Source organism: Lagenorhynchus albirostris, chromosome 17 (genome assembly GCF_949774975.1).
Source record: "Lagenorhynchus albirostris chromosome 17, mLagAlb1.1, whole genome shotgun sequence".
In the NCBI taxonomy this organism is placed as follows: Eukaryota; Metazoa; Chordata; class Mammalia; order Artiodactyla; family Delphinidae; genus Lagenorhynchus; species Lagenorhynchus albirostris.
The window spans coordinates 27,944,227-28,016,315 of NC_083111.1; the positions used below are offsets into that span (position 1 = coordinate 27,944,227).

At 38.3% G+C, this 72,089-nt stretch overlaps 1 protein-coding gene across 1 annotated transcript; it reads left to right on the forward strand.

Moving 5' to 3' along the window:
• Positions 1–1,310: 1,310 nt before the first annotated feature.
• CA13 (carbonic anhydrase 13) lies at positions 1,311–30,180 on the forward strand. The gene is made up of 7 exons (XM_060127777.1): positions 1,311–1,347; positions 5,710–5,907; positions 12,186–12,304; positions 18,531–18,626; positions 20,142–20,204; positions 20,735–20,890; positions 30,043–30,180. The coding sequence occupies exons 1-7, from the start codon at positions 1,311–1,313 to the stop codon at positions 30,160–30,162; spliced, it is 789 nt and encodes a 262-aa protein (XP_059983760.1). The 3' UTR covers positions 30,163–30,180.
• Positions 30,181–72,089: the final 41,909 nt, after the last annotated feature.

Consider the following 72,089-nt stretch of genomic DNA (forward strand, 5'->3'; position numbering starts at 1 on the left):
GAACAATGCAGTGGTTACCCAAAGAGGGACTCCCTGGGACTTGCAATTGCCACATTATGCAGCTGCGATGTGGATGGCAAGAGAAAATGAAAGATATTTTAACAGCCACTCTTAAGTCTTTTATGGAAGGCTCATGCCAATTAAGAAGCTCTTTGCATTAGTTTGTCTCTAAGTAACACTGCACAATTCAATTTGAAAGTTCACATAGACCTAACTCAAACCCTTACACGGCTGGAACAGTAATTATAATCCTGGCAGGTCACACAGTTTATTTTTCATTGGGAGCCCAGAACACCCACACGAGGACAGAAATTCAAGGCTCTGCAGTCAGTTCCGTCGTCCGTCTAGGGCAGCAAGCCTACCAAGCATCCCTGCAGGGTCAAAAGGGCAACAGAATTTCAGGGCCGAGGATCAATAACCAGGCTTGGGTCCCTCACTCCCCAAGCCACAGGCCCGCAGAGGGTGAGCGTTAGGGGAAGGGGGCAGCAAGAATGGACGGGTGGGGATCAGCTCCTCTTTAAGAGGGACCTCTAGGCTCCAAGTAGCTGCGTTGATCTGGGGCCGGTTACTTAGTTTTTAAGCCTCATTCCCTTGTTTCCTAACTATTGGGAACTTATAGTGTCTTCCTCAAAAGACTGTTGTGAGGATCTAAAGGGAAAATGCGGGTAAACGTCTTGGCTAAGACCCTGGCCTGTGGTAAGTCCTTAATAAATAGCAGCAGAATTCTTTTTGTGGCTCTTATCATTGTCATTATTGCGCTGTATTGTCTTTGCAGTCGCCGCCACCACGACCATCCCCGCCCTCCTCACTTCTCCAGCCGGTTCCTCACCTCCCAGCCGGGCGGCTCCCGGCCTGGGTGGCTCATTCATTCCCTGGAGAGCCCGCTGGGCAACACTTGCCTCTCTAGGATGACCGATTCTCAGAAGGCAGGAAAGCCCCTCTGGAAGCCCTTCTCTCTTTCTTTCCCTCCTCCCTCTCCATCTCCCCGCCTTCGTATCAAGCACTATGTCTTTCCCGAGTTCAAACAGTGAGAGGACTCGCACCACAGGACTCAGCCCCGCTCCGAGCGCCCCCCCAATCGCAGCACCTTCGTCCTCCCTTCTCGGGCGCCTTCCCTGCCCGCCACTGCGCCCTGGCGGACGAGGTCGAGAGCGCCCTGGCCCCGGGGTTCAAGGGCCCTCCCGGTCCTCCGCGGCCCCCGCCCTAAGCTGGGCCCCCGCCAGCCCCACGCAAGCTCGCTCGCCCGGCCCGCTCCCTCCTTCTGCTCGCTGCCCCGCCACTTCTTCTTCTGCCTGCCACCCCGAGGGACCATGGCGAGGTTCAGCTGGGGATACGGCGAGCACAATGGTGAGCGCCTTCCGCGGATGGGAGGGGTGAGGGAGGGGGCTCTGCGCCGGGGACGGCCGAGGGGGACCGCCCGCTTCCCGGAGTCCGCCGACCGCACTCTGCCAATCCACACTTGGCGAGAAACTTTTCGGTTTGTCTTTTGAATGAGCAGCGCTCCCCGGAGCCACACGCAGGAAGCGGAGGGAAGGCATAGTCCTGCGTGGACAGGGAAAGCGTCTCGGAGGCTGTTGATAGTGGGGGTGAGTTGACGTGCGTTAGCCCTGTCACGATACCCCAGACCCCGAAATCTTCAGATATGTCCCCTTGCTTTCATTTGAAAAGCCGAAAACTTTCTCTAGTAGTAACTACTTATCAATCAAAGGCACCGAGTTTAGAAATCTGAGGACATATTTCAATGAATCGAGGACAAGTTTGCTTTCAGTCTTCTAAGCTCATTATCTCTACGGGGAAACAAATCATGGAAAATATTTGAAAATATACTTAAGAAATTTTAATGACTTGAATTGCAACATTGAAGATTTACGTTGCCTTCTTGTCAATCAATGTACCGCAACTTTCTTAATAGCTACCTGTTAGCTATAAAATATTTCCACAGCAACTTGCAGTTGGTTGACTGGTACTGCTGGTTTTACCAAGATTTTAGGTTCTTTCTTAGAAATGAAGTTATATTTTAAGCTACGTCTGCAGTCTGCATGCTTTCTCCTTCCCCTTCTACACATCCTTTCAGAGACTGAGGAATTAACAAAGGATCATTGACATTGTAACACGTTGGTAAAAATGTGTTTATTGATGGAACCAACAGGAATAATAAGATGTATACTTTTCTTCTTGTATATCTTAAATTATCAAAAGTAAACCATTTTTCTTGTTTTTGTATTAAACTGATCTGATGATTTTCAAATAACCATTACTTGAAATGTTTGCAAAGTGACACCACGAAAGCCTTACAGTGAATCACTGTCAAAATTAGGTCTGAGAATAATGATAGTAATAATAATAATACTTTCTTGGATTAACATGCATATTATTCAGCAGTACTGTATAGTTAATTTTATAGAAAGCTTACTTTCACAAAGAAACAGAAAAGTTTCATTTCTAATTGTAGTCTTTTTGAGGCTATGACTAACTTGCCAGTTAAAAAATGGCAGCAGGTGAAAGTTAGAGTTTTAATAATGAAAGGTATAATTTAGGTGGATTTCTCTTTGAGACTGCAATTATAATCTTACATTTTGCTAATTTTCAATTTATGTTTGGGGAAAAAACCTACAAAACAAATTTCTTTTAATTTCCCTCTCTGCTGGAATAATTTCTGTTATTGTTATTTAATAGTCACTGGGTGTTAACAGTGCCCTCACTATGATTAGGAAGGAGAAGCGTATTTTCAATCAATGAGTATTGATTACTCTTTAATATGTTTGAAAATATTGGCTCCAATGAAGTGCATCTGAAATTTTAAAAATCCATCTTAGAAATATGTGAAGGAGGTTAAGAGGTACAAACTTCCAATTACAAAATAAATGAATCACGAAGATGAAATGTACAGCGTGGGGAATAAAGTTATGTAAACTTTTTACCTAAAGTAAAAAGTTATGTAATGTCTTTGTATTGTGACAGATGGTAAGTAGACTTATCATGGTGATCATTTTGAATTGTATAAAAATATTGAATCACTGTGTTGTGCACTAGGTACTAACATAGGTAAATTATGCTTCAAAAACAAACAAACAAACCTAGAGAAGAAGAGATCAGGTTTATGATTACCAGAGTGGGTGGGAAGGGGGAATTGGATGAAAGTGGTCAAAAGGTACACACTTCCAGTTATAAAATAAATAAGTACTAGGGATTTAATGCATAACATGCTACATATAATAAACACGGCTGTATGTTATATATATAAGTTGTCAAGAGAGTAAATCCTAAGAGCTCTCATCACAGGGAAAAAATATTTTTTCTATTTCTTTGATTTTGTATCTATATGAGATGACTGATGTTAACTAAACTTATTGTGGTAATCATATTATGGGGTATGTAAGTCACATCATTATGCTGTACACCTGAAACTTACATAGTGCTGTATATCAATTATATCTCAATAAAATTGGAGAAAACCGAAGAAAAAAATGAAAATTTGAAAACGTAAAAAAAAAATTCATCTTAGAAAAGCCATTAACAAGGAGTGATTTTGTATTTCGGCTAAGAATTGTAGGACCATTCCCTGCTTTTAGATTCAATAGCTTTCTGAGGACCACACCTTTAAGTAGATCAACTTTGGCAAAATCCTATTGGAAATGTGTTGTATCCTGACTGGGCAAGTTTTGTTGCTTGCCAGTTTAGACTGGCAAGAGCAGTGAATGAGCAGACAAAAGGAAACTTTAGCTGGGAATAGTAGCAGTGATAAAATGGAACATCAAGAAGTGAGGCATTGGAAGTGGTTACCTTCACAAACAGCTTACAACTTCTTCCACAAACCTTTGACAGTTTTATTAGTTTAGTTTAGGAAATGTGACAATCACTGAAAACTACCTATCTCTATGGATATTCAGAAAGTTCCTGAATCAATGGAAGAACTTCTGTATATCTCTATAACTGTGTTTAAGTGAGTTTAACGTTGCACGTAAAAGGCAAGGGAAAGGAACCTACCATTATGGTTAATAGATAATATTGACTAATGCAAAGTGCTATTATTTTTATCTTATTTTGTCTTGCCTCTGCTTTTAAAAATAGTTCTGGTTATAAAGGACTGGAAATAGGAACATAAAGGAATTAAGAGGAGAAAGATGCTCTTTCCTGATTGGAAAAAAGTTAATATGACATATGTGTTGCATACTTGAAATCTGATTCTCATTAGGTTAACTCATACTTGTGGGCAGTGAAATAGAACATTTTTTTCACATGAAAAAAGGACGAGATTGTATACAAAAAGAGTGTTAGAAAGGTAAATGAAAGTACTTAGTAAATAAGGAAATGCAATGCCTTTTCTGTAATAAGATGTAACGAAGGACTTTTGATGTTCAAGTTGCTTTCAAGTCCAAAGTGTATGATTCATAAGAGAACAATTTCTAAGTTATGTGTGTGGTTATGTATTCATGCTATGACTTTTTTGTACCTGAAGCATATGTAAAGGAAAGAATTTATGCTTTCTCTTTTGCAAAGAAGAAGAGTAATAAGGAGCGTTAGATTTAGAGATTGAAGCTGTTGATAATTATGATATATTTGCATTTCTTGAAATTTCATTCTAAATCTTATCTTTAAAAAATATTTGTTGTTGTTAGTAACAAATGCTTAATTCATCGTCATGCTGTGTCATCTTAGTTAGTACTTCACTTTTAGAGAAAGCAAGTTAGTTGGTTAGTGGAGTAGGGAAAAGCTTAGTCAGCAGCCATGCTCTACAGACCTGGTGGAGGTGGTGTAAATTACAGGCAGAGTAGAGGAGGAAATAAGAACCTCTAACCTGTAAAGTCTGTAGACTGGCTTGGAGCTTACTTGAAGCTGCAACCTGGCTGTTGATTTTGAGAGGCAGAACTTGAATGAGTCTCCCAGAGAAGTGAGAGTATACAAGGGAATTGTCAGTTTATTGCTTCACCTCAATTTATCAAACATGTGTTCGATTTGGGAACTTGATGCGATTTTGACTTTGTGAATGAGGACCAGGATGCCAATTGTACCTTGTATTGGAATTCATGTAATATTGGCAAAACAACCCTGGAAGGACCTTCTGAAACACAGAAAGAGAGAAATAAATTGTTGCCTGACTCTACTGCAGAAAACCAACAATATTACATTTCCTGACATGGTGCAGTCATTTTATATGTGAAAAATTTACATATTTCCTTAGTTTGCCTGTTGCACATTCACAGGAAATTGAGCTGAGAACTGGGTGACATGTGAAGATACAGTGAGTGATAGAAGTGGGGAGAGCATTTTAAAGAACTACACCCTTTTTTGCTACACAGCTTTCTCAGCTCTGTTAGTTCTTTCAGCCCATAAACCTGACCTGTGGAGCTCTCACAGATCATTCTTGGAGCTGAGACTGAATCTCATTGTTTTCAATGATGAATTGTAGTGTTGCTTTTAGTTCAGTAGAAGGCATTTGTGAGGTACTTTTAACATGCTCTTTTGTCTACAAGGGTGAGTTTAATTCTGAAGATGAATTAAGGCAAACCAGGAAGTTTCCATACCTATAATAAAAGCAGTTGGTCTTGTAAAACAAAACAATTAGATGTTAAAGTGCTGAGGGTAAAGATCGTATTTTATTAATCTTTGTATTTTCTTCAATGTCAAGTACAGTGCATTGCACTCAACAAGTATTTGTTGAATGAAATAACTTATTCAGTCCTTTTCTTTTGGTCCTATATGTTAAAGGTCCTATTCATTGGAATGAATTTTTCCCTATTGCTGATGGAGATCAACAATCTCCAATTGAGATTAAAACCAAAGAAGTGAAATATGATTCTTCCCTCCGACCTCTTAGTATCAAGTACGACACAAGCTCAGCTAAAATCATCAGTAATAGTGGCCATTCCTTCAATGTTGACTTTGATGACACAGAGGACAAATCAGGTTGGCTTTTCTTTTTTTTCTTGGTTGGGGTGAGGAGCTTGGTTGATTGGATGGCACATTCTTATCTTTCATATTTGAACTACCTATGCACGGTGTGTCCCTTATTAGTACTTTGCTAGAACTTAGAGTAAAAGTTTTGTTTGATTAGTTCATGGAATAATGTCTTTCACACGGTGAATAAATAATAGACCAACCAAAAAAAAAACAACTAGTTTGTTAATTTAAAAACTGAGTGAAGTAGAAAAGAGCATTTCCTTTTAAAATGAACATTTAATCCTTATTCAAGTATACCTCCTGCCCAAAGAATAGATGATATCAAGTTTAAAAGTAAGATTAAAGAGAAGATCAGAGAGAATCATATTTTGGAACACTTTTTAAGGCTTCCGACAAATTATTTTTATCTTAAGTCTACTATTAGGATAATGCTGTATTTATTCTATTAATGAAAAATAAATTTTAAAAATCCTTAATTGGAAGAAAGTCTTCACTTATTCATTAAGCTCAGATTTAGTTTAGTAATAATATCTTGTGTTTATGTAGTGCTATATTGTTAGCAAAAATTATAAGCCCATTACATTTCTTCCTCATATTTGTTAAATCCATATATGTGATTCGCTTTCATCAGAGCAATTTAAAAGATGCATAAGGAAAGATGAACGCATGGTACTTTTCAACTTTTGGGTGGGTGGAGAAGTAACCTCACTTTTTACATATATTAAATTGTCTTTCCTTCAGACCCTCAGTTTTATGAATCTGTATTAATAGATATGGTTGATGTGATAGTACATTATAAAAGTAGTCCGAAGTTTCTAAGTACAAAGTTTATACCACCCATAATGGTAGTTTGATACTGTTTATGATCTCTCAAACAAAAAACTGAGGCTATCCTTTCCTACTTTTAGAATAAGAAATGATTAGATTGTACTTCATCTAAAACTTTCTCATAAAAAACCTTAGTAATAAAAAATTCTTACTTTAATTTGCTCAGTGATGATCCTGGTCTTCTCTCTCTCTCCCTCTCTTTCCCTCTCTCTTCCTCTCATTTTCCCTCTACTTTGGGTTAATCAGTGGAATTAGTTTCCAGATTTGACGCTGTGTCCGTGATGGGTAGTGTGTGCCCTCTCCCATAAGCAAAGGTCTCATTTCTATCTAGATCACAATGAAATTACCAGGGTTAATTGAAAATATCCATAAAGTACTTAGTATTCATCTGAGACAGAAGCTACATATATATAGGTCATGAGTCTCATTCTTCTGTCTCAAGATAAATGAAGAGAATGTTTCATGGTAATTTGGGGGATTAAATTAATTAAAACATAGAAACCACCATGGCTAAAATAAATTGTTGCTGGTTTTTCTTTTTCTTTGGTACAAACTATAAAAAACACAAAGATACTTCTGTAACAAGCCATTTTAACTTGAGTAAAACAGTCTCCATTTTATAAAGAAGCCATTCTTACCAAGGTTAACTCTCAATCCCACCAGTCAAGAGACCACAGGTGTGAAACCTTCCTCATGGTCCTGGCAGGGCTTCTCTGGCTGGGCAGCTGCACAACCAGTGGTTAAGCTGTGGGGAGCCACTCCTCAAAATTTTAATAGTCCTTTAAAAAGCGACAGGTAGATGTGAAATTCACACAGGAAGAAATTCATTAGGGATAACTCTCCAATTGGCTGTAGCAGACAAGGGTGTTCTCCCCCTAGCTTCTGGTTTTTCGGAACACAGACAAGGTTCCCCCTCCCTAGGAATCACACCTGACTGGCCCCGTCACCCCTCCTGTGGCATCCCAGGCCTGTCCTCTTACAGAACTTCCCACATTGCATTGTGACTGCCAGTTGGTTCTTTCCACTCAGCTAAAGGCTCCCTGTGAGCAACAGCTGTGTCTTACTCATTTACCTAGCCTGGTGCCTGGCACACAGAGGGTACTCAATAAACGTATGTTTCAGTTAAAAGCATTTTTTTGGTATGATGTTTCTTGGAGGATATGGACAACACCATGGTATGGCATTAGGGTACAGAATGCATTAGTATATGTAGGTGAAGTCCCGATAGAATTACAAACCACCAGAAATCAATTAATATTTACCGTTTGACACCTAAATAGTTTGAACATTGGTGGATTATTCATAGTTTGAACATGTAATTTTTAAAGGCTGTGGTACTAATTTTTAAGTTTTAATAAATGAAATAGTTCCTGACATATAGTAAATACTCAATAACTAGTAATAAAAATAATAATAAATAATAATGGTCTGTGTCCCTTCTGTGGATAAGATATGTTGTGCTGAAATTTTAAAAAGATGTCAAAAGGAAGGAAGATGCTTTCTTGCTAAGAAAGGCCTACTAGGAATGCTAGTAACTTGATGGATTCAGTGACTGTTCTTTAATTTTCATCTCTAAAAATTGTCAATTTCTCAGTTATAATCCTGTTATCTAGTTCTAGGTAACTGCCTGAAGTTAAACAAATGTACAAGATCTTAAATTATATATTAAAAAAGAAAAAAACAGAAAAAGATGGGGAGTAAGCATACCTTAGTTGTGTGATCCATGCCCCGCCCCACCCTGAGCCAAGATATACAGGAAACTAAATTGGCAATCTGTGACAATGATGTATTATAAAACTTTATTATAATTATGTTTCCTTCTATAAGTTTCTTGAGGATAAGGATGGCCTTGCTCATTGTGTACTTAGTATTGAACACAGTTGCTGGCCCATTATAAGCTCTAAAGAATTGTTGAATGAATGAGTGATCAGAGAGTAACTTGGAGTGCACATGCTCAGAGCAAAGGAAGCCAGAAGCCAGACTAATGAAGACTGTCCTGGCTCTGAAAAGAATTCAAGCCCCAGTAGCTAGGACCATTCCTAACTTCATTCTCTCTCTCTCTCACTATAATCCTGGCAGATCTGTGCTCTTTGTTCTTTTCCTAGATTCCAAGCAAAATATAGATGTGCTGTTCATTTAGTTTTACTTCAGAGAACTCTTTACCATACAGTGATCAGTCCATGACTTTTATTAGATTCACAAGTCCTAAGACTATGCTCTTTAGTGATGCTCAGGTCACTTCAGTAGCATCCTTACAAACTGAAGTTTGTGGGGGAGTGTTTCTACAGGTGAGGTCTCTTTCTTACTTTATGTTAGTAACATTTATTGATCCGGGAACTGTCCTAGGCATTGGGTATACAAGAGAATGAGATCAATTCTGCCTTAAAGGAGTGTGTATCCTAGTGAGATAGACAATAAATGCATGAACAGACAAGTGTTTTGCTTTCTAAATGAATTTTTTTCTGATTTTGTTTTGCCAGCCTTGCTTATCATTTTAGGCAGCTGACTACAGTGTAGTTTCAGAAAGTGAGTAGAGTAAGCAAATTACTAACAATTAAAAAAAAAGTTAAGTTCAATAGAGTAATGCATATGTTCCTAGTTGGTCTTTGCAGCATATAGCAAATGACAGATATCCTTTTACTAAGTTATTAAAATTTTCTCAGACTTTAAAATTAACTCTGGTTTCTTGATCTCTGTAGATCTCTTATATGAAAGTTTTATTTGGAATAGACTTTTTTTAAAATCTTAATGGAGGGATACGTGAAGTATTATATATATATATATATATATATATGCTAAGTGTGATTTTGGAGAAATAATTACTAGTTTTCAAACATAAGATGGAAACAATATATATTTATTCATCTAGGTTGGAAAGTAAGATGAAGAATTTGACTCTTTAAAACACTAAATCATCCTCATTAAAAAATAATTTTTGTCACCATTATTCATTTTATATCATAGTTTAGCTGTTTAGTTGTTTTATTATAGACCATCTCAACGTTGGCGATTCACCTTGGTATTTTGACTCATTTTTTCCCACTCTGTGTTTCTTTGGTAGAGCACTGCTCCAGGAGAATGGTCTTCATGGTTAGACATTTGATCATAGTCCCAGGTTGGATATTTTAGTTAAAACACTCCAAGTCCAGATATGTAAAGAGTAAGGCAATCTCTGTTGCTTAACTAAGCAGAGCTGTGCTAATCTGGCTTTAAACCCTGGATTCAGAGCAGGCTTTCCAGAGATCAACCAGTACTCTTGGATGTTTCCCTAATAATGTGTGTGTTTCTTGGTATCACTTTCTTTCTCCTGAGCCAGCTTGTTTGCATCTTCTCCCAAAGTCAATTCCACATTGATCACTCAAGCTCTCTAAGCTGCTTTTTATCTGTGAAGGAATGACTTCAAGGTTCAGCTCAGGTCTTATTACGCAATAGCGAGGGGAAAAGAGACCCTAGAGCTGTTGATTTCTTTTTGTTTGGAATGCCACTGCATCCATGCTATATGGAGTCAGGGAAATGAGCCTTTTAAATTAATTTATCTGTGAATCATCTTTGAAACTGTTTGTTTAAATACAAATCAAATATTTTATTCATTCCTTCATCAAATATTTATTGTGCATCTCCTCTGTGATGGTTACTATGCTAGGTGATGGGATGGGTACAACAGAGACCTGAGCAGATGGTCTCTGCCCTCGTGAACATTGTTCCGTGGGAGAAGAAACAGTACAATTTTCTGTTTGTGACAGAGTGACAGAAGAGCAAGCCCTAGAGTCTGGTGTAAGTGGTTCTCCCTTCTCTTTTATTTTTCAGAGGGCTCTGAACATAGCTAATTTTATTTATTGTAAAGAAATCTGGATGCAAATGAATCTAAAGGAAGCCCCAACCATTCAACCTTACAAAAGATTTTATTATATACACTCCCATTTTTTTTTCCTTAGGCAGTTTCAGGAATTGTAGAAGTTAAAGAACATCCAGTCCAATCTCTTAATTAAACAAACAATCACAAATATAGACAAGAAAGCTGAAGCCCATAGAGGCTTAAATGAGTTTTGAAAGGTGGCATAGTTTAGTAGCCAAGCTGGGACTATTCCCACATCTGCTGATTCCAACTACTATACCAACTCTTAATTACTGATGTTCAACTTCAGCCGAGTCAAACCAAGTAAGGGAGAAATGAATTCAGTTGTACTGGTCAATACAGATGGCAGTCTGGATCATTCTTTCTCCTACAGTATAGCTCAAAGAGGAGTGTGCCTTAGTCAAATGTATTATCTTGTCTTTTTTGTTGTTGTTGTTTGTAGAAAACTGCATGCGATACCTCTTAACATCTTTTGCTTCTTATATAAGGTGCATCATTCTTGACAAATTTTGAGATATATATATATATATATATATATCTTCTGAAGAGGAGGGTAATTTAAATCAAACTATTGTTTAAGGCTGCACCATACCAATCCATCACTTAATCCTGTTGGAATGTCAATGAGAGATTAGCAGTGCTTTTGATGTAATCAGCATGCGATGCTTCCACATCTTCACATATCCTTTAAAACATGCTCAATAAAGATTAATTGGGAGGAGACAGTTTAGGACTATGTTTTCTACTAAAAAGCTTTTCTGTGTACTTAATATATGATTCTATTCCCACGGTTTTAGAGATCATATGTGTTGAGGCAAAGTACTAAAATATACTCTGCCAAAGTGACAAAGATTTGATGGATTATTTTAAAAGTGTTAATTTTGTCCTGTATTTCATGTTTCCCTAAGAAGATAGAATTCAAGTATAAAAGACATGCTTACTTTGCCAGTTTTTGTAGTAATCATAACAGCAATAAAATAGTAATAATAGCTAACGTGTCCAGCATGCTGACTTTCTGCCAGGCAGTGATAAGTACTTTGTGTTCAATTTTTCTTCTGTTTTTACAACAGCATCAGGAGGAGGTAACATTACTCTCTGGAGGTTATAGACAGGAGAGCTGAGGTTTCAAAGTTAAAGGATTTGTGCAAGATGACACAGTTAGTAAATAAGGTGTGAGCCCCAGGACTCCTAATGCTGAAGCCTGTTCTCTGACCATATTGCTAGGCTGCTCTACCGTGTTCAAGATGGAGCTCTTAGCACATCACATTTTTATTTAGAGAGACTGACATTCTCCATTAAACAGAGCAATTCTTTACCTCTACAAACTCCCAGTTTCTGCTACTTTTAACCAGTGTGTCTGTTTTGATTTACAAGATATTCCATAAAAACCTGTATTGTGGACTCTTTAACCTTTTAAAATGTTTGTTTTTACTCCTCATATATTTAAAAGTTGTATTCCTGTCAGCCATCTGAATGACATTTATAAAAAATTCCTTGAAGGACATGGAGATGTTGAGTGATCCAGGGAGATGCTGTGGGTTGTGACAGGATGTGTAATTTTTTTTTTCTTGCTGACAATTTAAAATATATTGATGTTTAGTTCTGCGTGGGGGTCCTCTCACCGGAAGCTACAGGTTACGACAGTTTCACCTTCACTGGGGGTCCACCGATGATCACGGCTCTGAACACGTGGTGGACGGCGTGAGATATGCCGCAGAGGTGAGCCATCAGACTTGTATTCATCATTCAGAGTTTTTCTATGTGATGGGATTTTGGGGACACAGAAGACAACTCTCCTTATGCCAGATTAGGTATCTCAGTGGCTGAAATCACTCTATTCTGTCAGCATGAGAGTTTATCAACATGAGAGCCACACGTTTGGCCCTTCTGAGTCTTAGAGATTAAGGTTTTTGTGCCATTTTAGAAATGAATAAACTGGAGACTTAGAGAGACTAAGTAACTTATCCAGCTAGGAAGCAGTTGAGATGGCTTGAAACCCAGGTCTGTCCAATACCAATTACAAACTCTGTTGTATTTCCTGAAAAACCAGTGAGAAGGGAGAGAAAGAAACATTTGGTTTAGGCCCAACTGTGTACACATTTGGTCCAGACACAAATATGTACTAAGATCACGTAAAGTCCATATAATAGAGTTAATAGTAAGTGGCCAAGTTCCTCGTAGGGAAAAAAAGTAAAGTCACAAACCCTCCTAAACTCTACATTACCTCTACAACCCCAGGTATTAAAATGGAGTCTCTGTTAATTATTCAGGTCGTTGGTAAAGCAGAATAGGATGAAGTGTTCATTGACTTGTTTTTTTTCCATTGGGGAGTGAACTTCTTTTCCTTATAATCATATTCATTAATAATATTCTACTTTTTCTAATCCTCTGGTTAAAGGACAAAGCATAATATACTTCAAGCTTTAAAACAGTTAAATATTGGGCTTCCCTGGCGCAGTGGTTGAGAGTCTGCCTGCCGATGCAGGGGATATGGTGTGGAGCGGCTGGGCCCGTGAGCCATGGCCGCTGAGCCTGTGCGTCCGGAGCCTGTGCTCCACAACGGGAGAGGCCACAACAGTGACAGGCCCGCGTACCGCCAAAAAACAAAACAAAACAAAAAAAACCAGTTAAATATTGCTAACACCCAGCTTTATCATGAGATGAAAGTGAATTATTGTGTGACTCAACCAAAGCTACTTATGTGAAAATATATAATGTGGCTTGTGAGTCGCCTAGGCAAGACAGAGCAAATGTTACCAGGCAAGTACAGTTTTTCTTCATTTTTCTTGTGATTACTGACCTGTGGAGTTGAGACACTCTTTTATAGCCCTGCTGTTCAGAGAGATTCAGCAAACAGACTTCTTTCCAGTTTTAGTTTTCTGTTGACTTATACATCTGCTCTCTGAGACTATCAACCAAAACGTCCTTTTTGCCTACTAAAACACTTTTGCTTGAGGCCAAGTGCTTAGGGTATGGGACCTGCTCTTTCCTTGGGGTGGAGGAATAAAATCTACATCCAAAGTGGACAAAAGATGCCAAGAATGTACAAAGCAGAACTCCTGAATCTGTACAGTGTCTCAGTTTATATCACCTACTGAATAGTTTTCATGTTTGCTTTCTAAAGTTTCGTGTTCTAAATTTGACATGTTCTAACTTTCAAAAGCTTTGTGCAGATTAAGAGCTGGCTTTGGATCACTGAACTGTAATTTTCCTAAGCCGCTTAGGAAAATTGGTCACATTGCTTTACGTTTACACCTTCTAACTTCATAAACTTCAAAGTATACTCTCAGAGAGGTTGACTCTGAGTTGGCAAGTGGTTTCCTGGAAAGGGCCCTCATATATCCTGAAATTAGTCAGAGGCTCAGAGTCCTTACTTGCAGAGCAAGGGCCATCTTTGTAGGTTTTCCTTCTTGAAGAAGATGAAGCTTTGACTGGAATTTCACACTGTTCTTTAATGTATGTTTAAGGCTATTTATTTCATTTGTTCATGCATGCATGCATTCATTCATTCTTTTAAGAATTCATTGAGATCGTAGCATGTCCCCCATCTTGGCCCAACTTACTCGTGCTCATCCTGAAGGGAGTGCTGTGAAGGAGGAGGGATGGGTCAGGAAACACTTCCTCATGGAAAAGGCTTTACCCAAACCTGAAGCAGGAGCAGGAGTGAGCCAGGCAAAGGGGAGAGCGCCTGCATAGACTCTTGTGTGAGTACTGGGGCTGGGGAAGAGTATAACATATTATCACATATTTGAAGAACAGAATGGCCAGTGTGATTAGAGCACGAAGTAAAAAGAGGAGAGTTGTCAGGGGTAAAGTTGGGAGGCTAGAGGCATCTCATCTTATTAAGGTAAGTCACGTGAGTATTGCAAACTTTATTCTTAGTGCAACAAGAAGCCACTGATTGGCTTTGAATCAGGAAGTGATCATATACGTGTTTTAAAAATATCATTCAAACTATAGTTTGAGAATAAATTGGGTTGAAGCAGGAGTGGATAAAGGGAACCAGTCAGGAGGCTTTCGGGAATTTTCCAGGTAGTAGGACATAGTGCAGCTGGAGGGCTGGCTGGCTGGAAGTGCCACTTCAGTGGGGTGATTGGTGATTACTTGGGGTTGAGGGTGAGGGAGGGAAGGAGTCAGTGTTTCTGGCTTGAGATAGGAATGTAACTGGAAGAAGAGGAAGTCTGGGTCAGACCTCAGGGTTGGTGGGTGTTCAAGGTCGACAATAAACAAATAAATAAATTGGATGTGGTAAGTTCTTTGATAGGAACAATACCACATGATCTGGTAGAGTAACTGGGTGCTTAAGAAAGGCCTCTTTGAGATGATCAGTGAATTGAGACTGAATGACCAGAAGAAGCCACTCTGAGGAAATCTAGGAAGATTTTTCTGGTAAGTGGGAACAACAGGTCCAGGTGCTCTCAGGAAGAAATGAGGTTGGCATGTTCTGGAAGACAAAGACATTGGCTTCCAGGATTGGAGTTAATGAGAGAGGAGAAATTATTAGCCATGTTCCAGAGAGGCCTGCAGGGGCCATACCAAGTTGGTCTTTGGGGGGCTTGGTGAGCAGTTTGGAGTTTATTTTCATGTAGCAGGACAAAGACAATGGAGGGTTTCAAGCAGGGCAATGGCATGTTCTGCTTTATATTTTATAAAATATAGCTAGCTGCTCCATGGCTAAGAGTTTGGGCAAACATTGAAGAAGCAGGGAGACAAACTAGAAGGCTATGAACGTGTTCACATGAGCGATGATGGTGATTTGTACTATGGGGTGGTGGAGATGAAGAGAGCTAGACGAATCCATATGTTTGGGGGGTAAAATCCATGGGATTTGCCAAGGAGAAGGATGTCAAGATTGAAGGAAGGAAAAAGAGGAATCTAGAAGCACTCTTAAGATTTTGGCTTGAGCAACCATGAGAATGGTTGTGCTATTTGCTGAGATGGGAAAGTCCAGGGAGGAGCAGGCTGCAGACAGGAATGAACTGTCTGTTTGGACATGTTAAGTTGGAGAGACAACTATAGATATTCTAGTCTCGTGTTCAAATAGGCTACTGGATACAAACCTGGAGTTTAAAGAAAAGGTCAGTGTGGGAGTTGGAGGTATTTGGGAGTCATTTGCGTTGGGTTTCAGGTTCAAAAGAATCCCTTTGTGCTTGGCTATCATAAGTGATTCCTAGGGGTTGTTTAGTTTTTCCAGCTACTTTTGTACCTAACTTCAGGACTATCATCAAGTTGTGTCCTCTTAAAAAATAAAAATATGGGGCTTCCCTGGTGGTGCAGTGGTTGAGAGTCCGCCTGCGGATGCAGGGGACACAGTTCGTGTCCCGGTCCGGGAAGGTCCCACATGCCGCGGAGCGGCTGGGCCCATGAGCCATGGCCGCTGAGCCTGCGCGTCCGGAGCCTGTGCTCCGCTACGTGAGAGGCCACAACAGAGAGGCCTGCGTACCACAAAAACAAAACAAAACAAAACAAAACACAAAAAAACCCCACCCACATTTAAAGCTGTAACCTATAAAAATTTAATTTGGAGCCTAATCTAATGATTTGTGACATTACAGATATTAAAGTAATCTAAATCATGAAAGACTTTATCCCGAGAGTCACCTATCTACAAAAAGTAGGCTAATAGTTCACTGCATATTTGGAACTTTATCTGATTACAATTTATGCCAAATACATAATGAGTGTATTAAATATGTAGTTGATAGTAAAATTACAATTTCGACATTAATGAGCACATTTTATGAAGCAATAGTATGCAATTTAAAAATATTAAAGTTGAAAAATACTATTATTTAGAGATTGCTTTCCAATAGGGAAGAATCTTATTTCCCTTTTGTTTTATTTTTTGGTTTTTTTTTGCAGTACGCGGGCCTCTCACTGCCGTGGCCTCTCCCGTTGCGGAGCACGGGCTCCGGACCCGCAGGCTCAGTGGCCATGGCTCACGGGCCCAGCCGCTCCGCGGCATGTGGGATCTTCCTGGACCGGGGCACAAACCCGTGTCCCCTGCATCGGCAGGCGGACTCCCAACCACTGCGCCACCAGGGAAGCCCTTATTTCCATTTTTGCAGTGGCTACTATAACTTCTTGTCATTCAGTTCAAATCACTGTGGCTGTCACTGTTAGAAAATGTGAGTTTGTTGTTTGTTTGAGTTTTAGTTCAAATACAAATGCTAATAAAGCTGATATCAGTGGCTCTGAAGATACTGCTGCCAGTTAAGCAAAGTGTGTGGCAGAGAGAAGGACTTGTTTAAAAAAAACAAAACATTTTTCTTGCTTTAGTCTCCTATAATATTTCAAACAATTGTTGTTTTTAACCAGTGGAAGGATATACAGATAGATTCATGTCTCTTTAGTTACACATTCATTTTCTAATCTGTTGGAGTTGTGAACATAAAGAGGGCATTTCACATCTTTCTATCTCTTTGGTGTCATCTCTTACAAAGTGAACTATGTTGGCAAGGAGCCACTTAAAACAACTTCAGCATACTTTCCTACCTCTCCCTTACAGTGGAACATCATCTGTCTCATGTGAGCCACATGAATTTTGTTTTGTCATCCAATGTTTTCAGGCTTTGTGCCTCTCCCAGCTATCTGACATCAACATAGAACATGGCACCAGAAGAATCTGCTTCTGTATTTTCCATCTAGATATGCCACAGTCTTCCTTGATTGTTTGTTAATGGTGCACTATTTTATAGTTTTATAGTTCCCAGTTTATGGTAACTCTTATTTATCTAGAAAGCCTCCCATATTAGTTGCCTGTGAGATGTGAAGTTATATTTAAAGGAAGGGGTAAAAATATTCATTTGAATATACTAAATTCTCTCTGTAACAGCCAGAAAGGTGATTTGTGCATGAAACTCTTCATAAATAAGTGTTTCCTCCCCGAGATGCCAAAAAGACTCATTTGAAAGAGATCTTATCTGAAGTCCATCCTTCATGGAGGGTCCTTGGACAACCTGGCTGAGTCATGATCTTGGCTAAGTCATTTGGGTGCCTGCATTGCCCTCTGGATTCTATCTCAGTTTGTCCTTCCCTTAACCAGGAATGAAGACCCTCTAAGAGTGGTCTTCTGCCTTACTGTCATTCTACAACCCTTCACGCTTGTTTGTGAGTCTGGAATACTGCATTGTTTACTATTGTAGGACATTTAGGACACCTTTGGAAGTTGTGAAGTGGGTGAAGCCTGTTTTCTAGAGTTCCAACTCCTTGTCCAACTCCAACTCCTTGTCTCTTCCTTCTTCCCCCCCCCATCAGTAGCACCAGTTGCCTCTCATTTTCTTCCTCAGATGCCTCTGTTTACAAGACCCTGAAGCCTCTTTTTCCCTCTTAAAACTTGCTCTCAACAGAGGATCTGAACATATTCTTAGAAGTTAGAAAATGTGTAAATACCGCTAAAAATAATTACCCCTAAGGAGAATTTGCATTTTCAAGCCATAAAGAGTCTTAAACTGCAGTGATGAACATCTGACTGGCAGTTTCAGGAACAACTGGCGCTGTTCTCAGCAGCAGGATTGTCCCCAAATACCTACTGTGTGGAGTTTGACTTCTCCACTTGCCTATGACCCTGCGCTCGTGCGTTGGACTCAGCCGCCAGCTGGGGTCTAATTGAAGGCTGCACAGTTGCAGTCCCATCTGTGGACATGGGGGAGCCCTGAGTCACTTGGGAGCAATTGTTGGAGATTGTTAGGGCTAGAGAGGCTTGACAGGATGCTCCAGAGCCTTCTAGTGATGTGGACTTCAGCACAGTACACCACAGACCAAAGTGACATGGTCCTTCACCTGTGTACTTTAGTTTTTAGACAAAAGTAAAGAGGATGATTCTGGACATTATACATATAAGTGCACAACACCAGAAGATCTATATAAATGTTTTATTTGTATTTATGTTTTTAAGGGTGTTTAAAAAAAAACATTTGAATTATGTTGTGTTCCTCCCTTTCAGCTCCACGTTGTTCACTGGAATTCAGACAAATACCCCAGCTTTGTTGAGGCAGCTCATGAGCCAGATGGACTAGCTGTCTTGGGCGTATTTTTACAGGTGAGAATCACTAATTTCATTTTGAATAACTAGTCAGCCATGTTGGATAAAGAGTTTCAATCATGGGGTAGACGGTCTACCATTTTTTAATAGTAAACTAGTTCTAGGTTTAATGTTTTCCCTTTGAAGTGAATTTTAACGTTTTGTATATTATTTTATGGTTCATCTAAGGGCCCAGAACTACCCTAGGAACATTGTCTTATGAAACGTCTCATTGTCCATTGATCATTTTTTTGTGAATAGCAAACGCAGATGCAGCAACAATAGTAGCAGAAGTAACAACTGAGATCTTGAGAAGAAAATCTTTATAATAGGCTCTTCCTGACTGCTCAATATTTGGAGATACAGGATAGGGTAAAATTCAAGTTCCTCATTCTTTTTTTTTTTTGGCGGTACGAAGGCCTCTCACTGTTGTGGCCTCTCCCGTTGCGGAGCACAGGCTCCAGATGCACAAGCTCAGCGGCCACGGCTCACGGGCCCAGCCGCTCCGTGGCATGTGGGATCTTCCCGGACTGGGGCACGAACCTGTGTCCCCTGCATCGGCAGGCAGACTCTCAACCACTGCACCACCAGGGAAGCCCAAGTTCCTGATTCTTGAAGCACTTGTTTGACCACAATAGTATTTTGTCCCAAACACACTGACCATTTTAAAAGATTCTGTTGTAGTTTCCTTTGTCTGATATCCACAGGAGGTATCACTGTCATAATACCTGTGGGTGGGCTGTGCTGCTCAACTCCCACTGCGACCACATTCCTTAGGGTGTGCACTTTTGATATGCCCCTGACTCTGCGTGATGTTGATGTTGTAAATGGTTGCACTGGGACAGGGGGAAGCATGGGGCAGAGCAGAGACTGGCATGCATAGCAGCAGCTCCTTTTTTCCGTCCTCAAGTCTGGTGGTGGCCATGAGATCCAAGTGGGGCAAGGCATTATACTTGAATCCCAAGGACTTAAAACCTTCAGAGAGATTCAGGACACCCCAAATAAATGAAAAGAAGTATATATATTTTTCTGAAGGATTCTCCTCATGATGATACATTCCGTTGATTCAGGACCTCAAGTCATTTTAAGCTGAAAGTGGGAGATGTTTTCCTCTAATGTTTTGATTGTCACCCATAGTTGGTTTGGATCTAGGGTCTGAAAGTCACATCTGGTTTAATAGTGCAGGTGTTATGTAAGAGTTTCCTAAGCAAAGTTTCTCTCGAGAGAATCTGTACCCTGAACATTCATAAAGCTGACAAATAAGAAGCTGTTACTGCTAGTTTTGGAATCGAAGTTATAGTTCAGCCAAGGAGCCCTGTAATATTATCTTGTTGTTTCGATTTTTCTGGTGTGATAAGGCTGGCAGGTGAAAGAGAGCCTCACTATAGAACAATCACTGTTTGTTTGTTCTGGGCTGGCTTAGGTTTTTTTTTTTTTTTTAAAAAAGAAGAATTTAAAAATAGTGACTGAAATGGAGTGATGCAGACCTGATGTGCTACAGTAACCATTTCTTCTGAAACGTTGTGTTTTCAGATTGGTGAGCATAATCCCCAACTTCAAAAGATTACCGATATTTTGGATTCCATTAAAGAAAAGGTAAAATTAATTGCTATTTACTAGTGACTAATATATTCCTTGGTTTCTCCTGAATTCTCTTATCTTCTTTTAAAAATTTAGACTTTGACATAGCATATGCTGCCGGCTTGGAAGCAGGTTTGGAACATACTTGACCAATAGAACAGAAGTAGTTTATTACCACTTATCTCTTGAAAATTATGAAGGGGTCTTAAGTTATCTAAAACAATCACTAATGCATCTATTTTTGCATAATTAGTTTCTTTTGTTGGAGTTTTGCAGAGTAAGCCTTTAGTGGCAACACATTTTAAAGACCACTTACATTAAAAAGTAAATCTTGAGCTTCTTAAATAAATCTAGGTGATACGCTACTTCGTCTTAAATTTTTAGATTAAGGCAGATTCTTTTTTTTTAAGATATGAAAAGCAGATACTAAATAATTCCATGAATTACAGAATTCCAGTGAAATGATATTTCAATGGATGTATGTTTTTGAGGTCTGTGTAAAGCTTTCCCATTGTAATTTGTGGGAATTCTCTTTTCTTCCTCAGGGTAAACAAACTCGATTCACAAATTTTGACCCATTATCTCTGCTTCCTCCACGCTGGGATTATTGGACATATCCTGGTTCCCTTACAGTCCCACCTCTTCTAGAGAGCGTCACATGGATCGTTTTAAAACAACCTATAAACATCAGCTCTCAACAGGTATATCGCTTTTTCCACATTGATCCTGATTCACTAGAGGAAACTGGGCTTAATCTTGTGTGTGTGTGTGTGTGTGTGTGTGTGAGTGTGTGTGTGTGTGTGTGTTTTCAAACCCTGCCCTCATTTCTGCTGTTGTGAAGCCTGAAATTAAAGCTTTACCTTTCTCTTCATTAGTCAGATGGGTGGTTGGACCAGATGAGATTTATGTCCCTTTCTTATTTGACCTTCTATGATTAGATGATTTCTTTCCCATTTCCTAGAAATGCAATGTGCAAACAGGCACGGGTGGAAGTGAAGTGCCACTTTAAGGGCTATACTTGTTTGTTTTTATTTTCTTTTGTGTGGTCTGAGATATTAACAGTCTGGGATACAAATGGGAAAATCAGGAGAGAAGCTTATCTCAAAAGGTGATAGTCTCCTTTTTGACCTCAGTCCCTGGACCTGCCTCTCCTACAGATCTCACATTTAGAAAGGGAACAGTGAGAACCTTAGGGCATAGCACCCTAAGAAATGTGTGTACTTGTTAAATTTAAGAAGTCCATCTGATCTTTTGGCTTTTATCGACAAAACTGTTGTGAAGCTGCCTGAGGGGCTTTAAGCATTTGCTAAGAGGCTGTGGGTGGCTGCCTGTACTCCTCTTGTGAGGACATTTCCTCACTGGTTCTTCTGATAAATGCTTATAGAGCCCCCATAGTCAGTCGGTCAGTCAGTCTTGGAATGTCTTTGATGACTCTGGCCAGAGCTGTGAACCCACCCTGTGACTGACAAATCTGCCAGGTGGATGCTCTGTGCTCTGGGATGCTATACCTAACGGGTTTTGTTTTGTTTTCTGTTTCAAATTATATGCTGCAAAATCTTAGTAAGAACATAACCTAGTAATTTTTGCATCTAATAAAGTACTCCTGTCCTGGGCTGGCCCACCTGCCTAGTGGATTATATCTTTCGTCCAATCAAAGACTAGAGCTGTTTCACCTTTACGAAGGTCATATCAGGTAACTTTTCCCCTTGGGGTGTTGAACACATCCAACTTCTGTCGACCTTGTCTTTAGAATGAAAGCCAAATAATAATCTGGGGCATACGTATTAAAACACTTTATAAAGTCTGGGTAGAAATCCAGAGCTTGACTGACACGGAAATTCCTGTGAATTTTTTCCATCATAAATAAGGTGAGTTGCATCATGAGAAAAATGACCTGTCACAGATTCAGTGGCTTTATTAATGGGGTTCATTTTCCTCCCCTTCACGTGCTAAACTGTTTACTTTTACATTCTTTTATTGAATTTGAATAGGTTAATAGTAAGAGTTAATACATTATAACATCAAGTTAGTAATATTAAGGGAATCAAGTTTTCCCTCATATTTCAAGAATTTCTTTATTCCTTAAAGCCGGTTGGAAAATAAGTTTTTCAATCCACCTGTGATTTGGAAAACAATATATATCAAAATATATATTTAGTTACTTAAAATACATAAAGTTAACCAAATCAAAAATAACCCCCTGCAAGTTTAGGAATGACTGACTGCCTAGCTGTGAATTCACTACTGTATCTTATTTGAAGCTCAATTCATTAATGTTACTTATTAATGTGGTTTTTATGCAGTTAGAGTTTATAAAATAATAGCTGTATTTTAGAGCTTTAGTGTGAGTGGTAATTCACTTTGAGGCATTCACTTAAATCTACTGTAGCAGGAACACTTTCAGACATTTTATTTTTAACCAGATTGAAATGATTATCTGAGTAATAATCCCAAATATTATGATGATTATAATATCTTAATAATCCAAATTATCATGATTATAATATCGTAATAATCCAAATTATTATGGTGATTTTAAGATTTAAAGAATGAAGCAAAAGATATTTTAAGAGTCAAATCCCATTTGAACCATGAGAAGAACATCAGAAAATGCCCAGTTGAGAGACATTCTCAATATACCTGATCAGTAGTCCTCAAAACTGTCAAGGTCATCAAAAACAAGGTAAGTCTGAGAAATTGTCATAATCACGAAATGCTCAAGGAGACAAGACAACTAAATATGATGCCATTTCCTGATAGGATCCTGGAACAGAAAAAGATGTTAGGTAAAAACAAAGGAAATCTGAATAAAAGATGGACTTCAGTTAATAATAACATATTAATATTGGTTCACGACTTGTGAAAAATGTACCATACTAATGCAAGATGTTAATAATGGGAAACTTTTGTGTGCGTCCTTAAAAGTGAATGAAAAAAAATAAAAGGGGAAACTGAGTGTGGGGTATCCGAGAACTAATTATTCTATCTTTGCAAGAATTCTGTAAATCCAAAACTGTTCTAAAATAGAAAGCATATTTTAAAAATCCAAAGCATGAAAGGGTTGATAAGATTATTTAGCTGCTTAACTCTTTTATATAAAGTAAAATGAAAATGTCTTTTGTGTATACCATTGATTTAAGGATTACTTTTCAAAAGATAATTTTGAATCTCAATTTTAGCAGCTCTTTATTTTAGAAACCACTGGAAAATAGTATTTTTATTTATTTTTCAATTCCACCATATAATGTCACTATCTGTGAAGATTAAATCCTCTTTTTAGTAAGTTGGTGCCAATTTTTTTCTAGGTTTTTTTCCTGCTGCTATTTCTTGCCAAGTCATTGTTTGACCTAAAGGGCAAATCAGATGGTTTTCGTTTTCTTTTTCTTGATCCAAGTCCATTTTTCTCCCCAAAGAAAAAGAGTCATTTACGGGAATGCTTGATTTAACTGCCAGGCCAGTAAACAGATGCACTGTTTTTTGCTACTTCTGATAACAGATCTGTCATTCTTTGGAAGGCTGACTTCTCTTGCCAAGTCTCTTTGGTTTATGCCAGATTATCTATAGTGGTTTACTGACCTGCTGAAATTTGATGTGCAGAATACTTGGCTTTAATTCTGTACTCCTTTTTAAAGAAATTTTTTTTCTTTTTTTGTTTATTATGATATTTGCATACAATAAAATTCATGAATTTTAGTGTGCAGCTGATGATTTTGGTTATTGTAACAACCACTACAATCAAGACATAGAGTGGATCCCTTGGCTGAAAAAGTTTCCTTGTGCCCCTCTGTACTCCATCTTCTTCCTTGTCCATGGCCCCAGGCAACCACTGAGATGTTGTCACTAGAATGTTATTTTAAAATTTTATTTAAATGGAATCATATAGTACATAAACACTCCTGCTCCTCCTTCAGGTTTGGAGTTAAAGGCCTTTTCCAAGAGGGAGCATTCAAAACAATCTGACAGAGTATTTTCTCTCAGTCTGTGGTTTGCCTCTCTTTTTTTTTCACTATATCTTTTTTTTTTTCTTTTTTTTTTGCGGTGCACGGGCCTCTCACTGTTGTGGCCTCTCCCGTTGCGGAGCACAGGCTCCGGACGCGCAGGCTCAGCGGCCATGGCTCACGGGCCCAGCCGCTCCGTGGCATGTGGGATCTTCCCGGACGGGGGCACGAACCCGTGTCCCCCGCATCGGCGGGCAGACTCTCAACCACTGTGCCACCGGGGAAGCCCTTCACTATATCTTTTGAAGAGCAAAAGTTAAAAAGTTCTTAATCTAGATGAAGGTCATTTTATCAATTTATCTTTTATCGTTTGTGCTTTTGGTTTCCTGATAAGAAATCTTTGTCTAACTATATACCACAAAATACTTTTTCCTACTTTAACTAATAGTTTTAGCTTTTACATTTAAGTGTTCTATTATTTATGAGTTAATTTTTATGTGTGTTGTGTCCCATTTTCTTTCCTTCCGATATTCTTTTTTTTACTTGAAGTACAGTTGACTTACAATATTATATCAGTTTCAGGTATACAACATAGTGATTTATTATTTTTATTGATTATACTCTACATAAAGTTATCACAGAATATTGGCTATATTCCTCTGTGCTGTACATTACATCCTTATAACTTCTTTATTTTATACCTGGTAGTCTGTACCTCTAATACCTTTCCCCTATATTGCCCTTCCCCAAGCCATCTCCCTTCCGGTAACCACTATTTTGTTCTCTTATCTTGAGTCTGTTTCTGTTTTGTTATATTTGTTCATTTGTTTTATTTTGTAGATTACACACATAAGTGGAAACATATGGTATTTGTCTTTCTCTGACTTATTTTACTAAGCTAATACCCTCCAGGTCTATTCATGTTGTTGCAAATGGCAAAATTTCATTCTTTTTTTCTGGCCAAGTAATATTCCATCTCTCACACACACACACACACACACACACACACACACACACACACACACACACCACCCCACATCTTTTTTATCCATTCATCTGTTGATGACACTTAGATTGCTTTCATATATGATATTCTAATTATGCAAACATTTGACCTTTTAATAACATCTAACAGGTTCCTTCCAAGGCTCTATTAGTTTGAAATCTTTAAAAAAAATCTCTGTTCTTCACTGTGGATAATTTCTATTGATCTATATTCAAGTTCATTTGCTCTTTCTCTGTCATGTCAGTTTGTCTGTTAATTTTATCCAGTGAATTTTTGTTTTAGAAATTATATTTTTTAGATCTAAAATTTATACTTGATTCTTTTTTATTATTTCTATTTCTCTGCTGAGACTTCCCATTACTCTGTTGAAATTTCTCACGCACTAAAAAGTATGCTGTTTAACTTCATATAACCCACAGGTAGTTGAAGTAGCCACTTTAGAATCCTTGTAATTTCCAAATTTGGGTAATCTTGAGTCTCACTTTGTTGATTTTTCTTTATTTAAGAATGTATTCCATTTTCTTGAGTCTTTGTATATTGAGTAATTTTCTATTGCATTCTAGATGTTACGAACAATAAGTTGTGGAGATTCTGGATCTGTTATTTTTCCTCTGATGAGTACTGTTTCCTTTGTGTTGGCAGGTAATTTTCTTGGCTGGGCTTGAGTTGCAGATTTTCCTTCTTGTGCAGTAGCTTCAGTCTCAGTACATGTGTAGTTCTTGGGTATGAGTTTGGGGATCCTCTCTGTTGCTCTTTCCTTGCAAGGCAGGTATGCCCCATAGCAGCTCTATGCACCTTGCAGACTCCACCCTGTCCAAGTGAAAAACTGGAGAGACAGGAACTCACTTGAGGGCTCCCATATCTCCAAATGAGCATGAACTCCCCATCTATATCCCTCTACTTCTGTTCACTCTTTAGTACCTGCAGCTAGTTGTTTTTTTGTATTGTGTCTGGGTTTCACAGTTGTCTTTTTCTACAGGAAGGTTATCTGCAGAGTCTTAGTCCAGTAGATCTGGAATCAAAACTCTAATGTCCTTTTTTAATAGTAAAATTTTTTATTTTGTAATTAATGATAATTAACAATCTAGGAAAATTTCCCTAACTTCTGCATCTTCAGACTATGTGTGAATTGAGGAAAGAATTCATTCACTTGAATATTAATTTTGACTTACTATATAAAACTATCTAATTATCTTTGAAATTAAAGTTTTAAATTTTAGAAGACAGTATAAGTCAATTCTAGAATTGTTTAATAATTGCCAATTTTTGCAAGGCATGATGCAAGAGGTATAAACAAGTGTTAAAAAGGCCCTTGTCCTCCCGTAGTTTATAATCTAACAGAGGGGATAAAATAAATGCATAAAAAACTGTAACACAGTGGCTTTGCTTGGTACTGTAAGAGAATATAAGGTGTAAGGCAATTTCAGAAGGGGAGAGACTAGTTTTCAGTGGAGAAATCAGGAAGAGACTTCATGAAAGAGCTTACATTTGGGTTGCTTCAAAAAGTGGGGACAGGTTGGGAGTATAAAGGAAAGGGGTATTTCAAGAAAGAATAGCATAAATAAAGGCAAAAAGGAGAAGTGCAAAAAATATGTGGGCAACTTTGTACCTGTGGTTGTCAAAATTGAGAGTATGCAAGAATCACCTGATGAAGTTTACCAAAATGTGGATCCTTGGGCCTTGTTAGAAACTCTGATTCAGAAGTCTGAGGGGGGGGGGTGTCCAGGAATCTCAAGTTTTAAGAATCACCTCAAAATCTTTTCATTCAGATGCTCTTGGACACCCGTTCACAAAACTGACCTAGAGTGGGACTTGTGTGTGGAATAATAGGAAATAATCTAGAAGGATTAGTTGGAATTGGGTGGTCAAGAGGCTTGGAAGCCATGCTAACAATTTTGTTTTGGAGCCTTAATAGGGTTTGAAATGTTATATATTTTAGAGATATATTTTGAAATGTTTACACCTGAAATGATATGATATTGGGAATGTGCTTCAAAATAATACAGTTTGGAAAAAAAAATAATAAGACAGTTTGGGCAGGATTCGCAGATGGAGAGAGAGAATGGGTGAGAGTGTGGATGAAACAGAATTGGCCACGTGTTGATGACTGTTGAAGCTGGGTGATGGTTTATTATGTTACTCTATCTACCCTTCTGTATATCTGCCAGTTTCCATAATAAGAAACAAATAAGAAGAGATTAGGGGAAAATGGAAAAAAAAAAAAGAAAGAAAAAAAGAAAAACACTTACAGATACAGTGTAGTGCTGTGGTTAGTGCATGGCTTATTTGCCAGATGACTTATTTATTGAAATTTCCTAACTCTCCCTCGAGTTCCTCATGTTTAAAATGGGTATAATGGTATATTATAGATAGGTTTGTTTGGAGGATTAAATGTGGTATGTACTGTAAAACACTTAGCATAGTACGTGGCCCACCATGTTCTATAAGAGAGAGCTTATTTTTATTGTTAGTCAACTTCGGCAGGCAGTGGAGAGCTAGTAAAGACATTTGAGCACTAGAGTGACTAATCAAAGCTGTTTACAAAACATTAGAAAAGGGTATTTCTGCCTACTGGGGTCACTACAGAAGAAATTTAAACTTTCAGTAGTAGAGCCAAAGAAAACAGCAAAACAGCCTTCACCCTGAGCTGGGGAGATTCTTGCCAGGAGCTGTTTAGATACTGAGTCAGCCTTAGTGACAGAGGGACAGATTTTCTGCCTAAAGGAAGCCAGAGGCCTGGTGAGGGTATGACACTGATAGGAGCCAATCTAAGCAGAGCCTAGCAGATCAGGGTCTACCTAGCTGGGCTAAGGGACCAGGAGGACGATCCAGCACCAGAAAGGAAAGGGGTTTGATGAGACATCAGGACAGGTTCAGAGACTCTTACCAAAATGAGCAGGCTGGTCAGAGAAAGATCTAGAGTAAGTTCTAGTTCTAGATGGATGAGGCTAAGGTGAGGTAGGGAGCCATGATCAATTTGCAGAGGAGTCAAAGGGGGATAGGGGGATAAATAAAGCCAAGATCTTCAGAGGAATAGGCAGTTTCCCTGGGAGGCTAGTTGTGTTCAGTGAGGCTGGCAAATCAGTGCACTGATTCAGGACTTGGGATTCCAGCACAGTCACCTGGAGTGGCCACTCCAGATAGACCTGGATCATCATGATCTGCAGAAGGCTGGACATCTTCTCTGTGGCTGTGGAGGTTAGATTTCATTAGCCTCTGCTACTTGACTTTACCAGAGAATTATATATGTCCCATCTGGTTTTAGCCATAATGATCTGGTATAATGAAACATGAGTAATAGCAAGTTGTAAATATTTGTCCTATTCTTCTCATATCTATACTCTTTGAAAAGACACCTCAAAATATGACTTGTGGAAATACACAGCTGCTTGTATATGATACCTGAACATATCTCCATAGAGTGCGGTTATAAACTATTGCCTATTTATTATGAAGGACCTGCATCACCTCTGTCTCCCATCCTGGCTAGTACTGTTAAGAGAAATATTTTAGGCTTCAGGTAAATGGTGATGATGGAAACCTAATATATGTGTCCTAGTCTGAATTTCCTTGACTCTTTGATTAGGTGACTAACGAAACTTAGAGAATGAAGGCTCTCATTCTCAACAATTTAATACTTTGTACTCACTCAAAACAGCAAAACAGACACCAAAAACTTACTTGTGTGGCAATATGTTTTTAGTGAACGTTTTTGAGACAGTAAAATTATTCAGGTAATTTACCCAGTCTTCATTTTACTACTATAGACCTGTGCTTAGTCTTAAAACGTAATATTAAATCACAAAGGAATTGCTAAATAATTTATAAAACAAGCTTATAATAGAAAACTTTTCAGCAATTAAAAATAGTGACATAGATATATCTATTGACGTGTGAAGGATATATATTAAGTGATAAAATAAGGTTTCAAAAGAGTAAGTATAGTTGAGCTTATTTTGCAATAAAACGTGTCAAGCGTGTGTACTGGTGCATGTGCATATAGTGCTTGTACATAAGGAAACATCTAGAAGGATATACTCCATAATGTTAACAATGGTTATATTTTGTGATGTGATTTCTCGTAATTTCTGTTTTCTTCTTGACACTTTGTGTACTATATGAAGTTTGTAAGATAATTAAGCATTGTGTGTGTGTGTGAGATAAGAAAAAGTAAGCCCTTGTGTTGAGAAATATGCCTATATCGCTTAAATTGTATTGAAATATTATAAGTGGTTGAAGACTCCTAGTCTTTTCCCAGAGTTAGTTGCTGACAAGGCACACATATGGTGAGAGAAAAATCACTGTTTAAGGAAAACAGTGCATAAAAGATGAAAATTCTGTAGGATGAGTACCACCACATGGTTCCCTTGACAATTTGGGCCATGTTATATTGGAGTGCTCGTGAGTATTCAGTGTAATTCCAAGAGCTGGATGACACCTATTGAGGTAATCTAATCCAATGCTTCACTTTATAGATGAGGAAACTAGAGACAATAAATGATTTTCCCAAGGTCACACAGCTCACTAGTGGCAGAACCAGGACTGGGACCCAGCTTGGAAAACCCTTTCCACTGTCCCATTATGCCTTTGCAGGTGACATTCTCTGATTTCTAGATATGTACTCTTTAAACCACATTCTAAATGTTGTTTCCTCTTATTACTTTGATCTTCAAATGAAGAAAGCTTATACACTTAATTTTTGAACCCATAGGTATTTGTATTGTGATAATAATCTAGCAGAAGGGTTGCTTTATGATGTATGACCCATAACTTAGAAAATTTTCATTGACGTACATTTAGTTCCCAGTAGAAGAAAGCTTATAAGTTTCTTAACTTTCTGTGCAGGGCAATTCGTTAACATTGGCGTGACTTTCTATGCTAAAACTAACTCTTTTCTTTTTTTCAACAGCTGGCCACATTCCGCACCCTCTTGTGTACAGGGGAGGGCAAAGCAGCGGCTTTTTTGTTGAGCAATCACCGTCCACCACAGCCTCTGAAGGGCCGAAAAGTGAGAGCCTCTTTCCATTAAAAGTTGTCACCAACAGACCACCCCAAACGTGTCTGTGGAGAGAAAACAAAACAAAACAAAACAAACACAAAAACCCTTACTAACAGTTATTTCCTAGAATTCTAATTTATGGGGTGCCATTTTGCTGTCAGTTTCAGCACAAAGAAAATCAGATCTTTTTAATCAAACTAACTTAAGTCATCTGTCTCAGATTTGCAGTTTATAAGCAGTATATACTTGGGTATATAAGCAATAAACACTGGTGTGTTTTAAAACACACGGAATACATCTACTTCAACCTGCGTGACAACGTGGCAGGCGTTGCAAACCTCAGAATGTATTAAAAATCTTCCCTTGCCATAAAGACTGATCAGTCACATCTCTCAGTGATGTTTGGTGAAAAACTTAAATGCATTCCCAGAATGATAGGATTGTGGTACCTTTTCCTAAACAAGGGATTCCGCTTAATATCTTGTTATCATTCCAATTCATAAAAGTAGATACTATTTCCTTTTAAGGTGAATTTTCATTTGGATCGTGTTGCTGATTCTCACTGCAGGATACCTCTAATAAAATGAACAAGAGGAGAGTTATCAGGGTGGGGGTGGGATATAGCGAATTAAAGCATCTATTCCACAGCTCAAAAAGAGTCAATACAATTTTGGTGAGGAATTCCCCAGGATATAAATGGCTTTTTAAACTTTAATGACTTATGCCATACATCTCATTCACTTGGTGATGTTAATGATAAACTGGCTAATAATTGATCAGACAAAGTGGTTGTCAATTTATAGCATTAGCATTGTTTGAAACAGATTACAAGGTACCAGGGCAGGCAGAGCTGCCCATGGGCATGAGGCACAGGTTGGCTAATTTTGTCCTGTGTTTTGGCAACAGAGCAGGGAGCAGTCCTGTGAAGGTCATTGTTTTGTCAATTGATGGGGAAACATTACTTGGGTTTCATAGATATAATCAGTCATAAACCCTTCAACCCATTTCCATGGCAACACCCCTCTCCCCTTACACACATGTCCCTCCATCTCTTAATTTTGTAAGTTGGCTCTTGATATTCACTTTAACCTATTATCTCTTGTATATTTTTGTTTGATTTTGGTGAAGGAGGATGGGGGAGGTCCTTCTGCTCTTTCTGGTACAAATACAGTGACACTAAGCATTAACTTAATAATCACGTTTAAGACTTGAACACGTACTACACTTCTGTCATCTTCTGGGAAAAGTTTAACTGAGTTTCCTTAATTTTGATGATTTGTTAAGACACCTCTCTTCCCCTGAATGTAGATTTTAATAATTGGAAGTATTCTGTGATAGTCTTCTTCTTTTTTTTTTTTTTTTTTGGACTGCACCACATGGCTTGTGCAATCTTAGTTCCCCAACCAGGGATCGAACCCAGCCCATAGCAGTGAAAGCACCGAGTCTGAACCACTGGACCACCATGGAATTCCCTGTGATAGTTCTTGATAGGATCACCGATTATCAGTAAATTGTGTAATAATGATAGATATGATTGCATTAAGATGAGTTCCTGAACATGAAAGCTCCTTTGTTTTTTGTTTCCCCTTCACAGTATCTAGCTTGAGGCCTTGCAGGAGATTGACAAGTAGCAAATATTTAATTAATTGAATATTTAAAAAACTTTATTTTGTATCTTTGGTAATTATCTTGCTGCTTGCAATCAAATGCACTATAAGTTCATGTAACAAGTAAAGTGCAAGTTATCCCTTGAAAATTGTTTTTTCTTAAAGGAATACTTGTTAAATCTACCTGTGTAACCAGAAGTTCTCACTGGTTTTAAAAATACCAGTGTTGAATGAATTTCTTTAGTTTGGAAAGACATGTTGTGAAGTATCCTAGTCAGAGAAAGAAGTCTGTTTTCTCAGAGAAAGTAAATAGCATGTAGGATGGGGATTCTAATTACTGTGCATGAGCATTACCACTTCATAATTTAAGCTTTCTGCTACAGTATTCCATCAGTTCTATGCTACAAATTGGACTTTAGTAGACTAAAAACATCTACACAGCACTGATTTCCTTGAAGATTGTCTGATAATTTATCTCTTAGAGGCAAAAAGTTCTAAGTGTTATCTAAAGTCTAAGTTGTTATCTTTTGAAAAGATTAAAGAGTTGTAAATACTAGCATGGATAATCTTGTTTCCCACCTGTATTGGATTTATATTTGTTAAGCATTTTGTATTTTAACTTAAATTGGATTCAACCACAATAAATATTACAAGACAAACTGAACTTGTATATGCAAGATACAGAATGAGATTACATTTTTACACTTTTTATTTAGAAAACAATTTCAAACTCACAGAGAAATTGCAAACACAATTTTTTCCGCTGAATTATTTGAGAGTAAGTTGCCAACCTGTTAATGCATCATCCCACAAACTTCAGTGTATATTTTCACAAGTTAGGACATTATCCTACAGAGCCATAGTACAGCTAAAACAACCATGAGGTTAACCTTGCTTTATTATCACTGACTATGCCATTCGAGGGTAACTCGTTCACTTAGCTGTGTTTCCTTTGGTCAGGCACTGGTCCTCAGTCTTTCTTTGCTGTTTATGATTTTGACACTTTTGAAGATGATAGGCTAGTTATTTTACAGAATGCCCCTCAATTTGGGTTTGTTCGAGATTTCCTTGTGATTAGATCCAGATTTTGCATTGTTGTCAGGAAGATCACAAAAGCAATGCTGGGTCCTATCAGGCAAATTGATTTGTCCTCTAATGGAGTATATTCACTTCAGCACTTGATTAAGATGGTGTCTGCTAGGCTTCTCCACTGCAAAGTTACTCTTTTTTTCCTTTGTAATTAACAAATAATTGTGAGGGGATGTGCTTTGAGACTATGTAAATATCCTGTTTCTGATTAAACCTCCAATTTATTCATGTTTCCACTATGGATTTAAGGGATCCCTGTTTTATTCAGTGGGCTGTAAGACTGTTATCACTATTACCATCTATTCTCACATGCATATTTTTCTTAATTGGCCAGGAGGAGCATCTCCAAGCTGGCTTCTGTGCCCTTTTGACACTTTGTTCCCATGTTCTTACTTTCTGACAGCAGTGTGATGTTCCTGGCTCAGCTCATTCTGTACCTTCCCCTGCCCTGGAATCTAACATTTCTCCAAGGAGCCCTGGTTTCTTTTAGTGGAAAATAGTATTGAAAAAACTAACATCTGCGTGCTAGATGGGTGCATGGCTATTGGAGCACTGCTACTCCTAGATCCTCTCAGTGAACAGAGGTCAGGAATGCACACACAAACACACACGCACAATGTATACTCACATGTACAACATCTATATTTCTGCATCTATATTTTTAAAAATCACAATTTCACACTCATATCTCTAATTTCTTTTTTATTTTTTTTAACATCTTTATTGGGGTATAATTGCTTTACAATGGTGTGTTAGTTTCTGCTCTACAACAAAGTGAATCAGTTATACATATACACACGTTCCCATATGTCCTCCCTCTTGCGTCTCCCTCCCTCCCACCCTCCCTATCCCACCCCTCCAGGCTGTCACAAAGCACCGAGCCAATATCCCTGTGCCATGCGGCTGCTTCCCACTAGCTATCTACCTTACTACGTTTGTTAGTGTGTATATGTCCACCCTCTCGCCCTGTCACATATCTCTAATTTCAATCCAATACTACAGGGTTCATTCTAGTTCTCCATTTCCATATTTCTAATCCCCTTCTCTAACAGTGAGAAACCTGGCTCTCATTATCCCCAATACATTTACTTCTTTGGCCACTTCTTCTGTGTGTAACCAGTATCCCATCACCACTTCCGACCTCTCACCCCCACAGGCATGGATGCCCTTTTCTCTCAGCTTGGATTGTGATGTCCTGCACTGGGCTGCCTTGTCCCCTGAGAGGAGGTAGGGCAAGGAGGGGAAAGCGAAAAGCAAGGTTACATTTTGAAATACTCACTGGACTGTTCACAGGGAGGTTCCTTATTTCTAACACAAGGTTATTGAAAATGTGGCTTTGCCTATACACATTTTATCATAGGTGGCAGTGAAATGCAATATTTTGTAAAAGGTTTTTAATACCTCTGAGTGGAGCTGCAGAAAATGTAGACCAAGGAATAGTGGTCTCATTTCAGAGGCTAGAAAGCCATCCAGGCACTTGGATAAGTATCACAAGTTGTTCTTATTTTAGATTTACTGAAGAAGATTAAATCCCTTATGTTGAGGTTTTTAATACCCACTGAAATGTAAACTCCCCTCAGAGGATAATTTTTACACTTTAGTATAACTGATTTTTACATGACAGGTTTTGGTGGGAATAAAGACTGACAGCGGAATGTCAACATGATATAAAAGAGTCAGTGGTCTGAGTGTTTAGATAATCGAGATGAACTTGAACTACTTCACAATTTTGCTTATGTGCCTCATTCTTACCTGCACCCTTACACTTTGCACCATGATTGATGTATAACGAATACTCATTGTCGGTAAATGGAATGCATTCTTTATTGAAGTAATTGGAGATTTCTCTGATGTGGCTAGGAACTCACCTCTACCTTCCTAGAGAGGAATTATAACAAGCAGAGTTCCCCCCAACTCCTGTCATGGGCTGAGAGGAGTCTTCTTGCCCGACCTGTCCTTGCTTAACCACTCCCACCTCCATAGGTCACCCGGTGGAAGAAAGTGGGTACATTAAAGTTTCTTGTTTCAAATGAGTGTGTTTTCATTACAAGTGCCTTTGGGTGGAGAGAGGGCCTTTGTCTTAGCTGTTTTCATGGAGTGAGAGTTGCAGAAACTCTGGGTTTGTGACTCAATGAGATCAGTTGAATCATAAGTCAACCCCAAGTTCCTTATGGAAGGTATGACCTAGAAAAAAGGACTTGTGTGTTAACAGGGACTTCTGAGAATAACTGTCCTTGTGGAGGTAATTCTTGATCTGCTATCGGCTTATACTGGAGGGTGTGGGAGGGCCCCATACACAAACACATAACTCAGTGGTGCTGGCATTTAAAAAACATGACAGTATCAGTCAGGTTCCATCAGGAAAACAGAACCACCCAGTATTTCAAACAGAGGGTATTAAATGTTTGGAATTGATTATACAAGTAATGGAAGATGTTGAAAAACCAAAGTGGACAGGTAACCAAGAGATTAGCAAGAGCAGGAAGCTTTCAGTTTCCTCAGGAGGAGGAAATGTTCCTGCAGCCCAGGAGCCATGGCCATCAAGCTGAAAGCTGAAGTTTAAACTAATGTCCTGACTAGGAGGATCTGGTTATTTTTTGGAGAGACACAGCCACTGCCTGAGTCCTTGCTTGAAGTAGAGAGAGGAGGAGAAATATTGTGGCTTCTCCCTTTATTCCATCCTCTAAACTCCTACTGATACTCACTGGTAGAACCTATCCAGAAGTCAGATAGCATGGAACCATGAAAGGTCATCCTCCTGTTATACAGAGCAGACCAGTGGAAAGGTCCGGGAACAGATCTGAGAAAAAATGGGCTTAAAACCATCCAAGGCACCAACATCTGGGAACCTCTATTATGCAGGTCAAGCAAGTGACTATGATGCCAGGCTGGAATTCTCCAGAGATGAAAGACCATTTCCAAACTTTTCTCCTACTCCAGAAATTTAATTTGATCACAAGTTTTCAGGCATCTTCTATGTGGTAAATGTCGTGCTAAGTACTAGAGGTATAAAGATGATTAAGATATGATTCCTTCTCTTAAACAGCTCAAAATCAAAGACAACTATAAAAACGAATTGCATCATACAAAATGTTAAGTATTTTAATTTTAGGTATCTGTAGAGTGCTAAGGGAACATGGAGAAGATGGAGCAATTAATTCTGGAGAAATTAACAAAGACATAAAGATTTGCAAGTGTGGTATATTTGGAAATTGGGCTCTCTGGTTTTCTATGTAGTTTTGTACCTGGTGCTTGGGTAGGGAGATGTGTCAGTGAGGACTCCTTTGAGAGCAATGGAAACTTCAATACAAAATGGCTAAAGCAAATAATGGAATTTATTAATTCACATAATTGAAAGGTCCAGGGGTACAGCTTGCTTTCCTCATGCTGAAACCAGGGATTAAGATCAGGCCTCGATTTCCTTTCCTTTTGGACACCTCCGCCTCTGTGGGTGCCATCAATAGTCAGACTCGCCTTTCATATTGGAAGGAAGGAAGGCTCCACCTATATACTTAAACATCTCCTGCAAGCCACACCAGTGACAAAAGGAGAGCTTCTTTCTCCAAAGACTTAAAATTTTTTCTATCTACTTTGAATTCTCATTTGCCCACATTGAGTCACATGCCCATCCTTAATCAAGTCATCTTGGCCAGTGTATTTCTATCTGGCTCGGGAAAGCATGTGGAGTTAGCCCTTTCCCAAATTGTACAGACTAAGAGTGTTCATGTTTGTGTGTGTGTGTGTGTGTGTGTATGTGTGTGTGTGTATGTTTGCGTTGGGGGTGGGTGACTGCAGTAAAGGAAAACTGGGGTTAGTACCTGAAGAATGGAAAAAAGATTATGGGTGGCAAAAACAAAAGATTGTCTACTCTGAAATAAAAGAGTGGCTGAAGTAGGGCCTGAAAAGAATAAAACTCAGGAGATAGTTCAGTTTTTCTAGGAAATAACCATCATCCATCTAAAGAGAATCAAGTACCTCAAGTCAAATGCAAGGTCAGCATTTCAAGAAGGGCACAAGATTTAAAAGTTTTCTACTAATGCTTTGATGAAGTGATAAATTGATACTTTCCTACAGTGATGAGGAAGCACAGGGATTGTCAGAGTGAGGTACCCAACCTGGAATTGGGGAACCTGGCATTTTCAGCGGGACAGAACTACTTGCTGACCCAATCAGTGGGTCTTCCATGTAGGGTTCACGTGCACACACTGGATTCTGACCACTGTGGTCTGTCTCCTGCTGGGCTCTCCCAGGTTCCAAGGAGGCAGAGGTGTCTTTGTTAGAACTTGTCCTCACCTCTTTTAGCCTCCTTTGAACTTGTCTAGCAACCAGTGTGGATTGATCATGCCTATTGTTCACAAGGCCTTGTCTTTACAGGCGGCTCAAGAAGCTTTGGTTGAAAGAATTAATGAGTGAGCACAAGAATGAATAAGAAGTGCTCTGATTTTGTGTAAAATCAGCACATCTTGAAATCTATTCTTTCTCAATAAAATAACAACTGCCCATAAGTTATTGACCTAAAAATCCAAGCAACTTGTTACCTAAGGAAATGTTAGCGTATCAGTTGTGAAACTAATCCAAGATAAATGGGAGGGGGGTATAGGTTGCACTGTTGTGTTGTAACTAAATGGGAACACCCTCTCCCCAAGATCATCTCCAGACAAGAATCGCCCTTCTTGTAAAAGCCAAGGTCCTCATATCTCTCCTCTTAAAACCTTCTACTGCCATCATCTGGACAATCAGGGAATTTTCTTCCACAGCCCATGCCAGAGACCAGTGGTTCTCAAAGTCTGGCCAGAAGACCCCTGAGGGTCCTGAGACACTTTCAAAGGGTCAGTGAAGTCAAAACTATTTTCTAATAGTCCCAGGATGCTATTTGCCTTTTTCACTATTGGACATTTGGAATGCTGGTGCAAAAGTGATGATGTTTAAAATTGTTGGTTTCTTAGCATCAGGGCTGTGACTGTAAATGGTATTTGTAGTCATTTTTTCTTCATCACCATGAAATCATAGTTTAAAAAGCCATTTTCTCTTAAAAATGTCCATGTCTTTAAGTAAAAATGATTAGTTGTGTTCATACTATTAAAAATTAGTTTGAGATTAATTATTAATCTCAACTCCTGAGGACATATTCTTTTTTTATGGCCTTTTTAAAAATTAATCAATTTTTATTGGAATATAGTTGCTTTACAATGTTGTCTTAGTTTCCACTGCACAACAAAGTGAATCAGCTATATGTATACATATATCACCTCTTTTTTTTATTTCCTTCCCATTTAGGTCACCACAGAGCACTGTTTATAGTTCCATGAGCTATATAGTAGGTTCTCATTTGTTATCTATTTTATACATAGTATCAATAGTGTATATATGTTAATCCCAATCTCCCAATTCATCCCACCCTCCCCCTTTCCCCTCTTGGTGTCAATACGTTTGTTCTCTACATCTGTGTCTCTATTTCTGCATTGCAAATAAGATCATCTATACAATTTTTCTAGATTCCACATATATGAGTTAATATACGATATTTGTTTTTCTCTTTCTGACTTACTTCACTCTGTATGAGGGTCTCTATGTCCATCCATGTCTCTACAAATGACCCAATTTCATTCCTTTTTATGGCTGAGTAATATTCCATTGTGCATGCGTGCGTGTGTGTGTGTGTGTGTGTGTGTGTGTGTGTGCGCATATATATATATATATACACACACCACATCTTCTTTATCCATTCTTCTGTCGATGGACATTTAGGTTGCTTCCATGTCCTGGCTGTTGTAAATTGTGCTGCAATGAACATTGGGATGCATGTGCCTTTTTGAATGGTAGAAAATATTTGCAAATGAAGCAACTGACAAAGGATTAATATCCAAAATATACAAACAGCTCATGCAGCTCAATATCAGAAAAAGCAAACAAACCAATCAAAAAATGGGTGAAAGATCTAAATAGACATTTCTCCAAAGAAGACATACAGATGGTCAAAAAGCACATGAAAAGATGCTCAACATCACAATTCTTAGAGAAATGAAAATCAAAACTACAATGAGGTATCACTTCACACCCGTCAGAATGGCCATCATTAAAAAATCTACAAACAATAAATGCTGGAGACGGTGTGGAGAAAAGGGAACATTCTTACCCTGTTTGTGGGAATGTAAATTGATACAGCCACTATGGAGATTACTTAAAAAACTAAAACTAGAACTACCAAAGGGAGACCTTCAAGATGGTAGAAGAGTAAGACGTGGAGATCACCTTCCTCCCCACAAATACATCAGAAATACATCTACATGTGGAACAACTCCTACAGAACACCTACTGAATGCTGGCAGAAGACCTCAGACTTCCAAAAAGGCAAGAAACTCCCCATGTACCTGGGTAGAGCAAAAGAATAAAAGAAAAAAACAGAGACAAAAGAATAGGGACAGGACCTGCATCACTGGGAGGGAGTTGTGAATGAGGAAAATCTTCCACATATGAGGAAGCTCCTTCACTGGTGGAGATGCGGGTGGCAGGGGGGAAGCTTCAGAGCCATGGAGGAGAGCGCAGCAACAAGGGTGCAGTGGGCCAAGTGGAGAGATTCCCGTACAGAGGATCGGTGCTGACCAGGACTAACCATCCCGAGAGGCTTGTCTGCTCACCTGCCGGCCGGGAGGGTTGGGAACTGGGACCTGAGGCTCTAGCTTCTTCAGAGTTCAGACCCCAGGGAGAGGACTGGGGTTGGCTGTGTGAACACAGCCTGAAGGGGGCTAGTGCGCCACAGCTAGCTGGGAGGGAGTCCAGGAAAAGGTCTGGACCTGCCTAAGAGGCAAGAGACCATTGTTTCGGGGTGTGCCAGGAGAGGGGATTCAGAGCACCGCCTAAGTGAGCTCCAGAGATGGGCGCGAGCCACGGCTGTCAGTCCAGACACCAGAGACAGGCATGAAACGCTAAGGCTGCTGCTGCAGCCACCAAGAAGCCTGTGTGCAAGCCCAGGTCACTATCCACACCTCCCCTCCCGGGGGCCTGTGCAGTCCGCCACTGCCAGGGTCCCATGATCCATGGACAACTTCCCCAGGAGAACACACGGCACGTCTCAGGCTGTTGCAAAGTCATGCTGGCCTCTGACGCTGCAGGCTCGCCCCACATCTGTACCACCCCCGCCCCCGCCCCAGCCTGAGTGAGCCAGAGCTCCCTAATCAGCTGCTACTTTAACCCTGTCCTTTCTGGGCGGGGAACAAATGCCCTCAGGTGACCTACACGCAGAGGCGGGGCCAAATCTAAAGCTGAACCCCAGGAGCTGTGTGAACAAAGAAGAGAAAGGGAAATCTTTCCCAGCAGCCTCAGGAGCAGTGGATTAAATCTCCACAATCAACTTGATGAACCCTGTATCTGTGGAATACCTGAATAGAAAAAGAATCATCCAAAATTGAGGTGGTGGAGCAAATATTTTGCTCCCATATTTTGGGAGCAAAATATGTATATTTTCTTCCTTTTTCTCTTTTTGTGAGTGTGTATATGTATGTTTCTTTGTGTGATTTTGTCTGTATAGCTTTGCTTTTACCATTTGTCCTAGGGTTCTGGCTGTCCGTTTTGTTTTGTTTGTTTTATTTTTAGTATTGTTTTTACCGCTTGTGATAACATTGGTGGATTTGTTTTTTGGTTTGGTTGCTCTCTTCTTTCTTTTTTTCTGTTTTTTATTACTTTAAAATTTTTTTAATAATTATTTTTTATATTACTAACTTTATTTTATTTATTTATTTATTTATTTTTCTCCCTTTTCTTCTGTGCCATGTGGCTGACAGGGTCTTGGTGCTCTGGCCAGGTGTCAGGCCAGTGTCTATGAAGTGGGAGAGCAAATTTCAGGACATTGGTACACCAGAGACCTCCTGGTTCATTGTAATATCAAATGGCAAAAGCTCTCCCAGAGATCTCCATCTCAGCGCTTAAACCCAGCTCCACTCAACAACCAGCAAGCTACAGTGCTGGACACGTTATGCCAAACAACTAGCAAGAAAGGAGCACAACACCACTCATTAGCAGAGAGCTGCCTAAGATAATAATAAGGTCACAGACACCCCAAAACACACCACCAGATATGGTCCTGCCCACCAGAAAGACAAGATCCAGGCTCAACCACCAGAATACAGGAACCAGTCCCCTCCACCAGGAAACCTACACAACCCACTGAACCAACCATAGCCGCTGGGGGCAGACACCAAAAACAACAAGAACTACAAACCTGCAGCCTGTGAAAAGGAGACCCCAAGCACAGTAAGTTAAGCAAAATGACAAGACAGAGAAACACACAGCAGATGAAGGAGCAAGGTAAAAACCCACCAGACCAAACAAATTAATAGGAAATAGGCAGTCTACATGAAAAAGAATTCAGAGTAATGATAGTAAAGATGATCCAAAACCTTGAAAATAGAATGAGAAAATACAAGAAACGTTTAACAAGGACCTAGAAGAACTAAAGAGCATAAAAAAAAATGATGAACAACACAATAAATGAAATTAAAAATTCACTAGAAGGAATCAATATCAGAATAACTGAGGTAGAACAATGGATAAGTGACCTGGAAGATAAAATAGTGGAAATAACTACTGCAGAGCAGAATAACGAAAAAAGAATGAAAAGAATTGAGGACAGTGTCAGAGACCTCTGGGACAACATTAAATGCACCAACATTCAAATTATAGAGGTCTCAGAAGAAGAAGAGAAAAAGAAAGGCAATGAGAAAATATTTGAAGAGATTATAGTTGAAAACTCCCCTAATGTGGGAAAGGAAATAGTTAATCATGCCCAAGAAGCACAGAGAGTCCCATATAGCATAAATCCAAGAAGAAACACACCAAGACACATATTAATCAAACTATCAAAAATTAAACACAAAGAAAACATATTAAAAGCAGCAAGGGAAAAACAACAAATAACATACAAGGAAATCTCCATAAGGTTAACAGCTGAACTTTAGGCAGAAACTCTGCAAGCCAGAAGGGAGTGGCAGGACATATTTAAAGTGATGAAAGGGAAAAACCTACAACCAAGATTACTCTACCCAGCAAGGATCTCATTCAGATTCGAAGGAGAAATTAAAACCTTTACAGACAAGGAAAAGCTAAGAGAATTCAGCACCACAAAACCAACTTTACAACAAATGCTAAAGGAAATTCTCTAGGCAGGAAACACAAGACAAGGAAAAGAACTACAATAACAAACCGAAAACAATTAAGAAAATGGTAATAGGAACATACATATCGATAATTACCTTAAATGTAAGTGGATTAAATGCTCCAACCAAAAGACATAGACTGGCTGAGTGGATGCCAAAACAAGACCCATATATAGGCTGTCTACAAGAGACCCACTTCAGACCTAGGGACACATACAGACCGAAAGTGAGGGGATGGAAAAAAGATATCCCATGCAAATGGAAATCAAAAGAAATCTGGAGTAGCAATTCTCATATCAGAAAAAATAAACTTTAAAATAAAGACTATTATAAGAGGCAAAGAAGGACACTACATAATGATCAAGGGATCATCCAAAAAGAAGATATAACAATTGTAAACATTTATGTGCCCAACAGAAGAGCCCCTCAATACATAAGGCAAATGCTAAAAGCCATAAAAGGGGAAATCGACAGTAACACAATCATAGTAGGGGACTTTACCACAACACTTTCACCAATGGACAGATCATCCAAAATGAATATAAATAAGGAAACACAAGCTTTAAATGACACATTAAACAAGCTGGACTTAATTGATATTTATAGGACATTACATCCAAAAATAACAGAATATGCTTTCTTCTCAAGTGCTCATGGAACATTCTCCAGGATAGATCATATCTTGGGTCACAAATCAAGCCTTGGTAAATTTTAAAAAATTGAAATAATATCAAGTTTCTTTTCCAACCGCAATGCTATGAGACTAGACATTAACTACAGGAAAAAAATCTGTAAAAAATACAAATACATGGAGGCTAAACAGTACACTACTTAATAACCAAGAGATCACTGAAGAAATTAAGGAGGAAATTTAAAAATGCCTAGAAACAAATGACAATGAAAACATGATGATCCAAAAGCTATGGGATGCAGCAAAAACAGTTCTAAGAAGGAAGTTTATAGCAATACAATCCTACCTTAAGAAACAAGAAACATCTCAAATAAACAACCGAACTTTACACCTAAAGCAATTAGAGAAAGAAGAACAAAAGAAGCCCAAAGTTAGCAGAAGGAAAGAAATCATAAGGATAAGAACAGAAATAAATGAAAAAGAAATGAAGGAAACAATAGCAAAGATCAATAAAACTAAAAGTTGGTTCTTTGAGAAGATAAAAAAAATTGATAAACCATTAGCCAGACTCATCAAGAAAAAAAAGGGAGGAGACTCAAATCAACAAAATTAGAAGTGAAAAAGGAGAAGTAACAACTGACACTGCAGAAATACAAGGGATCATGAGAGATTACTACAAGCAACTATATGCCATTAAAAGGGACAACCTGGAAGAAATGGATAAATTCTTAGAAAAGCACAACCTACCGAGACTGAACCAGGAAGAAATAGAAAATATAAACAGACCAATCACAAGCACTGAAACTGAGACTGTGATTAAAAATCTTCCAACAAATGAGAGCACCGGACCAGATGGCTTCACAGGCAATTTCTATCAAACATTTAGAGAAGAGCTAACACCTATCCTTCTCAAACTCTTCAAAAACATAGCAGAGGGAGGAACACTTCCAAACTCATTCTACGAGACCACCATCACCCTGATACCAAAACCAGACAAAGATGTCACAAAGAAAGAAAACTACAGACCATTATCACTGATGAACATAGATGCAAAAATCCTCTACAAAATACTAACATATTGAATCCAACAGCACATTAAAAGGATCATACACCATGATCAAGTGGTGTTGATCCCAGGAATGCAAGGATTCTTCAATATATGCAAATCAATCAATGTTATACACCATATTAACAAATTGAAGGAGGAAAACCATACGATCATCTCAATAGATGCAGAAAAAGCTTTCAACAAAATACAACACCCATTTCTGATAAAAACCCTCCAGAAAGCAAGCATAGAGGGAACTTTCCTCAACATAATAAAGGCCATATATGACATACCCACAGCCAACATCGTTCTCAATGGTGAAAAACTAAAACAATTTCCACTAAGATCAGGAACAAGAAAAGGTTGCCCACTCTCACCACTATTATTCAACATATTTTGGGAAGTTTTAACCACAGCAATCAGGGAAGAAAAAGAAATAAAAGGAATCCAAATTGGAAAAGAAGAAGTAAAGCTGTCACTGTTTGCAGATGACATGATACAGTACATAGAGAATCCTAAAGATGCTACCAGAAAACTACTAGAGCTAATCCATGATTTTGGTAAAGTTGCAGAATACAAAATTATTGCACAGAAATCCCTTGCATTCCTATACACTAATGATGAAAAATTTGAAAGAGAAGTTAAGGAAATACTCCCATTTACCATTGCGACAAAAAGAATAAAATACCTAGGAATAAACCTACCTAAGGCGACAAAAGACCTGATGCAGAAAAATATGACAATGATGAAAGAAATTAAAGATGATACAAACAGATGGAGACATATAACATGTTCTTCGATTGGAAGAATGAACATTGTGAAAATGACTATACTACCCTGAACTATCTACAGATTCAATGCAATCCCTATCAAACTACCACTGGCATTTTTCACAGAAGTAGAACAAAGAATTTCACAATTTGCATAGAAACACAAAAGACCCCGAATAGCCAAAACAATCTTGAGAAAGAAAAACGGAGCTGGAGGAATCAGGCTCCCTGACTTCAAACTATACTACAAAGCTACAGTAATCAAGACAGTATGGTACTGGCACAAAAACAGAAATATAGATCAATGGAAGAGGATAGAAAGCCCAGAGATAAACCCACGCACATATGGTCACCTAATTTTTGATAAAGGAGGCAAGAATATACAATGGAGAAAATCAGCTTCTTCAATAAGTGGTGCTGGAAAAACTGGACACCTATATGTAAAAGAATGAAATTAGAACTCTCGAACATCATACACAAAATAAACTCAAAATGGATTAAAGACCTAAATGTAAGGCCAGACACTATCAAACTCTTAGAGGAAAACATAGGCACAACACTCTATGACATAAATCACAGCAAGATCCTTTGTGCCCCACCTCCTAGAGAAATGGAAATAAAAAAAAACAAATGGGACCTTATCATACCTAAAAGGTTTTGCACAGAAAAGGAAACCATAAACAAGACGAAAAGACAACCCTCAGAATGGGAGAAAATATTTGCAAATGAAGCAACTGACAAAGGATTAATCTCCAAAATTTGCAAGCAGCTCATGCAGCTCAATAACAAAAAAACAAGCAATGCAATCCAAACATGAGCAGAAGACCTAAATAGACATTTATCCAAAGAAGATATACAGATTGCCAAAAAACACATGAAAGAATGCTCAACATCACTAATCATTAGAGAAATGCAAATCAAAACTACAATGAGATATCACCTCATACCAGTCGGAATGACCATCATCAAAAAATCTACAAACAATAAATGCTGGAGAGGGTGTGGAGAAGAGGGAGCCCTCTTGCATTGTTGGTAGGAATGTACATTGATACAGCCACTAAGGAGAACAATATGGAGGTTCCTTCAAAAACTAAAAATAGGGGCTTCCCTGGTGGTGCAGTGGTTGAGAGTCCGCCTGCGATGCAGGGGACACGGGTTCGTGCCCCAGTCCGGGAAGATCCCACATGTCACGGAGCGGCTGGGCCCATGAGCCATGACCGCTGAGCCTGTGTATCCGGAGGCTGTGCTCCGCAACAGGAGAGGCCACAACAGTGAGAGGCCCGCGTACCGCAAAGGAAAAAAAAACAAAAAACAAAACCAATAAACAAACAAAAAACTACAAATAGAACTACCATACAACCCAGCAATTCCACTAATGGACATATACCCTGAGAAAACCATAATTCAAAAATAGTCATGTACCACAGTGTTCATTGCAGCTCTATTTATAATAACCAGGACACAGAAGCAACCTAAGTGTCCATTGACAGATGAATGGTTAAAGAAGGTGTGGCGCATATATACAATGGAATATTACTCAGCCATAAAAAGAAACGAAATTGAGTCATCTGTAGTGAGGTGGATGGACCTAGAGTCTGTCATACAGAGTGAAGTAAGTCAGAAAGAGAAAAACAAATACTGTATGCTAACACATATATATGCAATCTAGAAAAAAAGGTTCTGAAGAACCTAGGGGCAGGACAGGAATAAAGACACAGATGTAGAGAATGGACTTGAGGACTTGGAAGGGGAAAGGGTAAGCTGGGACGAAGCGAGAGAGTGGCATGGATTTATATATACTACCAAAAGTAATATAGATAGCTAGTGGGAAGAAGCCACATAGCACAGGGAGAACAGCTTGGTGCTTTGTGACCACCTAGAAGGGTGGGATAGGGAGGGTGGGAGGGAGATGCAAGAGGGAGGAGATATGGGGATATATGTATATGTATAGCTGATTCACTTTGTTATAAAGCAGAAACTAATACACTCTTGTAAATAATTATACTCCAATAAAGATATTAAAGAAAGCAATAAAAAGAAAAGAACTACCTTATGACCCAGCAATTCCACTACTGGGCATGTACCCTGAGGACATATTATTTTAATATTTGATGTAAAATCAAATATGTGGAAAGTCTGCAATAAGTCCTGATGCACATTAAAGCATGATGGTTTTCATTAGGGAAAGCACTTACATGATGGTTTGAGTTGCAAACTAAATTAACCACTTTTTTCATGAAGCATCATGTTGACTTGAAAGAGCAACTGACAAACTACAGATGTTCAGACTTGGCTAACTGGCAAATATTTTCTTGCAAATGAACAAAGTGAGTTTGTCACTTCAACAAAGACAACGAAAAGTGTTTGTTGGCAAAGATAAAATTAGAACTTTCAAGAGAAAATTAGGATTTTGGAAAATTTCTATCTGCCTCTGTGAGCATGCCCGCTTCTCAATGCTTAAAGATATTTCTGATGAGACCAGGAGTAAGTTTAAAAAATGTGATTTTTTGATATTGTATAATGAGTCATGTCAACATTTTGAACATATGTGTCACTTAGTGAATCAATATTTTCTAATGAGACAGTATATGGTGTTACAAAATCATGCACAAGTAAAATATCTATTTGAAATACGAGATAGACCAATAGATTTTAATGGAACAGAGTATGGAAAGTTCATTCATATGGTTTATTTATGCACAAATTTTAAGAAACTACCACTTGTTAAGCTTTGGTGTAGTACTGAAGGAGAATACTATCCACAGTTACTGAAAAGGCTGTTAATATGCCCCTCCATTTTCTAGCTACACGTCAGTGTGAGACTGGATTTACTTCAAGTAGTTCAAATAAAACAGCTGATCACAACAGACTGAATGCAGAAACAGATATAAGAATCCAGGGGTCTTCTATTTAAGCAGATATTAAAGGGGTTTAAAAAATGTAAGTGCAACTTTTTAATTACATTTTTTGTTTTATAAAATATTGTTATTTTTATAAAATCTGCTATGTTACTTTATGATATGAATCTATTATCCTTAAATGAATTAATAAATACTTCTGCTTTAGTTTCTAGTACAGTAAATATCAATAAGATATAACCCATATAAACAAAAGCTCTTTGGGGTCTTCAGTGACTTTTAAGAGTGTAAAATATCTTGAGATCAAAGGATTGAGAAACACCCAACCACCCCCCTGTAGACCATACCATGATTCAGTGTCCCATCCCTTGTTCTTCTCAGCACTCTTTTCCTCTGAAAGAGCTGTAATCAGTTCTAATAAACAGACTGGGTTATGCTGTAATAAAACCATATATATATATATATATGTAACTCACATATAAAAAGGTAAACTGTAGTCACATAGTCTCACATTATTTGATATAGGATTTTTTTTAATGAAACAGAGTAAAAAATTTCTTGATATAGTTCTAATGAAACTATATTGCATATTACAAATAACCTTGAAGAACTATTACTTATAAATTTTGGTGGAATATCAAAGAAGAATACCCACTATTACCTGAAAACTCTACCCTTTTCCAAGTTCATGTCCCTGTAAGAATAGATTTTCTTCATATACTCAACCAAAACAACATATCACAATAGATTGAATGCAGTATTTGGCATAGGATTACGCTCTATTACAGGTACTTCTAGATTTACTCTTACCAACATCAAATTCAAGGCCAGGAAATTTGCATTAATTCCTGTTTAGGTGCTGAATTAACATTATAATTTTCTCTACATTTAGGTTAACTCCTTGAATTCAAGGCTGAACTGCTTATTATAGTCACTTGAGGTCCTGGTCCAACTGTTCCCTGGGTTCTGCCAACAGAAATTTCCCATCTATTTTTTGCTCCTAGCAAACTGCTCTTCCTCCCGTTCTGAGCACTCAGTTTTGAAAAATTTCTTTTCAGATCTTTCTCTTTTTCTCATTGTGTGTTTCTGAATGTTTCTGACCATGAACTGCAAGTTTCTTTCCCATACCCTTTCCTAACCTCATCTTTTACATTTATTGCGACCTTCCCCTTTCCATCATTCCTTCTAGTCCACCCTTAGGGCATTATCTCTCTAAGGCTTCTACCTTTGTTCTTGCTTCTTCTCTTCAAAAAGAGTAATAATCTATCTTGGCAGATTAGTTAGAATTCAGCTTTCTTGCTATGTCAAAGCAGTACAAAATGGGGATGTGTGGTCAGATGTTGGCCATCACGCCACTTTCCTAAGGAGTCTCACAAGCTGATATACCTTGATAGAGTTCTCCAAGTCTAGAGACCTTCTGCAAGGTCAGAAATCTAATTTGTCACAGCAATGAATTATATAGTGATAAAGGGATCAATACAAAAAGAGGCGCAGACCCAATATAAGTGAGCTTACAAAGCTGAAATACAAAACAAAAGTCAAGTTATTAATTTAGAAAGAGTAATACGAGTCTTACCTTAGCTGGAATACCCAAGTCAACATGAGCATTCATTCAAGGAACATTTACTGAGTTCCACTAGGAAGGTTACCATACACAGAAAACTGAATCAAAAGTTTGCTTGGTGAGCATGGAACTCAGAACAAAGAAGATAAATAGAAGCATTAGAGCTGGAAGAGTATGAAACATCCAACTCACTAAAAGGGTGCTTTTTTTTTTTTTTTTTGGTCATTCTACCAAAGATTCAAATTCTTGGGAAACAATGCAGTTCCCCCTCTCTTGGCTAGGGAAGAATAGGGCGCCATGCCTAACCATCTTGCCAGATATCTCCAATGGGGGAGAGATGTTTCTTTTTTTTTTTTTTGCGTTACGCGGGCCTCTCACTGTTGCGGCCTCTCCCGTTGCGGAGCACAGGCTCCGGACGCGCAGGCTCAGCGGCCAGGGCTCACGGGCCCAGCCGCTCCGCGGCGTGTGGAATTTTCCCAGACCGGGTCACGAACCCGTGTCCCCTGCATCAGCAGGCGGACTCTTAACCACTGCACCACCAGGGAAGCCCTAAAAGGGTGCTTTTAACAATGAGACTATAATGATAGAATTCTGTTTGCTGTATCTCCACAGCATTATCTCTAAAATATGGATAATTTTGGCAGAATGACATGGTCTGTTGGCTAATATTTTCTCAACATTGGATCATGCTTGGAAAAACTCTATTAATACTTCCGTGGTTTTCATTTTTCTGTTCTGTTGTGACAAATCAACCTTTTCCCTAGTTGGCACATCCTTTTTTTGGACATGTCACATTCACCCAAGTAAGAGTTTCAAATCTAAAGGCTACTCTGCCCTTTAAAGAGAGTTTTCAAATGTCAGCTCTTATTCATAATACATAGATTATAAAGCCCAACTTTAGAGCTGTTTAGCTGATATGTAAACTTTTAAACTTATTTTTCTTATTCTCAAGTTTTTCTTTTCTTTTTCGGAAAGTTTCAGTAAATCTTCCAAGGCCTGACAATGGTATCATTTAAATCTATTTATTGAATGGATAAAAAAGAAAACAAAAAATGAGACAGCATACCTAAAAGAATTCAATATAGCCTGTTTATTAATTTTATCCTGTTTTATTTTTATGGTAATTTTCCTCTAGGGAAACAACTTTTTAATTTAATTTTATTTTATTAAAGTATAGTTGATTTACAATGTATTGATTTCTACTGTACAGCAAAGTGATTCAGTTATACATATATGTATATATTCTTTTTCATATTCTTTTCCATTATGGTTTATTACAGGATATTTAATATAGTTCCCTGTGCTATACAGTAGGACTTTATTGTTTATCCATTCTATATATGATAGTTTGCACGTACTAATCCCAAACTCTCAATCTATCCCTCGCCCACCCCTCCTCCCCCTTGGCAACCACAAGTGTGTTTTCTATGTGTGTGAGTCTGTTTCTGTTTCAAAGATAAGTTCATTTGTGTCATATTTTAGATTCCACATATAAGTGATACCGTATGGTATTTGTCTTTCTCTTTCTGACTTACTTCACTTAGTATGATAACCTCTATGTCCATCCATGTTGCTGCAAATGACATTATTTTATTCTTTTTTATGGCTGAGTAGTGTTCCATTGTATGTATGTACCACATCTTCTTTATCTATTCATCTGTCGATGGATTTAGGTTGGGAAAACTTAACATTTTTTATAAGTAGATGCACTGTTTTCTTAGCCAGCTGAGATGAGAAACAAAAGGATAAAATCAGGGATACAGATGGGGGGCATTGACTGTGGTAAATATGAATCAGACTAATCACAATTCTGTGGCTAAGTAAAGATTGTGCATGTATAAAGACTTTTAAAGACAATTTTCAGGGTTGTTATATAATAATCTTTGGGACCCAGGAAACTCCTGCATCCCTGATCCCAAGGGGTCTCCCAAATATCATTTACCTCATAGTGTCTTTTTCTCTTGGTACAGGGACTCTGCTGTGTGGGCTTTCCAGCCACCACTCGACCCAGACGTCCTGAGATCAAGCAGGGAAAAAACAATTCCTAAACTCACATCTACTTACTGTTTTTATTTGCTGTGTAGTCAATATACTTTCTGTGTTTTTCCCTTTAGAAATGGGAGCTTGGACAAACACAAGCTTGAAGTGCTCCTTCCTTAAACAATGGAAGTTTTTGTTGTGCTTTGTAGCTACCCAGCAGCACACTTTTGACCTAGTTTACTTATTTATCACAAGAGTTTGAAATCTGAGCCCCAATTATTCTTTTACATAAAGGATTCTATTTAGAAAAAGCAAAGCCAAATCTGGCTTTCCAACCAGTATTAAGTAAGAGAGGAAGCGAAGAGCTCTAATTACTTTCTTTATTATGAGGATACACTTCATTCCTACCCAAGCAAAAAATCCCTGTCATATTTAATGAAGATGTATCCTTTTTAAAAATTAGTAAGAGTGACAAAGTTATGAAGACATATTCTATTTTAATATTTTTAATAAAATAAATATTTCAGATATATCTCTGAACTGCTAATGTTCAACAACAGTTAATTCTTGAATTAGTCCCTATAACTGATTATTGTTTATTATAGATGTGTCAATTTATCATCAGGTCAGATAGTATGTTGCAAAAGACTTGGTAGAACTTAATCACATGCCATTGTTCTGTAATAATTTCATATAGCTAGGCTTACACATGAAGGCTCTGCAACAAAGTCATAAATCAAGGCCAAAAATGGTCTATTCTCCTTCTTCACCTTCCTTTAATCTCCTTTAGTCTTGGCAGAGAATCAGAGAAACACTATGTGCTTAATTATGAATTTAATTATTTACTACTACACATGGATATACATACGCACACATACATATATACATACACATGCACACACATACACACCTATACACACATATGTATATATATACATCCACACGCATATACACACGCACACACCTACACACACATGCATACACACACACACACACACGTGAATGCATCTTTTCACTTTTATGAGGCACACCTCCTGGATTCCTCCCTCCTTTCCAGCTGCTTTTTTCTCATCTGCCCTTCTCTCTACTTCACTCTCTCTCTGGGTGAATTTTTTCTAGCACCATCACTTTAAACAAAATTTAATTATACTGATGATACCCAACCTTGCCCCTGAGATTCCAATTCCATGCATCCAACTGCCTGTAGGACAGCTCCATAGCATGTCTGTTGGACACTCACAATAATGCGTCCAGACGAGACCCCGTGTTCTTCCCTGCAACCTCTCGCTCTCCCAGGAGGCTCAACCCAGTAAATGGCACTCACACATCTGGCATCACACTTTCTCACTCCAGACTCATCTCCAGACTCACAGTCATCTCACATTACTCTCTTTCTCTCAAACCATGTCAATCTGTCAGCAAGTCCTATGGACTCTGCTCTTAAATGATAGCTCCTAACTTGTTTCCCAGCTCTATTCTCACCTCCTACTGTCTTCTCCACAAAGCAGCCAGAGTGAATCTTTTAAAAAAAGTACATCAAAGTGCTTCTTTCCATTGAGCTCCACACTTCAGTGACTTCCTCTTACTCAGAATAAAATCCAAAGTCCTTATGGGGGCTGGTGGGGCTCTGTGGGACCTGTGTGCCGGCTGCCTCTCTGTCCTCACTCTCTACTACCTTCCCCACTGCACTTCACTGCCCGCACACTCCTGTGGTTCCTCCAACAGGCTTTTTCAAGCTTTTACATCTGATATTCTCTTCACCTGGAAAGCCCTTCCCTGGATCTTCGCATGGATCACTCCTTCATTCGTTCAAAGGTCACCCTGTCAAAAGGCCTGACCATGCTCTCTGAAGTAGCACCATTACTCTCTCTTTACTCTGCTTGACTATTTCTTCATAGGCCTTAATATAACATAATATTGTTTATTTCTAGTGTCACCTTCTCCTACAAGAATGTTAACCTTCTTAAGAACAGGGGTTTTATTTTGTTAACCAGTGTTTTGAGAGTTGAAATATTCCTTGGCACATGATGGAAATCAATAAATATTTAATGAACAAAGGAATATTTTTTCATGCATATTTAAAATAAACATAGTTGGTCAAATGGTAAAAACTTGCAACTAGAAGATGAATAAATTCTGAAGATGTAATGCACAGCATAGTGATTATAGCCAACGATACTGTGTTATATATTTCAAAGTTGCTGACAGACTAGACCTTAAATGCTCTCACCATAAAAAAAGAAATGATAATTATGTGGCATGAGAGAGGAGTTAGCTAATGCAATATACAAAGGTATCAAATCAACCCATTGTACACCTTAAAAGTACACGATGTTGTATGTCAGTTATATCTCAGTGAAAAACAAGTAAAACAACACAGAGATTCACAAGATAATCTTAAATTTTCTGCAGTAGTTTTGTGCTTCTGTAGAAGATTGAGTGTAGACTTATAATTATTTGTCAGCTTTGGTAACATATAGAGTGTGCAGTGTTCCTTAAAAAAACTTTTACATGGGCTGCCCTGGTGGCACAGTGGTTGGGAGTCCACCTGCCGATGCAGGGGACACGGGTTCGTGCCCCGGTCCGGGAAAATCCCACATGCCGCCGAGCAGCTGGGCCCGTGAGCCATGGCCGCTGAGCCTGCGCGTCCGGAGCCTGTGCTCTGCAACGGGAGAGGCCACAGCAGTGAGAGGTCCGCATACCGCGGGGGGGAAAAAGAAAAAAAAAAAAAAAGGTGAAAAATGAAGGTATAAGACAGCAGTGATTGTTAACCTCCAGATGGTGCTGTTGGAGAAGAAAAGCTAATCTGCTCTCCTGGGAGTGGACAGACCGCAGGGAGACTGCACACCATGGGGCTTTAACATAGAACCCCATGCTTTATTTCCATTGGCTGGTGTTGGATTCCAGTCCCTGCCAAAGGCTTCCTCTCCTTTACTCTTTAGTACGAGACAGAGAGTGTCTAATTTGTGCTCATGAATAAGTCAAGTCAGCTCATACTTGGTGTCCTGTAATTCCTTCTCTTTTGTTCTTAACTCCTTTTCTCCCTTCTCCCCCAGGTGCATCTCCAGGCTACCATTCCCTCTGGGCACATCTCTGCCACCTGCTCTGGGTATCTTTTAATCCTTTGGGCACTGTGCAGATCCCACTGCACAGTGTCTCTGCCCCTGCCAAGGGAGAGAAAGCTGAGGAAGTACTCGTTAACAGTAAACATTTGATGTACCTACTCTCTGTGGTCTACTTTTACTAGCAAGTAATCAGGGGAAGCGGCCTTAGGTGGAAGCAAGTTTGCATGAAATTTTCCTGGAGTCAAGGCTGCTTTAATGCTTCACTTGTACTTCTATAAAAATGTCATCTTTTCCTGTGTGATTTTTGTTTTTTTTTTATGAATGGCATAGAGTCTCATCTGTGACTGTTGTTCTCTTTCTATGTAAAAGGTATGGACTAAGTCAGGGGTCTTCAAGCAGTGCTCAGGATTTATCAGCAGATATAAGAGACTTACTTATTAAAAGCTTTCTTATCAGAGGCTTACTTACAAAGGCATCTGTGTCATTTTTACCACATAGTCTTTCTCTTTAGCTCCGTCTCAGTCTTGTTGAGATTCATGGTGGTGTTAGGAGACCAGCTGGTATTCTTTCTTCAATCCTCATTCTCTGTTAGGTCAAAAACTAATAAGAACCTGCTGTATAAAAAAATAAATAAAATAAAATTCAAAACAAACAAACAAAGAAAAAACCTCACCCCTGCCTTCAAGGCTCAGAGATTTCATTAAAGTCAGTCTACTGCCTTGCTCAGCTTAGCTTTCTCCCTCAGATCCCCATACATCCATCCACCATACACACACCTCTTCTCCTCCCAGGCCATTCTTACAATTAGTGGAATTAAAAAACAAAATATTCACAAAAAATATTCACAAGAAGGGGAGCATAACTAGGATTTTTCTAGCCATAAAATTCTAGAGAAATCAGGTTACTGCTTTCTCATTTAAAAGCAATTTTTAAAAAAATCTTTTCTCAAAAAGATAAAGGCTTTTGAAAAGTCTTCAGGGTTTCTGGCCCTTCCCTCCCACACTGAATCACCTGGGACCAATCTGAGCACTTCATTCTGCACATTATTAGATTTGAGGTTAAGGACAGTGGCCGCCTAGGAGTACTGATTCTAATCAGAAGGAGGGAGGACAAAGTGTAATGGCTTGTGAGCATGGGCAAGTTTCTTAACTTCTTCGGGTCTCACTTTGCTCATCCACAAAAAAAAGGAGAAGAGTTTCAACATAATAAGTTGGTTCTGCATCTTAGACAAGCAGAGGCACTTAAAGGAATCATCAAAGGGAAACTCCAAGAAGTCTCATGCTTTGAATGAACACAGTCTGTCAATGAGGGAGATACAAGAACAATCCAGTAGTTCCAGATTCCTTTTAGATTTAGGCACTCAATGTCACTGCCAATGTTTGGTACTTTCCAAATGAAGGTTAAAAAAACGTTCCAAAGGAAAAAGAGGGATGGGGGTGGGGGGATTGCTTTCTTAAGAACATGAGCCCGGAAGCATTCCTTTAAATATCATAATAAAAGTGAGTCAACTTTAGAAAAGTCATAAGGCTTTAATCAACATATTTAGACATCAAGTAAGCCAGGTATTGTTTGCTGATTAACAGATTCAAGTTGATAAAAAATATATACTGATACTATATTTAAGATGCTGCTGCTTCTGATGTAAGCCTAAAGCAAGGAAATCAGCCTCAGAAATTAGAGGCTTGGATGAGAAGATGGAGAGGGAATGTTAGCAAACAGATGAATAACAGAAGGAAGAAAAATAATAAGACATAAAGCATCGTACTGACCCTGTATTTGTATGACAGGTGACGTCATATAAACATAGGTCTTTTTCTTCCCATTAAATATTTAGTCAATGTACTTAAATACTGTAGCCTTATTTCAAGTAACTTCTTTGATCTGTATGTGTATAGAATATCAGATTAAGTGAAAATATTCTGAAGTAAAAATTCCTGAATTCAGTATACACCCAAGAAGAATGGAGTTTCAAGGTGTTGTGCTGATTATGTTAATCGCATTAGAGGTCTGAGAGGGAAATATTATTTTTATCAAGAACAATATTGTTTCCTGGGGTTCCTCTACAGCAGCGGAGAGTCCTAGCTCAGGGGTGGCCCTCCATAGTCAGCATGGGCAGGCATTTACTGGGTTTAGCAAAAGAGGAAGGAGATGGGCATCTGGCTAAATCTGAACTTTTCTCTTTTGCTATCACACTTTACCTCAAAAATGTTACAATTGAGTGTAAGGGACTGATAATATTACTAATGATGGCTAATATCTGTTGAGGCATTGCTCTAAACTCTGTACAAAAATAAATCCATTCAAGGCTCACAGTAACCCCATGACACGGGTACTATAATTATTGCCATTTTACAGATGAGAATGCTGAGGAAGATCAGGTTAATTGTCTAAAGCATTGGGGCTAAGCAGTGATGTTGCTAAAATACATTTCCATTAAGTCAAGGCGTATGTTTCTAAAACAACCTCGTAAGATAAGACCAATTATGTTCATCTATCCACCATCTTTCCATACTTCTTAATTATGTACATTTTATACAGTTGTATGTATATATGTATGTATAGTGTGCCTGTGTTCCACCCTCTTCATTCATTATCACTCTATAGCATTGTCTCAGAAATATTTTGTGTGGCTATACACTTATTTTTCGTGACAACAGAAATGGTATACCGTGGTGCTTCATGGTGCTCTACGGTGGTCTCAGTGGTGGTTTGGGGCCCCATGGAGGGTGGATGGGAGCACAAACAGGAAGACCTCGGGTCTAGCCCCTATCCCCTGCTTCACTTAGAGGAGTTGCTCTTTAAAAATAAAATATTTTACATCAACTTGCGTATTTAGCTTACGTATAATGTTTCAGTGAGGATATTTAAACTTGCTAAACCAAGTTTAAATATCACTAAATCATAACTTATAATTCCTCTATTGAACATTTAAGTTAGTTTCATTTTTTATTTTTATAAATAATATTGCTAAGGGCATCTTTTATTCTCTTTAATTTTTTCCTTTTGTTTTAATTTTTCCTTTTAAAATATATCATAATTTATAATTCTTCTATTGAACATTTAGGTTAGTTCTGTTTTTTTTATTGTTATAAATAATACTCCTAAGAGCATCTCTTTATTTCCTGTAATTTTTTTCCTTTTAATTGTTTTAATTTTTAAACAGTAAACAGTAATCATTTATATGATTTTGCTTTTGTTTCCTTACTTTAAATTTCCAAGAGTTGATTTAGGCCCACAGGGCATGGATGTTTATAAGCGTTTTAGGCAGCATTGCCAAGCAGCCCTGTCTAAGGCAATTTACAATTTACACTGCCAATGGCAACGTGGGCACACATGCAGTTTGCCCACAACCCAAAAGTAACAGCTTTAAAAAACAAAACAACAACAACAAAAATCAAACAAAACCCCAACCAATACAAAAATCAGCAACATAATTCGTGTGTTTAAAATAACCTAATTTAATAGGTGCCTCCAACTGGAGGTTGCCCGTGGCTGAGCTGGGTTGGCTGTGGTAGTGTTGGCAGAGGGTCCATGCGAAAATGGTATAACTCTGTCCAGGGAGTCTGTGGAAGTAGAAGACGGTCAGGAGCTGTTCCTAAAAGGTTCTTCAGGGACCATCGAAAAGGTAAGAGGCCCTGGTCCTCCTGGAATTGTGAGGGGCCATCCTAGAGGCATGTCCAACTTGGGCAACTGGACTTTCCCAGAAGATACCTTGCCTCTGAAAGTTAAACAGGAAGAATTTAATTGGCGCAGCTCTTTCACAGGTTCTATTGGGAAAATGGTAATGCATTTACCACATGCAGATAGTGGCTTTAAAATATCATTTATCGAAGACAAGAAAAAAAAAGAGACAAAGATCACTCATATTCTTACTTCCATGCCAATACCACTCTATTTTGCCATTTTTTTAAACATCTTTATTGGAGTATAAGTGCTTTACAATGGTGTGTTAGTTTCTGCTTTATAACAAAGTGAATCAGTTATACATACACATATGTTCCCATATCTCATCCCTCTTGCATCTCCCTCCCTCCCACCCTCCCTATCCCACCACTCCAGGCGGTCACAAAGCACCAAGCTGATCTCCCTGTGCTATGCGGCTGCTTCCCACTAGTTATCTATTTCATGTTTGGTAGTGTATATATGTCCATGCCACTCTCTCACTTTGTCACAGCTTACCCTTCCCCCTCCCCATATCCTCAAGTCCATTCTCTAGTAGGTCTGTGTCTTTATTCCCATCTTAACCCTAGGTTCTTCATGACCTTTTTTTTTTTTCCTCAGATTCCATATATATGTGTTAGCATATGACTCTCTAGTGCGTCTTGCTTCCATAAAGTTTTGACAATTTGTTTTACTTTTTATAAATTGGATCATGCAGTGGAAAATTGAAGGAACCAAATAAATTGGGTGTAACTCCATCCTTGTAAGTTCCATATTTGCAGTAAGTTACAATGTATTGTATAATATGAAGGATAAAGGCTGTTTTTTATCCGAAAGCACTAGTTTACTTTCCTCAGTCAAATATAAAACCTCCAGCTGGCTTTTCTGCCTGCAAGGCAGAAAATAGGACAGGAGGAAAAATTGTACTATTTCCTCACCTCCACATGACACCATCCATGGCAGGGTGGTGACAAATGGTTGAAGAATGTCATACAGTGCCCTACGGTGCTAAACTCTGTTCTCATAAAGCAGAAACATTCAGTCTATGATATCACACAGATGCTAGGATTAAGGGCAGAGCAAACAAGGAAAGAATATGTCTTTTTTGTTAAATCTGTGTGCAAGGAGATGCCAGGATTTTAACTGGCAAAAGTCATATGTTTGCCTTTTTGCATAGAGAAATTCATTTTAAGTTTGGTTCTGTGGGATGCAGTAGGGATTGGACGAATGGGTCCATTGAATACCCCCCTTCACACATTCACACAGATCTGTGAACCTGGGAATCCTGTGTGCAACATGAGGGTCTTTGGAGGCAGGAACGCTTCCTCACACCCATTGCCCAAGTTCAGGTCTTTACTGTGATCACCTCCCACTGTCTTGCCTTCAGTCCAATGCCTCACCGCTGTACTGATCACCTCTCTACCACACAGAGCTGGTGGCTCTTCCCAGACTACACACCTTTGATGAGCACTACACAGTCAACAGAGTCTTAACATTCAAGAGTTTTTGCCTTCAAAAGCTTACTCTGTCTGTCTCCAGCTCCCTTTTCCAGCCTCATTTCCTGCCACTCGTGCCAGGCCAGCACCTCACCCCTACCCTCCAGCGTCTGGACTCTTCAGACAACCTGCCAAGCTCTAAGCAAGCCCTGTTCTTTCCTACCTTTGCTCGTGTTCATGCTTTCTTCTTTTCCATTAAGTTCCCTTTCTCCATTTCTTTGGCCTGTAAGTACCAGCACAAATGTAGCCTCCTCTCAGAATCCTTCTTTGACCATCTCTCTCTGTTGTGCAGAACTAAGAGCTTTTTCAACTCTGCTACCATGTATTTTTTTGGAGAATGCCCGCCTTAATACAATTCTTTGTATTTACCTCTTCCACTCCTGGCAGATTGCAGCTCTTCTGGGGCAAGGTGTGTGTCTATTTCATGTTTTTACCCCCAGAACTAACACAGTTCAGACACATAGCGTTTGTTTAATTTTTTTTTTTTTTTCGGTATACGGGCCTCTCTCTGTTGTGGTCTCTCCCGTTGCGGAGCACAGGCTCCGGACGCGCAGGCTCACCGGCCATGGCTCACGGGCCCAGCCGCTCGGCGGCATGTGGGATCTTCCCGGACCGGGGCACGAACCCGTGTCCCCTGCATCAGCAGGCGGACTCTCAACCACTGGGCCACCAGGGAAGCCCCTATTTAATATTTTTGAACAAACTCATTTATTTATAAATAGGTTATAGTTACTGGTGAATTAATAAAAAGTAAGTAATGGCTGTTTACTATTTGTTGCTTATTTATTCAACCATTCTTTCCTGAGTCCCTACTATGTGCCAGGCATTGTGATGAGCACTGGTATTGGAAGATGACTAAGTCATTGCTCCTGATCTGAAAGGGGTTTACAGCCTTGTGAGGGAGATAGACATATAAGTGTGGAATATATTCATTTATTTATTTTGCAAAATAGAAAAAGGTTCTTAAATTTGGATTTTTTTCTGCATGAATTTAGAGTAAGTAGTGGCATGTTAAGAGTGTAAGTAGCAAAAACATCTAAACTGTATTTAATTTCTGGCCTGTACTACTCAGAAAATATATGTTTAAGAGTAATACCTCTTTCTTTAACCAGCAGGGGCACAGTCCTGGGTGTTTTTGTAATGCCAGGGAGAAGAGCAGTGGTGCTAGAAAGAGAGAGAGAGAGAGAGAGACAGAGAGAGAGAGAGAGAGAGAGAAAGAGAGAGAAAGAGATTGCATCCTTCATTGCCAGAACCCTGCTGAGACTCTCTACTGTTCCAGGAGTCCTAGCAGCAAAGCAATAGTACCTCCACAAACATCCTCAGCCTTCTTCTGGTAAAGTGAGAGTTTAACCAGATAACTAGAAGAGAGTCTTGCATTAGTCTTTGATTTCAGTATAAGCTTACCTTATAGGCTTGGAGTGAGGGTTTGCTAGAACCGTCCTCTAGTCTGGCAGTGTGAGACCAGGAGTCCCAGTTATTAATGAACGCTGACATATAAAAGGACAACCTGAGATAGTCAACTGGAATTTAGTAAAGGTCAGAGGTTACTATAAAAGGACTTAATGACCCAGCAATTCCATTCCTGGGTATATCTTCGAAAAAAGCAAAAACACTAATTTGAAGATACATGCACCTCAATGTTCATAGCAGCATTATTTATAACTGCCAAGATATGGAAGCAACCTAAGTGTCCATCGGCAGATGAGTGGATAAAGAAGATGTGGTATGTATATACAATGGAATACTACTCAGACATAAAAATGAAAAAATGTTGCCATTTGCAGCAACATAAATGGACTTGGGGGGCATTATGCTAAGTGAAATAAGTCAGACAGAGAAAGACAAATACTGTATGATATCACTTATATGTGAAATCTAAAAATTACAACAAACTAGTGAATATAAAAAAAGAGAAGCTGATTCACAGATATAGGTAATAAACTAGTGGTTACCAGTGAGGTGGGGAGGGGCAATAAAGGGGTGGGAAAGTGGGATGCACAAGCTATTGGGTGTAAGATAGGCTCAAGGATGTGTTGTACAACATGGAGAATATAGCCAATATTTTGTAATAACTGTAAATAGAAAGTAACTTTAAAACATTGTATAAAAAATAAAAATAAATAAATTTTAAAAAAGGATTTGTGCAGAGGCAACAATCATTTGTCCAGATGCATAGAATTATAAGACTAGAAGGGAACATCAGGAGGAAAGGCAGTTCAGCACTTGCCTTTGAGAAGGACATTCAATCATTCAAAACACCAAGAGAAAAGAAAATGAACTCAATAAACCAGATCCTAGTTTTGGAAGTCAAATGTTTTTCCAGCAAATGGCTCATTAACACCTGCATGGTATATGAGCTGATGCTGTAGAACAGCAAGGAACTCTTAAGACATTTTACAGTTTTCTTACCTGTATTATCAGTTTTCTTTGTTCATCTCTTGAGAGTGAGGTTTTTTTTTAATCAAGAAAGATAATACAATTTTGCTTCTATTATATCAGGATGTGATACAGTACAACACTGTGAGATGCATGCTCTTGAAGATACTGTAGAAACAAATGTCACCTCTACCGTAGGAGGAAGTGAGCTGCTCGTCGCCTTGGGAGTATAGGGGTGAGTATTGGCTCCAGATGTGCAAATGCAAAACTATAGACCCAGGGTCACTGGAGCATCAGAAGGGTCTATTATGATTTTTTTTTTGCAAAGGCACAATAAGCTCTTCACAGTATAAGTAATAATATTTATTAATTACCAGTTCTGTGGTATTATTTTCAACTACTTTAATGTATTGTCTTCTCTCCCTTGTCAGCTTTCCCAAAGTTTAATACAGCTTCTAAAAAAGTTTTATGCCTTTTGCTACCATTTTCCAGAAAAGGTAAAAGGCACATTGGAAATTAAATCTGTTAATCTGTGATGTAGGAGTCTGTAAAAATTGACCTGGGTAATGACAATAAGTTTTGGCTTGGTAATGGAAGAATATGACTTAAACCAAGGCTTAGTTGGACTAGGTTTTGGGTTTGAGATCAGAGCACTCTATGAGACGGATGTAGGGAGAAGCATCCTCAGAGCAGGCATTGCGTGGAGATGTATATCCTCATTGTTATAAAATGGCCCTGAAAGATGCTCATATCTGAACGCTCAGAGCTATGGATATATTAGCTCACATGGGAATAGGGGTTTCACAGATACGAATAAAGGCAGAGACATTGAGATGGGAAGTTATCCCAGATTATTCAGATGGGTCCAATCTGATCACATAAATTCTTAAGAGCAGAGAACCATATCTGGCTGTGGTTAGAGAAAGAGATGTGACCAAAGAAGCAAGGTCAGAGAGATGCTACATTTTGTGATTTATAATATTAATTAAATTTTTTTATAATTCCCCTCCCCAGCTTTATTGAAGTATGATTGAAAAATAAAAATTATATACCTTTAAGTTTTTTAAGATGTATAAAGTGATGATTTAATATATATACATTGTGAAATGATTACCACACTCAGGTTAATTAGCACATCCATCACCTTACATAGTTACCTTTGCTTTTTGGTGATGACAACTCTAAAAATTTACTGTTTTGGTAAATTTCAAGTGTATAATACAGTATTATTAATTAAATTATTATTAACCATGCTGTACATTAGATCCCCAGAGCTTATTCATCCTATAACTAAAAGCTTGCACTCTTTGACCAACATTTGTTCATTTCCTCAATCCTTCAGCCTCTGGAAACCACCATTTTACTCTTTGCTTCTATGAGCTTTATATTTTTAAACAACTTTATTGGAGTATAGTTGATTTACAATATTGTATTAGTTTCAGGTGTACAAGAAAGTGAATCAGTTATACATATACATATATCCACTCTTTTTAGATTCTTTTCCCATATAGGCCATTACAGAGTATTGAGTAGAGTTCCCTGTGCTATACAGGAGGTTCTTATTAGTTATCTATTTTATATATAGTAGTGTGTATATGTCAATCCCAATCTCCCAATTTACCCCCATCCCTTACCTCCTGGTAACCATAAGTTTGTTTTCTACACCTGTAACTCTATTTCTGTTTTGTAGATAAGTTCATTTGTACCCTTTTTTAAGATCCCACATAAAAGTGATATCATATGATGTTTGTCTTTCTGTGTATGACAATCTTTAGGTCCATCCATGTTGCTGCAAATAGCATTATTTCATTCTTTTTTATGGCCAAGTAATATTCCATTGTATATATGTACCACATCTTCTTTATCCATTCATCTGTCGACGGGCATTTACATTGCTTCCATGTCCTGACTATTGTAAATAGTGCTACAATGAACATCGGTGTGCATATATCTTCTCGAATTACAGTTTTCTCTGGATATATACCCAGGAGTGGGATTGCTGGATCGTATTGGAGCTCAATTTTTAGTTTTTTAAGGAACTTCATAGTGTTCTCCATGGTGGCTGTATCAATTTACATTCCCACCAACAGTGTAGGAGGGTTCCCTTTCCTCCACACCCTCTCCAGCATTTATTGTTTGTAGAATTTTTGATGATGGCCATTCTGACCAGTGTGAGGTGATGTCTCATCATAGTTTTGATTTGCATTTCTCTAATAATTAGTGATGTTAAGCATCTTTCCATGTGTTTTTTGGCCATCTGTATGTCTTCTTTGGAGAAATGTCTGTTTAGATCTTTCACCCATTTTTTGATTGGGTTGTTTGTTTTTTTTTTTGATATTGAGCTTCATGAGCTATTTGTATATTTTGGAGATTAATCCCTTGTCCATTGCTTCATTCGCAAATATTTTCTCCCATTCTGTGGGTTGTCTTTTCATTTTGTTTATGGTTTCCTTTGCTGTGCAAAAGTTTTTAAGTTTAATTAGGTACTATTTGTTTACTTTTGTTTTTATATTTATTACTCTAGGAGGTGGATCAAAAAGATCTTACTGTGATTTATGTCAGAGAGTGATACTGTATATAGAAAATCCTAAAGATGCTACCAGAAAACTACTAGAGCTCATCAATGAATTTGTTAAAATTGCAGGATACAAAATTAATGCACAGAAATCACTTGCATTCCTATACACTAACAACAATAGATCAGAAAGAGAAATGAATGAAACAATCTCATTTACCATCACATCAAAAAGAATAAAATACCTAGACATAAACTTACCTAAGGAGGCAAAAAGACCTGTACTCAGAAAACTATAAGATACTGATGAAAGAAATCAAAGATGACACATACAGATGGAGAGATATACCATGTTCGTGGATTGGGAGAATCAATATTGTCAAAATGGCTATCCTACCCAAAGTAATCTACATATTTAATGCAATCCCTATCAAATTACAAACAGCATTTTTCACGGAATTAGAACAAAAAATTTTACAGTTTGTATGGAAACACAAAAGACCCTGAATAGCCAAAGCAATCTTGAGAACGAAAAATGGAGCTGGAGGAATCAGGCTCCCTGACTTCAGACTATACTACAAAGCTACAGTAATCAAGACAGTATGGTACTGGCACAAAAACAGAAATATAGATCAATGGAACAGGATAGAAAGTCCAGAGATAAACTCACACACCTATGGTCACCTAATCTATGACAAAGGAGGCAAGAATATACAATGGAGAAAAGACAGTCTCTTCAATAAGTAGTGCTGGGAAAACTGGACAGCTACATGTAAAAGAATGAAATTAGAACTCTCCCTAACACCATACACAAAAATCAACTCAAAATGGATTAAAGACCTGAATGTAAGACTGAACACTATAAAACTCTTAGACGAAAACATAGGCAACAGAACTATTAACTCCCTCCAACTGAGTGACACTACTGATTGGGAACTACCTCCCAGCAGATGGCCCCCATGAAGAATCACAATGAACTGTGCACTGCATCCTTCTCTATGAGTCAGACTCAACTCTTCTTGTCAGATATTTATAATTATTATCATAATGTATTCCTGAGTAAGTTTTGTATTGCTTCCTTAACAAATTAACACAAACTTGGTGGCTTAAAACAAATTTGTTACCTTACAGTTCTCTAGGTCAGAAATTCTACATGAGTCTCTCTAAGCTAACATCAAATTATTAGTAAGGCTGAGTTCCTTTTTTGGTAATTCGAGGAGTGAACCTGTTTCTTTAACATGTTTCTAGCTTCTAGAGGCCACCTGTTTTTCTTGGCTCATGGTCACTTTCCTCCATCTTTAAAGGTCACAGAGAAACAAATGGCCAACAGATATATGAAAACATGCTAATCATTAGGGAACTGCAAACTATAATGAGATACCACTTCATACCTCTTAGGATGGTTATTATCAAAAAGATGAGATAAGTGTTATTGAGGGTACGGAGAATAGGGAATCCTTGCACCCTGTTGGTAGGAATGTAAATTGGTACAGCCACCATGCAAAATAGTATAGGGTATTCTCAGAAAATTAAAAATTAAACTACCATATGATCCAGCAACCCCACTTCTGGGTATATATCCAAAGGAAATGAAATCAGTATCTCAAAGACATACCGGCTCTCCCATATTCATTGCAGTATTATTCGTAAATAGCCAAGATAATGGACAACTGAAATGTCCATCAATGGATGAATAAAAGAAATGTGAATATTATTCAACCATAAAAGATAAGGTAATTCTGCCGTTTGTGACAATGTGTATGAATCTGGAGGACATTATTTTTTGAGGACATTATTTTGTTATGCTAAGCAAAAAAAGTCCAAACACAAAAAGACAAATACTGTATAATCTCACTTACATGCGAAATCTTAAAAAGTAAAGTTCAAAGCAAAATACAGATTCAATGCAATCTCTATCAAATTACCAATAACATTTTTCACAGAATTAGAACAAAAAACTTTACAATATGGATGGAAACACAAAAGACCACAAACAGTCAAAGCAATCTTGAGAAAGAAAAACTGAACTGGAAGAATCAGGCTCCCTGACTTCCGACTATACTACAAACATACAGTGATCAAAACAATATGGTACTAGTGCAAAAACAGAAATATAGATCAATGGAACTGGATAGAAAGTCCAGAGATAAACCCACACACTTATTGATGGACCTAGAGATTGTCATACTGAGTGGAGTAAGTCGGACACAGAAAGACAAATATCATATGACATTGCTTGTATGTGGAATCTAAAAAAAGGGTACAAATGAACTTATCTACAACACAGAAATAGAGTTACAGATGTAGGAAACAAACTTATGGTTACCAGGGGGAAAGGGGGAGGGGTAAATTGGGAGATTGGGACTGACATATACACATTACTATATATAAAATAAATAACTAATAAGGACCTCCTGTATAGCATAGGGAATTCTACTCAATGGTCTCTAATAGCCTATATAAGAAAAGAATCTAAAAAAGAGTCAGTATATGTATATGTATAACTGATTCACTCTGCTGTACACGTGAAACTAACACAACATTGTAAATCAACTATACTCCATGAAAAATTAAAAAAAAAAACAAAACCCTACCCACTTATGGTTCACTTAATTGGTGACAAAGGAGGCAAGAATATACAATGGAGAAAAGACAGTCTCTTCAATAACTGGTGCTGGGAAAACTGGACAGCTATATGCAAAAGAATGAAATTAGAACACTCCTTAACACCACACACAAAAATAAACTCAAAATGGAATAAAGATATGAATGGAAGGCCAGATACTATAAAACTCTTAGAGGAAAATGGGCAGAACACTCTGACATAAATTGCAGCAAGATCTTCCATCCACCTCCTAGAGTAATGAAAATAAAGACAAAACTAAACAAATGGGACCTAATTAAACTCAAAAGCTTTTGCACGGCAAAGGAAACCATAAACAAAATGAAAAGAACCCTCAGAATGGGAGGAAATATTTGTAAATGAAGCAATGGTCATACAGAGTCATACAGAGTGAACTAGGTCTGAAAGATAAAGACAAATATCATATGACATCACTTAAGATGTGGAATCTAAAAAAACGGTACAAATCAACTTATTTACAAAACAGAAATATCGTCAGACATGTAGAAAACAAACTTATGGTTACCAAGGGGGAAAGGGGGGGAAGGATATATTGGAAGATTGGTATTGACACATACACACTACTATGTATAAAATAGATAACTCATAAGTACCCCGTATAGCACAGGGAACGCTACTCAGTACTCTGTAATGTCCTATATGGGAAAAGAATCTTAAAAAGATTGGATATATGTAGCTGTATAACTGATTCACTTTGCTGTACACCTGAAACTAACACAACATTGTAAATCAACTATACTCCAATAAAACGTAATTTTTAAAGAAAGAGTTCTTTTGGAAAAAGGAGAAAATAAAATCTGTAGCCACTGCCCAGGAAATCTGGAAATGATCAAATTATTATTAGCTGATTCTTACTTGGCATTACTTGTTCATTGCTGAGAAATAAGATGCTATTGATCACTTTACAAAATATTTCATTTGATCTTCACAACTACCCTGATTTGTATCATTCTTATTTTATATAAGAAAAACTGTGGGTAAAAGTTAAGTGAAACTACAGGTAAGATGTTAAATGGTCCATACAAAAAGTGGGGAAGAAGGACTCAGAGCCCATCACGATGCCCTGCAGGCTCTCCTCATCCTCAAAACAGATGTTTTCTTTTACCGTAAGACTGTGTCATTCTCTTTCCTAGTCTTGTTACATATCGTTGAGTATTGAAACACAATAAAGATTTCCTCCAAAAGTTGTGCTTTGTTTTCTACCTACGGTGCAAAAATGTATATCTACTATTTTCCCCAAACTGTTTTTGAAAATATTTCAAAAATTTAAAAGTTGGAGTTATCTCAGCCTTAGGTTAGCTAATGTTTGCTTAGCATCATTGAGAGTGGTTTATACCCTTTTCACAGCAGGAAGCCTAGCTCTGATGGAAACCATTAGTATCAGCTATGCTTTATTCAGATAATGTAAATTAAGCAGCTACATAGAGAAATGTGTACTCCTACAAATAAATATAGTCAAAATGTAGCATAGTGCAGGTAAGGCATTTTTCTATACTACCAGGAATTGTAGGTAGGAAAGAGGAAAATAAGCCCCTGAAAGACAATTGAAAAAGTATTAAACATGTTTGAAATTTACCTGTGCTTTCTTCTTAACCACAGTATTTCAGATGCAGAGAGGGAGAATTTTTATAAGTGAAATTAAAAAAAAACACAATTGAGACATAATTCACCCATTTCAAGTGTAAAATTCAATGTTTTTTATTGCATTACAGTTTTGAGTTTTTTCACTGCAATAAAATATACATAAAATTTGTCATTTTAAGTGTGCAATTCAGTGGCATTTATTACATTCACAATGTTGTGCAACCGTCACCACTATTTCCAAAACATTTTCATCACCCCAAATAGAAACTCTGTAACCATGAAACAATAACTCCTCATCCCTCCCTCCTCTCAGTCCCTGTAACTTTTTTTTTTAACATCTTTATTGGAGTATAATTGCTTTACAATGGTGTGTTAGTTTGTGCTTTATAACAACGTGAATCAGCTATACATATACATATATCCGCATATCTCCTTCCTCTTGCATCTCCCTCCCATCCTCCTTAACCCACCCCTCTAGGTGGTCACAAAGCACCTGAGCTGGTCTCCCTGTGCTATGCGGCTGCTTCCCACTAGCTATCTATATTACATTTGGCAGTGTATATATGTGCATGCTACTCTCTCACTTCGTCCCAGCTTACACTTCCCCCTCCTCATGTCCTCAAGTCCATTCTCTACATCTGCATCTTTATTCCTGTCATGCCCCTAGGTTCTTCAGAACCTTTTTTTTTTTTTAGATTCCATATAAATGTGTTAGCATATGGTATTTGTTTTTCTCTTTCTGACTTACTTCACTCTGTATGACAGACTCTAGGTCCACCCACCTCACTACAAATAACTCAATTTTGTTTCTTTTTATGGCTGAGTAATATTGCATTGTATATATATGCCACATCTTCTTTATCCATTCATCTGTCGATTTCTGTTTTTACAAATTTGTCTATTTTAGTTAGTTCATGTAGTAGTTATTTTGTGTCTGATTTGTTTACTTAGTATAATATTTTCAAGGTTTATTCATTTTACAGCATGTATCAGAACATTTCTTTTTATGACTGAATAATATTTCATTGCATGTATATGCCACATTTTGTTTACCATTCATCTGTTGATAGACACGGGTTGTTTCCGTGTTTTGACAATTGTGAATAATGCTACAATGAACATTGGCATATAAATATCTATTTGAGTCCCTGCTTTCAATTCTTTGGGTATATACCTAGTTGTGGAATTGCTGGATCATGTGGTAGTGTATGGTTTAGCTTTGTGAGGGACAGCCGAACTCTTTTCCAATGTGGCTGCACCATTTTACATTCCCACCAGCAGTGTACAAGGGTTCCAGCAGTGTACAAGGGTTCCAATTTCTTTGCACCCTCATCAACACCATCCTGTTAGGTGTGATGTGGTATCTCATTGTGGCTTTGTGTAAATGAACTTTTAAACTCAAAACAATTGCTGAAAATTTTAACTGCAATGAACAGAAATCATTTATGTTGTTTTCCCATGATGTTTGCTACTACTCCCCAAGTTACTCCCAGATCGTTAGTGGTCTAGCTCTTGCCCTTTCTTAGAAAGAGCCAGGTCATCTGGAAGGAGACTCAGGAACAGGAAATAAAATATAGATGTAGGAATTCTGTGCAATACGGAAGTATATGTGGTAAATAAAAGAGGGTGAGAAGGGAGTGTACATAAAGAGGTATATAGTTTATAAAGGATTATAAAAATTACGTAAGATAGAAAACATGGGTGTATTCACGGAAACATGATAGAGAAAACATAAAGCAGCTGAACTCTGAATATAAGTCACAGTTGGAAGAGCCATGGTTCAAAGTTGTCAAGTCTATGACTTGAGGCTTTATCGTAGAGAGAGGATGGATTTGGATTCCCTAAATCCCTATTAATGAAGAATGACAATGTCCCCTTCTTCTCCCCTAGGGCAGGTAGGAGCTCCTGACACCCTGTTAAAGACAGGAAACTCATTTCCCCAAGCCACCTTCAACTGCCACAGATGATCAGACATGGCCCAATGGATCTGCTGTGGGTGCTAAGTCTAGTCTGCAAGATTTAGGGAATCTCAAATTTCCCTCAAGTGAGAGCAAAAACCCGATATTATTTTTTCCTAAGGAGATTCTCTTTATCAAAGCATTAGAGCCTATATTTTGTTGATTGTCCCTGAGCAATGACTGTGATCCCATATGGAAGAGGACTCCTCACTGTCCCTAGGACACCAGGTGTACCTTTCAGAGGAAATTATGCACCAAAAGCTTGAAATATGCCTACTCTTTCATCTTTTGTAAATTTATGCCAAGAAAAAAACTGAAAGTGTGTAAATATTTATGTACATGTTGTTCAATACAATCACCTCAGAGTCACCTGAAAAAAAAATTGACAACTCAAATGTCTAAATGTAAAGGATTTGTGAAATAAATTATAGCATTTACTAGAATACTATGACTTACTAGACTACTATTTTGTTATTAAAGATTACCTTATAGAAATGTATTAACCGACATGGAAGAACATTAAACAATTATTGACAAACAAAAAAAGCAAATCAAAAAAGCCTCCCTTCCTTCCTTCCTTCCTCCCTCCCTCCCTCCCTTCCTATCTCTCCCTTTTCCCTTTCTCTCTCTCTTGCTCTCTCTCCAGGTTGATATTGTATATCTAGAGATTGTGTACCAAAATCTGAGTAGTGGTCTTTATGTAGTAAGATTATGGATAAGTTTTATTCATTCATTAGGATGATTTGTATTTTACAAAATGAACTTGTATTACAACCCTGCATCCTCTACACACACATCCTGGAAAATGCCTGATGGTGGCAACTTCACAGTTCTGTTTATGAAAGGGGATGTTTCTCCTGCATATATATAGCATCATATCTCCTAGTCTCCATATATTCAGAAGACTAGCATGATATTCTGGGCCTCTTTTTAAAAAAAAGCGTTCTAAATTCTTCTTAGAGAAGACCAGCAAGATACAATGCTACAAGGCAGCAAATGCTGATGGGGAGAGTAGAAGTGAAGATGGTTCAGCAATGACGAATCGTACTGGTTTGGTTACAGAAAAGGGGAGCGTTGCCAGTTCCCGTAGTCGGGATGCCATTTGTGTTCTGCGTCGTTTTTTTAGCTCAGGGATTATCAGAGCAAGGTTTCCATGCCAGAGCATTCAACACGGCATGCCCACTCAAATTCAGAGCTCAGTGTGATTACTATCAGCTTTTAAAAACTTTGCTAGTTAAAGACTTAGCTCTTGTTAACAGAATCCGTTTCTTATGGATAACGTATTAGTTCAGGAAGTAAGGAAAAATGCTATGGTGACTTTAATGCACCACAAAGGCATTTGCTTAGAGTCAATTTCAGCAGAGTATAATCTTTCAGTTGCTTTGTTACTAAAATGTCCAAATCGTCTTTTCCACACTGACTCTTTACATACTTGGCTCTCATAATCTGTGGGCGTCATGGAGACACACAGGACCTGATGATCTAATTGCCATTTACACTGTCAGTAAGGAGTAGTGGTAGAACTGAGCTCAGTATTCCTTCTTTCACCTGATATTCATTTTTAAGATCTAAATAAAATATCAAAACTGATTTTTTTTTTTGAAGTGGGCCTCTCACTGTTGTGGCCTCTCCCGTTGTGGAGCACAGGCTGCGGACACACAGGCTCAGCGGCCATGGCTCATGGGCCCAGCCGCTCCACGGCATGTGGGATCTTCCCGGACTGGGGCACGAACCCGTGTCCGCTGCATTGGCAGGCAGACCCTCAACCGCTGCGCCACCAGGGAAACCCTCAAAACTGAATTTTTAAAATGTTACACCACAGAGTGAAATGTGTAGATTTTTAAAATTATTTTTTGAAGTTACTTCTGAAATGTCCCTTGAAAGAGGTTGGGTTGACCCAGTGTTTGGTCTCTAAGCCTGTTTTTCCAGAGGTTCCCATTAACAAGGTCCTGAAGGGAAT

What these genes read in the sequence shown, in the direction of transcription:
- CA13 (XM_060127777.1), top strand. Translation starts at nt 1,311, where the DNA reads ATGGCGAGGTTCAGCTGGGGATACGGCGAGCACAATG. An exon ending in GGGATACGGCGAGCACAATG is followed by an intron (nt 1,348 to 5,709) that starts GTGAGCGCCTTC and finishes TATATGTTAAAG; the next exon opens with GTCCTATTCATTGGAATGAA. An exon ending in TGACACAGAGGACAAATCAG is followed by an intron (nt 5,908 to 12,185) that starts GTTGGCTTTTCT and finishes ATTGATGTTTAG; the next exon opens with TTCTGCGTGGGGGTCCTCTC.